The sequence below is a fragment of the Dysidea avara genome, chromosome 9 (genome assembly GCF_963678975.1).
Source record: "Dysidea avara chromosome 9, odDysAvar1.4, whole genome shotgun sequence".
Taxonomy (NCBI): domain Eukaryota; kingdom Metazoa; phylum Porifera; class Demospongiae; order Dictyoceratida; family Dysideidae; genus Dysidea; species Dysidea avara.
Genome location: NC_089280.1, coordinates 24,362,037 through 24,415,931, shown reverse-complemented (window position 1 = coordinate 24,415,931; position 53,895 = coordinate 24,362,037). Strand labels below are relative to the sequence as shown.

The 53,895-nt window shown below is 37.6% G+C and overlaps 8 protein-coding genes and 1 long non-coding RNA gene across 11 annotated transcripts; 5 read left to right on the top strand and 4 right to left on the bottom strand.

The window, feature by feature from the left end:
* The first annotated feature begins 11,174 nt into the window (after window positions 1–11,174).
* LOC136267605 (CDP-diacylglycerol--inositol 3-phosphatidyltransferase-like) lies at window positions 11,175–19,717 on the top strand. Its single transcript, XM_066062764.1, has 7 exons — window positions 11,175–11,277; window positions 17,218–17,257; window positions 17,317–17,394; window positions 17,467–17,563; window positions 17,616–17,712; window positions 19,224–19,319; window positions 19,352–19,717. Exons 1-7 carry the CDS (start codon window positions 11,175–11,177, stop codon window positions 19,513–19,515), a joined length of 675 nt encoding a protein of 224 aa, XP_065918836.1. The 3' UTR covers window positions 19,516–19,717.
* LOC136267127 (whirlin-like) lies at window positions 19,620–20,345 on the bottom strand. Its single transcript, XM_066062193.1, has 2 exons — window positions 20,007–20,345; window positions 19,620–19,956 (listed from the first exon to the last, which is right to left on the bottom strand). Exons 1-2 carry the CDS (start codon window positions 20,106–20,108, stop codon window positions 19,762–19,764), a joined length of 297 nt encoding a protein of 98 aa, XP_065918265.1. The 5' UTR covers window positions 20,109–20,345; the 3' UTR covers window positions 19,620–19,761.
* Window positions 20,346–21,572: 1,227 nt separating this feature from the next.
* Window positions 21,573–24,393, bottom strand: LOC136267122 (uncharacterized). Its single transcript, XM_066062189.1, has 3 exons — window positions 23,125–24,393; window positions 21,837–23,073; window positions 21,573–21,786 (listed from the first exon to the last, which is right to left on the bottom strand). Exons 1-3 carry the CDS (start codon window positions 23,245–23,247, stop codon window positions 21,758–21,760), a joined length of 1,389 nt encoding a protein of 462 aa, XP_065918261.1. The 5' UTR covers window positions 23,248–24,393; the 3' UTR covers window positions 21,573–21,757.
* LOC136267128 (uncharacterized) lies at window positions 23,293–24,945 on the top strand. Of its 2 annotated transcripts, none has more exons than XR_010706536.1 (3): window positions 23,293–23,385; window positions 23,436–24,298; window positions 24,345–24,945. It is a non-coding gene; the product is annotated as an uncharacterized lncRNA (long non-coding RNA). The 2 variants fall into 2 exon arrangements; XR_010706537.1 differs by having other exon boundaries at window positions 24,608–24,944.
* LOC136267124 (CDP-diacylglycerol--inositol 3-phosphatidyltransferase-like) lies at window positions 24,508–27,920 on the bottom strand. Its single transcript, XM_066062191.1, has 8 exons — window positions 27,845–27,920; window positions 27,711–27,778; window positions 27,520–27,654; window positions 25,343–25,382; window positions 25,175–25,288; window positions 25,042–25,120; window positions 24,906–24,984; window positions 24,508–24,846 (listed from the first exon to the last, which is right to left on the bottom strand). Exons 2-8 carry the CDS (start codon window positions 27,748–27,750, stop codon window positions 24,680–24,682), a joined length of 654 nt encoding a protein of 217 aa, XP_065918263.1. The 5' UTR covers window positions 27,751–27,778; window positions 27,845–27,920; the 3' UTR covers window positions 24,508–24,679.
* Window positions 27,909–31,292, top strand: LOC136267126 (CDP-diacylglycerol--inositol 3-phosphatidyltransferase-like). The gene is made up of 7 exons (XM_066062192.1): window positions 27,909–28,043; window positions 28,090–28,224; window positions 30,397–30,436; window positions 30,490–30,603; window positions 30,658–30,736; window positions 30,793–30,871; window positions 30,927–31,292. The coding sequence occupies exons 1-7, from the start codon at window positions 28,004–28,006 to the stop codon at window positions 31,088–31,090; spliced, it is 651 nt and encodes a 216-aa protein (XP_065918264.1). The 5' UTR covers window positions 27,909–28,003; the 3' UTR covers window positions 31,091–31,292.
* Window positions 31,145–36,173, bottom strand: LOC136267121 (uncharacterized). Its single transcript, XM_066062188.1, has 14 exons — window positions 36,059–36,173; window positions 35,100–35,795; window positions 34,865–35,044; window positions 34,686–34,811; window positions 34,562–34,638; window positions 34,359–34,497; window positions 34,099–34,308; window positions 33,950–34,045; window positions 33,662–33,904; window positions 33,551–33,610; window positions 33,368–33,501; window positions 33,211–33,316; window positions 31,582–33,153; window positions 31,145–31,531 (listed from the first exon to the last, which is right to left on the bottom strand). The coding sequence occupies exons 2-14, from the start codon at window positions 35,784–35,786 to the stop codon at window positions 31,337–31,339; spliced, it is 3,825 nt and encodes a 1,274-aa protein (XP_065918260.1). The 5' UTR covers window positions 35,787–35,795; window positions 36,059–36,173; the 3' UTR covers window positions 31,145–31,336.
* A 133-nt stretch (window positions 36,174–36,306) lies between these two features.
* Window positions 36,307–37,398, top strand: LOC136267123 (uncharacterized). The gene has a single exon (XM_066062190.1). The coding sequence runs from the start codon at window positions 36,385–36,387 to the stop codon at window positions 37,321–37,323; it is 939 nt and encodes a 312-aa protein (XP_065918262.1). The 5' UTR covers window positions 36,307–36,384; the 3' UTR covers window positions 37,324–37,398.
* A 33-nt stretch (window positions 37,399–37,431) lies between these two features.
* Window positions 37,432–46,798, top strand: LOC136267120 (putative leucine-rich repeat-containing protein DDB_G0290503). 2 transcript variants are annotated; one of them, XM_066062187.1, is made up of 11 exons: window positions 37,432–37,882; window positions 37,925–37,978; window positions 41,794–41,846; window positions 41,894–42,212; window positions 42,673–42,842; window positions 42,903–43,052; window positions 43,106–43,228; window positions 44,926–45,202; window positions 45,250–45,290; window positions 45,349–45,457; window positions 46,352–46,798. In XM_066062187.1, the coding sequence occupies exons 1-11, from the start codon at window positions 37,541–37,543 to the stop codon at window positions 46,553–46,555; spliced, it is 1,842 nt and encodes a 613-aa protein (XP_065918259.1). In that variant the 5' UTR covers window positions 37,432–37,540; the 3' UTR covers window positions 46,556–46,798. The 2 variants fall into 2 exon arrangements, with proteins under 2 accessions (XP_065918259.1, XP_065918258.1); XM_066062186.1 differs by having other exon boundaries at window positions 37,432–37,978.
* Window positions 46,799–53,895: the final 7,097 nt, after the last annotated feature.

Sequence of the window (53,895 nt, the reverse complement as noted above, 5' to 3'; positions counted from 1 at the left end):
CTTTCATGGCTTCCCCATAGGAAATGTACAAATTGACTGTAAATATTGTGCCAGCCATTTGAACAAATAGATTTTGAAATATTAAAATCTATTTTTAGCAGGTCCAGCAGTGCTACAAATTACCCAAATTTCAGGATTGTGTGTTATTGCATCCATGAGTTATTAAATATTTTTGAGAATCCAGCTTAACGTGTACATATAGCATGTGCTTCAGGGGCGGATCCAGGAGATGGCAAGGGGAGGGGCACAAACAGGCTAAGTTGTAAGTGGTTGGGAGAGCAAGATTCTCTTGTTATTGCTGCATTTTTGAAGCAGCAAATTAATCACCTCTTAGTAGTGTCTCACTGCTGATTTTTGCCATTTTGGACTTTGCAGATGGTGGTAAAGTCTTAAAAGACTATTAATGTCTTTAAAAGCAGCAACACGATAATTATTTTAGAGGCGCTTAGTATGTACGAAGGTGCTGGGTAACAATTTCGCAGCTAGTTTGATTGATTCGCTTTGGTTTTAGGTGAATTTGTAATAATAAATAATAGTAAAATGTGCATATTTTCAAATTGATCTTGGCCTGACATAAAGTTTAGTACTAATCAAAAGAAGTAGCTAGCCCATAAGGGGAGGATTTGCCCCACTGAGAATGCCCCATCCTGGATACGCCATTGTGCTTATACTTGAGACATTGAGTACCATCAGTTTTATGCTTTGCAGATCAATATAATATAATGACCATGTAGTTATAATTATCCAGCAAAGTATTCATATATTCTCATATTATAAGATCATGACTTTTCAGAAAGGATATAAGTCTCCACGCCATGCAAGTTTCCACTGGTCATATAGTATAGTTGTATGGTAGAACACCATAGTGCGAGAGTTGTCATTTGTGAGAAAAGCAAGAAACTTTCCATATCAATTGTGTACTCCTAATGACATTCATTTTTTTTGATATAATGCCACCAAATAATTTGACCTTTGTTTACTTTTGTGCTGAAAAATCATCATTTTTGTAGTTAACTTGAAGCATGGTACACAAATTGAAGATGCAATTTGACTTTTGTTTTAAGTCACTAGCTCATTCTACTCAAAATTGTGATCATTTTGATTAGTCATAAAATTCTCCAAATCTATCTGCCCTTGGGGTGTAAATTACCAATAGGCAGGTAACTTTACAGAATTTCATGGTTAATAAAAATGATCATAACTTTGGAATGAAATTAGCTACCTACTGATTTCAAATAAAAACTGAGTTGTTTCTTTCAACAAGGCCTTTAATTTGAAAGTATGTTTTAACGGTGTAAAATAATGCCTCAGGGAGATTAAGACAAAAATTAATGATGACTTTTCAATGTAAAAATGGCCATAAAGGTCACCAAAGGTCAAATATGCGATGGCACAATATTAATGTCATGCACTGAAAGCACTATATGTGCCAAGTTTGATGCTTTTCTCACAAAGTGCAAATTTATGCACTACGTACTAGCTACTCAGTGCTGCGTGCACTGTAAAGTAAGTGTAGTAGTACAGACCTTACTACCTAGCTATATTATGAACTCTTGGTGATGTTGCATCAAGTAGAGCCGGAACGATGTCATGTTACTTCATGAAGATTTTAACCTGATCAGTATGGTGCTACGGATTTTCAAGGTTCTGAAGATTTTAAGTGAGATCTCTATCACCTAAACTGAATTAGAAGACTCAGTCCAGCAAATATGGCCTCAAATATGAGTTCAGCGTGATAACATGTGCATGTATTTTCAGAAGGCTGCAGCACAAGTTGCTGTCAGACCTTTAGTGCTGGACACTGTAAAGCACCTCTGTAAAGCAGTAATAACAACAAAAGTGAGGAAGTCTACATTCAAGTCTACACAGCTGCACAACTAAAAGAGAACACATATATGCTCTCTTGTTGTATGTCACTGACAAGATAGGCTCTCCTGCATGCGGACTTCATCCAAAAGGGGTCAATAACATTGGGGAAACATGGTGTACACAATATAAGAGTAGAGCATGAAGGCTGCGCCTAAATAATTCGTATAGTTCGAGGCATAGTTATACATAGAGCAGTTTCAAAACCATGGTAACGGATCGGCAGCCATATTTTTGCACTGGGCAAATGCTTGATTTCCTCACTTTCAGCTCGACCATAGAGATATCAGTGTATGAGGTGACTGTTCTATTAGAGTATTTTACTTTTTACTCCACAACCACGTTCACATGAGTTCATAATTCAACAACCAATGTACCTGTAAAGCCGGTTAATCCAGGTTCTCAATTGTATTTGATAGTTGTACACCCCAGTTAAGAGTATAATGACATAACGGTCAGAAATTCATTTTGACACAGTCGTGCCAAGGATACTTTCGCGTATAGCTAGTTGACCTGCCGAGCACTGAGGTGCCGTCGAGCATGGGAGAAAACGTGTATTATTTTGTCCCCAACATCAGTCATAGGTATTGCAAATTTAGCTGCATATACAGTGAACTGTATTTATGTACGTTGCAGGATACGGTCGAGTAGCCGCTCTGATCGCGTCGATGTATTATATGACCACTACCCCATACTGTGCTGTGATGCTGTACCTGACGGCTGTTATCCTTGACGAATTCGATGGAATATTTTCCACTGAGAAAACTAAACCAAAATTAGTATTTTAAAACGCAGCGTAGCTATATAAGTTTAATGTTCTGGTGTGTGTCGCGGTGTTTGTGTGTAGTGTAGCGGTGTAGTGTAGTGTAGCGTAAGAAGTAGCTAAGTGTCCCTAATATGAGACAGTACATATCAAAATATATGATGGGATTTGTCAAATCAAGCATTTTCAGGTGGTCAACATTGAAAAGTTTTCAAAACACTGGGTTCAATAAGCCTTTATCTGTTTAATATCTTTTTTGAAACCTCAACTTGGTAAAACAGGCTGATCATAAAATCTCATCATTCCTTGTCATTCGTTGTCCAATACAAAACACATGTTTTTACACTACATACAAAAACACTAATTTACAACCTTTAACTCACAAAATCTCTACAGCACACCATACAATAAAAGAAAGCCCTTGAATTTCTCTATCCAATTCCGACTGTACAAATGGGAAAATGTCGCCATAGCGACAGTTATTTACTGCTGATGATGACATAATATGCGCTCCATACATTAACCTATTGCGAGTATTAGAAACTTTAATCAGTTATCTCGGCGGGAAAATCCCAATTTACAAGTTGTTATCCTCAACCAAATTCGCTAAATTTGGTATCATTCTATGTAGCAAAGGATGCTTAAGAAGACTCCGACCGTACAAATTGTTGAACAGGTCAGTTTACAAAAATATGTTTAAAAACACATGTTTTTATGGGCATTCTGAACACATAAATTTCGTGGTACAAGGCTCCTTTTTAGCTTCCTCTTCGTTACTACACAAGGAACTTACACATCACCTTTCATCAAGGAATTTAATAAACCAAACTTCGTGTCTGTTAACCAAAGTACACGGAAGTTATGGCGCCTTGTTTAGAAGACGGTGTTATTTTATACGAAACGGGCGTAACCCATTCGGAAATCCGGAATATCTTACACAAGTTTTGATATGACGTATTATGGGACACTTTGATAATTTGAGCTATAATTACTATTAGGCACTTACTTCACTGTGTATAGCATGCTATAAAGGTGTTTTGATATGCCAGTTCTCACAAGTGTGTAAAATTTTTAGCTAAGGCCACATAAACTTAATTATTAGTTTCTCATCCTCCTGCACTCAAAATAGCAGTGCGGGAGGGCAGATTTTTATTTTATTTTTTTACTAACTAAATAGCTGAATTAGCTAGTTAAAATGACTGAGAATGCAGTTTTCTTAGACTGCTCTAGCAAGGTACCAACTTTTAAAGATGCTGGATGGCTGCACTAAGCCACCAGTGGTGCAAAAAATCCTTGATGAGGTAAGAAAATGGCGATGCAGGCGGGGATAAGAAACTAATAATTAAGTTTATGTGGCCTAAATAGTGCATAAATCATGAGAGTTGTTGAAGATATCGATATAGTTTAATACCATGTAAATCAAGCTCAATTTTGCTGTCTAAAGATGACCCTGTAAAAAGCTGGTAAATATGATGAAATGCGGCAACTGATCATGTGTAGCATCTCATCTTTAACATGTTGTTTGAAACATTATCTATTATCCAAAAGGTAGAAAAAGTAATTACTCAGCTAAGGAGTTAGTTTTGGCATGTTTCAGTAACATCTGAAGTGAAGGAAACACACACAGTGGCTCTACTGCACTGACTGTTGATATACTTTGCTTTATTAAAGATGTATTAGTAAATGTTTTAGTGTACCTTCACATAAATTAGAAGCTATTTGCAACTGTCAGTGTCTAAAGTAGAACCGTCTCATAATATGATCAGCTGTCTCATAATTACGGACATTTACATGTCAGAAGCCATACAAAGAAATTCTGCTCACTTGCAAGCAATATCCGTCAAATTTTAATATTCTATATGGAACATATTGGTACATAACTGGTCCAAATTTTATTGCTTCACATGCTTTCTTTTCCAAGTTAGAGGATATTGAAATAGTTAGCATATTTTTCTGTCTCATAATTATGTACACCGACAACATTGAGACACCTTAAAAGTTCTTATCATTGGATTATGCTATATGGTGACTGAAGTAAATAGTCTAATTGATGATGAGTCTTTGGTCCAAAATTTAAGTCCCTATGAGTTATCTGTGTGCAGTAATATTCAATCATCCTTAAGTGTCCAATAATAGGAACACTTACCTTAAGTCGCCAATTATCAGCACTTGTCCCAAAGTATAGTGGCTACGAGATATATGGAGGCTACCCAGTACCACAGTGGGCTGCTATACCCTCTAAAACATTTCTTACAATTGTTTTCATTCGGTAATTATTGTTGTTAAAGTGATATACAAGCTATGCTGATAATGGAATTGCGTAAAAATAATTTTATATTGAAAAACAGTATGCTTTTGTGTCTATCCTGAATATCTCTCGAACAGCTGGCCTCATCTTCATAAAACTTCTGTGTAATGAAGTTATCCAAGGACTGCATCTCCCATAAACATTTCACAAAGAACCAATGAGGCATCTGTGATGGAGTTATGTACAAAATCATGCTTTGTGCCGATAATTTTTCAATCACAGACATACAGCGGGTGCCGACAATAGGTACCCCATGCTGATAATTGGCACACGATGTGCATTGTGATTTTCCTTATAACAAGACGTTCACTCATATGAGATAATTAAAATTTGGTGTGCTAAGAGACAAAGGACTGCTCTGTTAAATGGTTCAAACTGGAAGTTCATACGTCAATGAATGAAGGAATTACAATTGCATGATGAAATGGTGCTGATAATTGGCGACTTATGCTATAGTGAAGTGAAGTGTAGTTTAAGGTCATTTTGACAGAGTTCCACCTCCGATGGATCTGGTTAAGGTGGAGTCTCTTTTAATGGACTAATTTAATCTTTAATTTTAAATCAATTTATGTTGTTTGAAAAATCTCACTCTTAAGAAACATCTATAGCTACCTATAGACCCTGTGCGCACTAAGGCGTGGTCTAGCGAAAAGTTGCTATAGTTTCAGATTTCACGATATGATTTACAGGGGATTTTGGGGAGAGAGAAGTACTATATATTGCAAAAACTTTCCCTATAGGTGGGGTAACTCACCATGCAACAAGTATATGTTAAGTACTTTTACCTAGTAACTTATTTTTAACAGCACTACTCTGTTTTCAGTACTATTACTTCACATTACATTTTTTTTTAATTCCTAGCATGGAACGAATACATTTTTTGCCCTCAAAAAATGGCGGATGTGCTGATGTAATAGAGTGCCACACCTTAGTGCGCACGGGATGAAGAGGATGTCACTCCAATAGCCACTATACTACAACCTATGACCACAGTCAAAGCAAAAAGTCAACAAACAAGGCTGATTTTACATGATGGACAACAGTCACACAAAAATTTACATGAATATATATTAATTGCATAATATATAACTGATTGTTTATTAAATTAATATGGGAAAATCAGCCATGCAATTAAAAGGCTGCATTCTTTAGCATTGTGAATTATATAGCATGTACATATTACCAGTGCATAACTTCTGTTCTCAACAGGCTGTTGAGGAGAGCTACAACCACATGCATGCACAGTAAAAACAAACTAGTGAACGTCACTACTAAATGTAGTGAACGTCACTACTAATGGCTGCCACAATACTCACTATTTTTGGGTAGTGACGTTCACTACTAAGTTTATAGTGAACGTCACTACATTGACCAAGTAGTGACATTCACTGCAAAAAGTAGTGACGAAAAGTAGTGAACGTCACTACTTAAAAGTAGTGAGTATTGTGGCAGAGCAATTCACTACTAATTTTTTTGCAGTGTGTGCAGGTTTCAATAAGATTTCAAGATAAGATTTCACCTCTGGCATGCAGACCTGTTACTGTACATGCTGTTAGTATATTTTCACAGCTTGGTGGGACCAAATTTTAATGAATCAACATGACAAACAATTTGGCAGTATAGCTAACTATATGTTGGAAAATTTTACTAGACAATCAATATCACAAAGCTGTATACATTATGAAGAAGTTTGCTACAAAAACAGACATTATTATGCTCAATCACGGAAACACTGTAAATTTCACAAACTAACCTGCAGAGCTAGTTCACAATGCTTTGTTTCAGTATTACACTAATGTAGTGAGGATTAATGGGTGTCAAAAGGTATGAATGCACTGAATGCCATTAGAAGATTCCTTTGCAAGCATGATCTGCCATTGAATTAGCTATAGAACAAGAAAGTAATTTTCAACCTCAAAATGATACACTTAAATTTCTTCTGATTTCCTTCTGCTGTAGCTCATTAAAATTTACCATTCACTGCTCTTTCCAAATCTAGTCCGGAATCTGAGGTATCTATCATGTGTCACAGGTTATTATGCCATTTGATACATCCCCCCCGAAACTCCCAATACAAATGTATGGGGAAATTTGCTACACCGCATTGCTTTAGGCCATTTTGATGCACCAAAATGTCTGTGACTTCTGGCATCACTGTGCTCACAGAGAGCTGCTCTACACATATCACACCCAGAAAGTTACTAATGGACACGAGGTAGGCGGTTTCATTTACAGTTTTTCAATAGAAATGTATTGGACATGCCTGCTCCAGCTGACATTTTTTCCATTGAACAAAGTATGTTCACAAAATTCTTCACATGATTGCATGGGAAACAAAGTTTTCTGCCGAGCTGCCAAATTTTCTAATCCTGCCTGACTTTCATCATTTATGTATGCATTGTGTATAATTATAGCTATATTTGGGTGTATAAGACATCAAGTTGCTAATGAAAGAGAAATATGTAAATATTGTGCTAAACACTTTTTTGTTACAGAATAGTATTATACAAATGTCTCATGCTTCAGATAACAAAAATTACAAGGTTTGATGCTTATTGCAGACCCCTCAGTGGTAGTATGAAACTGATTGACTAATAAACTGATTTCAAAAAATCTGAGTTCATAGCTCTGCCACACTTTATACTGCTAGAGGAATATATAGCTAGCATATTGTGTTGACTCAGGATATAGTGTAGTGATGCACCCATAAGAGAATTTGCTGATTATCTGATTAGCCGATATTGAAATTCACATAACGGCCAACACTGATATCCAATCCCACGTTCTTTGTTTATCAAAATTTTATGCAAATTTTGTAAAAGTGCTCTTTTTCAAACTATATATTTTCTCTTATTGTTATAAAATCAATAACATCAGAGTCAGTAAAATTAATCGGCTAAATAATTAGATATGCTGCTGAAATCTGATGGCATCACTAGTATACTGTATAGCAATAAACAAATTGATAATATCAACAGAACAATCCTGACCACTCACCAGCATAAACAGAGTCCATATGTACTCGTGCATTGTACAAATAATTTCTAAGAATTGTACCTGTAATTCTTTGATATGTTTATCTGTGAAATATATAAGTACGGTTTCTCCTTGTAGTACATGATTTATAATGAATGCAGTCATCCAAGGTTATTTCATTTGTATATTGCCTTTGTCTATTTGTCTATTGCTACAAGATCAATTAACAAACCACATCATGTTAATGGTAGAACCACATACACACACACACGCACGCACGCACGCACGCACGCACGCACGCACGCACGCACGCACGCACACACACACACACACACAAATAGTCGCTAAAATTTTTGTTTTGATATAATATGAAATCACTGTTACCAACAGATCCATAAGAGCACTCGTGATATAACTGGCTTCTGTTAATGTGTTAATATTAGTTTGTGGTTTAGTCATTGTAAAACATTACCTTATACAAATACCAGGTGACACACAGCTTGTATGTAGATCTACATCATGGTGTATGTTTTTTGTCTCTATGACTTCACAAATCTGTTTTGTCATTTCAGTCATGCTGAAAGCTATAGTTTCTCATCCCCTAGCTCCTGGCTGCATCATTGTTTCCACATTAATGAAATATTCAGGGAAATATTGCACCATGAAACTGTTCACTTGTATTAAATAATGATTTTTGGTTCAGTTGGTAGCTTAGAGTAGACAATAATCAACCTTTTAGGTTAGTAACCAGATCAATTGCAAGGAGTCGCATTCTAAATCATGTGAGCTATGTAGTTCAGCCAACTGGTTATAACATAAAGAGCTCCCCCATGCATCTCATTGCTTTATTTATGTTAATGAATTATATCTGCTATTACCTCTACCTTATTGAGTCTGATTGGTAAGTACAGTACGTGTGTCAGTATTTTTTAATATGTATTATTTCCACGTTGTGCTCATCCAATTATAGTGGTAGGGCTAATTACTGAGGTCTCAACATTAAACACTATATAGTCTCAATAATAAACTAAAATATAATTATATTAATTGAACACCTGCTTTTATAAGTTTGTTAGTTAACTTGTGTATGGCAATATTGAATCCTTGCCACCACAACTTTGCTAAACCCAGCTATAAGTCTGTATGAATTTCAGTAATGCACATGTCATAGAAAGCTGTCACAAGTGATTGCCTCACTTGAAATCAAGACACATGGTAGTGTGTCGTGCAGCCAAGAAAACTGGCGCGCCACACAGTAAGTATATTTACAGGAAGAAACAAAACACGGTTTTCACGTATACGTAGCTCCATGCATGCTCCCTTCTCGAATTGGAATCATTTTTATACTGCAAATGCCCACCACCTTCACCCTACATACCAAATTTGAGCAAGATTGCTTAACGCAATTGTGAAATATAAACCTTCAAAATTTGGCTTGATTTCTTGTGTTTTTTTTCTTCGTTTAGCCTTTAGGGGGCTGGGGGGTATTGGATTTTTCTTTTCGCACACTTTACAAAAACCATTATAAAATGCAAAAGTGTAGCTCAATTGTCTTGAGCTTTGGTACACTTTAAGAACATATTGCGGCACAATCACATTTTTCACGTCCAATATATATATATATATATATATATTTTTTTTTACAAATTAATGACATGAGATAAAACAGTACATAATAAACAAAAACAAATTATCTTAAATATGGGCCTCAGCGACCTGCACAACAATCGGTGCCTCAGCAATGGGACAGCGCAAACTGGACCTGGCACCGCGAATGCACATAATTGCAGACCTCAACAAAGAGAAGCTCAATTTACATCTCAGCCATCCCATCACTATTCCATAGGAAAGACTTTTGCACTCAAAAGGTTGGCCAATCTCTTATAAAACTGAGTAGCAGCATCACCCATTCCACCAGTAGTAGTAAAAATTAAGGGAGTAAATGAGGCATTCTCTACTACCAAGTTTGGTGCAAATCTGATTAATATTCATAGAGATACGGACGATTGTTTGCGTTAAAAAAGGCCGACTTGTTGTCGTGCCTACAGGGTAAACCACTTATATTATACAGGGAATAACTTTAAAATCGGTACGCATATAGGTTAACCATCATAGCTCAAACGTTTGTGGTTTAAAAGAAATCACATTGACAGCTACAGAGTTACAAGGCAAAACCCAAACAACTGTAAATCGCGGGGTTGAAATACTCTAATAGAACAGTCACCACGGGGTAAAAAAGGTGCATAAAAATTTCGAAAAAAGTTACTAACCAGCGACCTCCATACTGAACACCCAGACCCTTAATCACTGAGCTACTACTATTACGGCTGATCACCTCACTTTATAAATGAAAATTCTAGCTAAAATCTACTCAGTAGTCATTAGTCAAGTTCATAATTTCATAGATCTACCAATAGAAAATCTAAATTGTTCTAGAACATTCTACAAAAATTATGAAAGTAGCCATGTCATGCAGCCAAGTACAGCCAGTGTGGGCAGGCGACATGCTCATTTTATGGAACCAGAAAATGCCGTTTTCATGTATCCGTTACAGCCTCTTTACAGGCCTTCGATGTATTGGGGATGGAGCTCATGTAGACATTTATGCTTCAGGATTCTGGGGAGGCAAGCAAACATCTGAAGTAGCTTTTTTAATGTCAAAGTTAAGGCTATTGCACCTTCATATCGTGGTATCCAAGCGGTGTTGGGAGTAACGCGTTACATAAGTAACGCGTTACGTAATATTATTACTTTTGTGGTAACTAAGTAATATAACGAAATATGCTATAAAAACAGGTAATATAACTCAAGTTACTTTACTTACAAATGTAACGCGTTACCTAAGTAATATTGTTACTGTAACGAATCTAATATTACGTAATATTATTACTACAAGTAACGAAGTTACTAATCTCGTTAGTAATCCACTGAGTAACGCCTAGCCAAAACGAAGTAATGAAGACTACTGAATGAGGCTTATTCACCAGCTTCTTACTTATAATCAAGATTTGCACATTGTCCAACAACGCAATCGTGTCACGTGATAAGGTGGTAGTTTCACACGTGACAGCTTAAGGCTGTGGGCACAAAGTAATATAATATGTAATATTATTACAGTTACTTTGTTTTATAGGTAATATGTAATTGTAACTAAATAGTTCAGCTGCAAGTAATATGTAATATGTAACTAGTTACTTTAAAAAGTAACTTGCCCATCACTGTATCCAAGTATCCTCACTGTAGTTTATTGACATTTTGAACATGAGAAACAATGGAAGTATGAACAACGAAATTGAGATGGGTTCTTTTACCCCACTTGTATTTTCAACATTAAGTGGTGGTATGGGTCATGCTGCTCAGTGCTGTATTTTACAGAAGACTTGCTCTCCTTTTCTCTCTTCAGAAGGAGTAGTGACATAGTTCTGTGATGTCAGGGTGGTGGCAAGGGGTGCTAGGAATAATAATAAAAAAAATCTAAAAAAAAAAGTTTTCATGTATCTGTAGCTCCATAGTGCTTGAACAGTATAACTAACCATTTCTGCAGTGGAAGCTTCCTCAGAGTACCATTCCTAGTTTGAGTCGAATCTGCCCAGCTATTATTGGGGTATATGCACCTTCAATATTCATCTTATTACAGTTCTTCATATAGTGACGCGGTCTTCAATGGTTCCTGTAGTAAAGAGAAAAAGGTTGAAAGGAATTATCAAGGTCAACCATTGGCTGGCTTTGGAACTTGCACTTACAAAAGGAAGTGATATCTGCACAAAAACAGCCAAGCTGTGAAAAAAGGTGCGGCCTTAAAAAGCCTGGGTGAAAAAAGTTGTGGAATCAAAGGTGGCAGCCAACAAATGGCTGCAATGGTGTTAATACTAATAAATTTTAACAATGCACAGCCATTATTAAATTTATTAGCATTAACATCATTACAGCCATTTGCTGCCACCTTTGATTTCACAACTTTTTTCACCCAGGCTTTTTAAGGCCGCACCTTTTTTCACAGATTGGCTGTTTTTGTGTGGATCATATTTGCAGTTTACTTCATGAGTTACATTGCAGCATCAACAATTTGTGATCGTCTCAGCAAAAACCTGCCTAGTTTGCACAACTTTCAGATTCCTTTTTTTTCTCAACAGCCCAAGGAACAGATTACCGAGTTTCAGTTTATTGTGGTGAGTATAGTTTTGGAATTATAGTGCTAGACAGTAGGAAGAGCAAGGAAATCGATTTGTTGAAAATAAACTGCATGCGCTTACATTTACAACCATAGCTTCCCTTCATCTTCATCTACAGTGTTGGGATTTGGCTTAAAATGTTCACAATGGATTGACAAATCAACAAAGGTATGGTTTTAGCCCTGTAGTCACTCGTACCAGTATGTAGGCGGTTCTATCTAAGAAATGAAACAATTTTTGTTTATGTCCACATTGTAAACAAACGCATGTGACACACATACCATTGGAGCTACAGAAGGATTTTTGAACGCTCCATAGATTTGAGACTGGCTTCCCTGAGTAATGAATCAGTTAAAACTTGTGTATTTTTTCTTTGCAGCATGTGTAATTTCACCATTAGTTTTAAATTTTGTTTTTCTTAAAACACATGCTTGTGCAAACTATAGGCAGGGTTTTGCTGAGACAATCACATTTTAAACAAGCATCATCAGTTACAAGTGCTTTTTTTCAATACTCATAACACAAGCATGATCCATATATACATGTACTTCACATGAAACATCTGGGTTGGTATAAAAAGTGAAACTTGTTGGAAGAATTTGGAGTTTACATTTTGGGGCTTGGCTGTGTCTAACCAATGTTGCTAAGCTGTCATGAAGGGAAATTGAGACTGGTTTTAGGGTGATATTTTGAACTGGAAAAGCTCAATTCTGCATGATCCCTAATATACATTATATATACTGTATAATGCATTGAAAATGACAACAGTGGTTGATGATTGTTATGTATATGTACGTACATACATAGCCATGATGTTGTCATCTGTAGCTATACCCTACTTCTCAATGTTAATAATTCACTTATTCACTTTGTTTCATACAATAACTATCTGCCAAATAAATTACTTTTAGGTTTCTTAGCACTTTAGAGGCCATTAAGTAATGGATTCTGTATGGGTGTGAGAACATAGAAATGGTGTTTGTTGCAATTCTCTGTCAATAAGAGGCTGATGAAGAAATTTGTGCCATATAGACTGCTATTTTTAAACTGCTGATTGACTACCATGCAGGCATCTGTATACAGTAAATGTAAGCATTTCACTGATCTCCATGCATTCTCCAAGCTTTACATTCCAAGCTTTATGTAGGCCCATAAAATTAATTTTGAACAAGTTATCTTTGACATATATAGTTAACCTGACTATGTCAATGCATACCACCAACTGAAAAAAAGTGCTCTTGGAGCCAGTCAGGGTGAAATCATAGTTGTCAATTGCTAATTAGCAAAATTACCTTTTAGGGGAGAATATTTATGTAAATTCCAATCATTCTTTCAAACCTAGAATTAGCTAATCTCGTGAAATTTATGCCCAACATAAGCACACTAGCTAGGGCTTTCACAAAAGTGACTGCTACATTAGAAATATGGACTCAAAAGTTTACTGTTTTATCAGAGTCAGTGATTGCTCTATTAGAGTAACTCAATCTTTTCTGGCTTGAACTGTTTCTGTGGAAGCCAAACTAATACTTTGCACCAGTTATACGTATATCTCATCCAGTTAATCTGGAATATTCCTCAATTCTTTTCGCTAAAATTTATTCCTGAGTTATTGCAGCATAATGGATGCTCTTCGAGTCTATTCCGTTTGTTAAAACTTTTAATTTTTCATGATTAACTTTGTCACCTCTAGTGAAGAGATGTAAAAATGTCACCAGAGAATTTGTTGAGTTCATTAATGAACTTTTATGTCAAATTAAAATTGATATATCAGGAATTTCTTACTTTATTGGCTGTCATTTTGAAATTTAAAAATGCTGACCTTGCAGGAATCTGTGCAAATGTACACAATGATTTTCAGATTCTCCATGCTCTAAGCTTTCTGAAAATATATAGGTTTGCTAATTAATCCCCATAAAATTTGAACAAAAGTACATAGTGAACCTGACTAATATATTGGAAAGCAAAACATATGTAAACAGCTGATACAAATGGTACAACATGTATAGTTATTGCAGCTTCTTGTCAACTTTACCAGACAATATGATCAGGCAGTATAGAACCATCTGAGGAATTTGAATCAAAAGTTATAGTACATTTGAAGTGATTATGTCATAAACGTGGGGTACAAAAGAACTAGGAAATATATATAATGGGGCAATTGGCTATTTAAGGGATCAAATTTTCATGTCATGTGACTTCTATATAAAGGTATATCATGCAGTGACTTTATAATTGCATATGCATCAATAAATCTCATACAAACATAATTTAATATTCTATAAAGTAGTGTAACTCACAGCCAACTAACTATGCATGCAAAACTTTCATAATAGATCTGTTTATAGCCTCAAGAGTGTACAGTGTTCAAGGTAATGCCTAAAGAGTTTTTCACAATTGTAGACAATTTTGTCTGGAGCAACATGAGCTCGTCATCAATCTGCTAGAGGAGGATGGGTAGCAGCCAGGTTTCAAAATAAACATTTGCTAGCACAAGTCCAAACTTGTCATGCGGATTGTACATGGACTGAGATCTCACTGACAGCATACACATTCAGCACTCCACTAGCTTGCCTATGGTGTTGCAATTGTCTCATCTGGCACAGTTCTAGGACATCAGAAAGCTAGCTATCAAAACAGACCCAGAATTAGCACAACAACTCTGTGATGTTGACTTTAACCTTTGTACTCGTATAATCAATATTGGTGATAATTGGACAGCTGCAATGAAGGATTTTTAAAATCATTTGTTGAGACTTTTCAATTTGCAGACATTTGCTATACCTGTAGTTATGGCAAAAATATCACCTGGAATGTTCAATACATTTCTAGTAATTCAATCAGTGAAAAATAACTATTAAAAATGAAATGAATTAATTGTTGTGTACTGTTTACCTAGTAACTTTCCAGGTGTGATGTATGTTGAAAAACTCTCTGTGAGTACAATGATGCTAGAAGAAGCCCGACGTAATTCACAGAAAATTTGGTGCATCCAAATGGCTTAAATCAATGTGTTGTGGTAAGTTCCCCCATACATTTTGTATTGGGTGTTGTAATAAATACCGTAATAACCCATGACATGTGACAGATACCTCGGATTCCAGACTAGATTTGTAAAGAGCAGTGACTGGCGATTGAAATGATCTATAGCAGAAGAAAATCAAAGAAAATTAAAGACTAAAGTGCACCATTTTGAGGTTGAAAATCACTATTTTGCTTTATGGTGAATTGAATGGTGGATATTTGGACACTGAATGGCATTTCAACCTCATGACACCCATTAACCCTCACCACATTAGTGTTAGCTACACTGAAACAATTGCATTAACTCTGCAGGTTAGTTCAAGAAATTTACAATGTTTCCATGATTAGTCACAACAGGGGCAGTGGAGCAGGCCAAAGAGTGAGGGGGCCAGGCCAGCTGTAAGTTGAAGACCAAAAAAAAGGTCACAGCCTGCTGACAATAGCTGCTCTTTACCAATTCTATCTCCTTATTTATAACTACACATACGTACTAAGTAGCTTGCTACACTACTTCTCTGAATACTGTGACTGCTCTATTAGAGTATCCAGATCCTGACTGTTTTTTTAGAGTATCTCGATTTTTTTTTTTTGCAAACAGTGTCCCATAAAAGTGGGGAGGCCATGACCCCCCTGGCCCCCCTGTCTCCACCACCTATGAATCACAATAATGTCTTTCTTCATATGCAATAGCTTTTGTGGAACCTTCTCATTGACAAAAAAAAAAAAAAAAAAAATAGATGTGGTGTGGCTGAGTGCATTTCTATCAAAAATAGTATTATTATTATTATTAGGGCCTTTGTTATCTCTATTGCATGAAAATGATAATCATCGTACCTTTTTCAGCTATTGAGGAGTTTGACAATAAACAGAATAAGCAAATGTTCTACATGCAGGTACACTTCAACTATACCACACGTACTACAACGGAATGGTCCACACATAATAATCAATGTATGGTGCTGGTTATCTTCAAATGACTATTTAATGTGGATCTTAACAGTGGTGAGAAAGTTAAAGTTTCTCATGTTAGATATTGAAAAGGATCATTAAGAATATCTAGTCCATCTGAATTGAAGCTCTTAGCATCATGTTACTAAATTGTATAACTTACCTATCAGGAAAAACTGAGATTGTATTTTCTATAAAACAAGCATGCATTTATTAATTTATTGGAAGCATATTGTATCACTCCTATTTTGATCTAAAGACCACCATGAGCAACATGTCAGATAGGCAAACTTCAGTCACAGAGGGATAGACTATAGTTATAGTCTAAGCTCAGTTCTTTAAAATCAAGACATCAGTACATAACAGGATTAAAGGCCTATAATGCATCACGTAATAAATAACAAAGACAGCTACATGTACGTAGTATGTATGTATAGCTAAATAATCTGATTAACAGTTTATATATCCAAACAGGTCTTCAGGGTTGTGGCGCAACAACTGCGCAGATGTGTGGACATATCCTATTCTTCAGTAACTTCACCAGGGGCTTACGGATCTGCTTGAAGTAGATTCCATACACAAATGAGTGAAGTAAAACTGCTACAAAAGCCACAAATGGAGAAATAATGTAATCCACGATTTGACGGAGCACTGGTGAGAAACTATCCTGGAATGTACACTGCTAAGAATAGAACAGAAATGGAAGAGTTCACTATTACAACCACCAGCAATGTTATAATTGGCTTCATGTGCTTACTAAGGTTGCCTTGCTTCTGCTTCAGCTGTTCCACTTGGCCAACAGTTTGATTTCCTTTTGAATCTCTTACCTTATAGGGATTGTTGAGATCACCTGTGTGCTTGACATGTGTAGCTATCATTAATCTTATCAAAGTTTCAATGTACTCAAAATAAGTGAAGGATGAAAACTGTGAAAAAATTGTGGTCATGAAGGTACAAGCAAATGTTAGTAAAGATTTAACCACGAAATATGTCTACTTGTTAACCAGAAAATTCCAGGTGTATAATTTTAAAGTATTTTAACTGCAGTGATTGTATCTCCTCGCTGAATATATGTATTTTTTTTTTCTGGGCAGCAATATGATTGTATAATTATTTATATGAATGGAGTCATAGTTCATTTTCAATTAATGTATCTTTTATAGCCAGCAGGTTTGGTACTGTCTTGGATATGGTCACTGACAGGTATACATGCATGTGTATTTTTATTAATACATTTATACTTGTGCTGGAATTCATATCAGATGTGTTACAACTTCTCTGATGGTAGTTTTGAGTGTTATCTATCCTAGTTGGAGACTAGGTTTCCAATTATTGACATTGTTAGACATATTCAGTCACTGGTTTCATGTATACAGGTAAAGCTCATATGGTTGTTGGGGGTGTGTCATTAGCATGCACATAGCCAGTTCATCACTACATGGAGAATCAACTCATTATGTCACTGACCCCTATACTAATATCATCCTGCAACTGTACTATGGAAGTTGGGTATATATTTGACATATCTAACTCTGTATTTACGCTGTCTCTCTTAATGTAGACACTGATGGCTATACTTTATGCATTGGAAATGAAGTGTTTTTCTTATCCGTTTATCTTCTACACTACACTACAGGACCAGGTTACTAGCTATAGAGGTTATGCATGGTAAATGAACATTGCATGCTTGCTTATAGGTTTACCATTGTTCGGATTTGGGGCGTGGTGGTTTGTGCTTTTCTGCTCTGCACCACTATCCATTTTCAAGCAGGTGGTTAATGCTTTTCAACTGGTGGCAGCCTCACAGAATATTGTTAGTTTTGACATCGCTGAAAGATCTTCCTGCAAGAAGCACAACTGACTAAAAAAGAAGATGTATAAACTTACCCATCCCTTCAATGAATTCACATTACCATATCACCTTTTGTAACACAATAACTATATACATATACTGCATACTTTCCAGTGGTTAAAATATTATTTCTGCAGTAGCCTTTGACAAGTGGGGGAAGAAGTTGATAGGGAAACAGGCACATGTTTGTCACTGACTCTGAATATTTTCATGATTGAAGTTTACAGTATTGTATATGTTTTTAATTATTGTGCTAAATGTGCTCTACATTCCCATGATTCACAGATGTAATTTAACTATAACAGCTATCACAGAGTCACATTCCAAGTTGGCCCACTAGGAACCTACAAGAAACTACTGCAAACCTGTGTAGCATGCAGGGAGTCAACATACATCAAAACTGTTGAACACAGAAAAAATCCCAAATGAGGTGATGATTTGATCTCATCTAAGGAAAGTCACACAGCATGCAGCCACAAGAAATTAGTGACGTTCACTACTTTTGTAGTGACCCTCACTACATAGTAGTGAATGTCACTACATGGTAGTGGGGTTACTACAAAATTAGTAGTGAACGTCATGCACTACACAAAAATGGTGAGTATTGTGGCAGACATTACTAGTGAAGTTCACTAGTTTGTTTTACTGTGTATAGTTTAGCTAGCTTTTCTGGTGAGGTTGTGTATATATGTTAGCATCCATCTTTGAAGCATTTTCTTTGATTTTACCATCCCTATAATATAATATTGAAATCACAACTCGCAAATCTCAGAACAGGTGGTGAGTTGATCTTCAGACAACAGGCAAGTATCTAAGGAGAGCCACACAGTCTGCATGGGGTCTGGAATTTCATCTGTCTCTACTTGATTATGACTTTTCAACAGTATATATCACATTCATAACTCGAGACTACCTGAAGAAGTGAAGATTGTGCAAAGTATATCATTTTTACTTTCGATTTTGCTACAAACCTCCCTGGTCTGGTGTTTTGTTGTCATGTTGACCAGCCCAACAGAGGAAGCTTGTTTATGAAAACTAGCATTCCTTCATGGTGCAAATTTAAACCCATGCAAACAAACACCAAGGATGTGTTGCATAAAAAACTCCCCATTACAACTGCATGATATTCGTCAATAGTGTGGTCACAATCTAATAGAACGTTCATTAAGTGAAAGCAATAATGAAACAGTACATGAAACAGACCATAGCCAATTCTATCATGTCTATCCAGCTGCAATCTGGGACTTGAATATTCAGAAATTTCAACAACAGAATGATCCTAAATAATATAGTGGCCTTCGAATATTATAATTATAGTACATGTTAAAATTGTTGTGATGTGTGCTGGAAATGAATTATTTTTCTGTTCACTCTATCTACTCTATTTTACTAATGGACCATTGATTTTTAACTGTTTATATTAAATTAGATTCTATTGTTTGTAGTTTTACTCTTTATTGATGCTGGTGCATGGTGGCTGCTTCTCTTCTGTTCTACACCAATATTTGTTCTCAAACAGTTGGTCAGCATTATTCAACTTGTGGTCGCCTCGCAAAATATTGCTGGCATGGATGTTGCTGATAGAGCTCGCAATAGAAACCAGAGCTGACTAGAGCAGGAAGTCAAGCCTCCACCTGATTTGACTCCTTCAGATAACCCTGCCTGAAATTTTGGACAATGTTAATTTGGATAAGTCCTACAACAATTAACATATACAGTGAATTAATGCATAATCTTTGGTAGTAAAGCATCCATGTATATTTTTGTACAGGTATGCTGTTATTGACAATAGATGTGAATGACATACGTTACATTAGCAGTATAGATATATTAATGTTTGTGTGTGTGTGTTGGCTTAGTAATCTTCTTCTTCCTCTTCTTCTGGATCTACGACTATTATTGTCATAGTCTTTTCTGGGCTATCGAAGGCACTCTTGATGATAGCCACAGCTTCTTTGTGCTTGAGGCCCTTCAGTGATGTGGTATTTATCTGTAGTATCTGTTGTTCTACTCTTAACCCTTGACCAGTTTTAGCAGCAGATCCTCCTGGCTGTTATTTAACAAATAATATATATGTGGTAAAATTATTTCAGTACTTACAATTATCTCTTTGATCCTGACGGCTACTTGTCTGGTGTCAGCACCACCATTTACAGCAATACCCAGCCGTTTGGTGACCTTATGGATTGTTATGGTGATCATATCACCGATCAAGCCTGTGTAGCCTGCGTATGAGAATCCCTTCTTGCCAACAACACCTGCCTTCTTTGAGAAGGAAATTCCACTAACGTTTAAATCGCTACAGCAAAACTTAAGAAATTCCCTCAGCAATTAAACAATCAGAAGAGCACTTTAGGTTGTAAACAACATAGCGATCACTACTGGCATAGCGTAACGATATCGGTTAACGCCCCAAACCAGCGTGTGAGTTTGAATAGAATCACGTGAATTATTCAAGTATTATTTTTAAGCTTTACGTAATTCAAGAATTTGACAGTTCTACATTACAGACTTACAATAATAAGCTTTCTAGCTCACCATAATTTCAGGATTGGTTAAAGGAATGATTGTATCAATGAACACAGTTAGGTGGATATGGAATGTTCAATTTCATATATACAAGTTTAACAGGATACCCCAAGAAAAAGAGCTTAATACTTTTTCTGTTGAACACAGAAAAAATCCCAAATGAGGCGATGATTTGATCTCATCTAAGGAAAGTCACACAGCCACAAGAAATTAGTGACCCTCACTACATGGTAGTGGGGTTACTACAAAATTAGTAGTGAACGTCATGCACTACACAAAAATAGTGAGTATTGTGGCAGACATTACTAGTGAAGTTCACTAGTTTGTTTTACTGTGTATAGTTTTTCTGGTGAGGTTGTGTATGTTAGCATCCATCTTTGAAGCATTCTCTTTGTGATCTTACCATCCCTATAATATAATATTGAAATCACAACTCACCAATCCCAGAACAGGTGGTGAGTTGATCTTCAGACAACAGGCAAGTATCTAAGGAGAGCCACACAGTCTGCATGGGATCTGGAATTTCATCTGTCTCTACTTGATTATGACTTTTCAACAGTATATATCACATTCATAACTCGAGACTACCTGAAGAAGTGAAGATTGTGCAAAGTATATCATTTTTATCCTCAATTTTGCTACAAACCTCCCTGGTCTGGTGTTTTGTTGTCATGTTGACCAGCCCAACAGAGGAAGCTTGTTTATGAAAACTAGCATTCCTTCATGGTGCAAATTTAAACCCATGCAAACAAACACCAAGGATGTGTTGCATAAAAAACTCCCCATTACAACTGCATGATATTCGTCAATAGTGTGGTCACAATCTAATAGAACGTTCATTAAGTGAAGCAATAATGAAACAGTACATAGCCAATTCTATCATGTCTATCCAGCTGCAATCTGGGACTTGAATATTCAGAAATTTCAACCAACAGAATTATCCTAAATAATATAGTGGCCTTCGAATATTATAATTATAGTACATGTTAAAAATGTGATTGTTGACAAATAGTTGCGAGTGATGAAGTTATACCAGGTATCATTTGTTCACAGCTGGGCTTTAATTAATTGTACGGTACTACTTGACATGCACGTAATACTACCCTAATAAAGCAGTCACATCTTAGTTGGCCTGTCATTATGCTAATTTGTATTATTGTCTGACATGATATTTACAAAAGAAGATTGAGATGACATTGAATTGCAACACAACTCACAACACAGGCACATTTACAACACAATTACAACTGAAGAACAAAAATTACAAAAGAAATCATGTACAAATGGATTCGTAGTTTTCTTCCAAGGTCATAACTAAACTTCTAGCAATTCTTCAGAGTATCTTTCCATTCTAAAACAAGAAGCAACATGCTATCACAACTACAAACAAGAACTGCTTACCTCTCCACAAATAGCAGATGGCTCCATAATGGTCAAATTGTTCTTTACTCTTCGTGTTACGTGGAGTTGAGTTTGATTGAGAACTCCCAATGACTGGTGAGTGACTGGCTGTTCCATTCATTGGTGCTGGCTGTTGATCAATAGACACTTCTATTGGCTGTCGATCAGTGAATGTTTTTGTTGATCGTTGATCAGTGGATGCTTTTGCAATTGCTGACTGTTGACTAGTAGATACTTTTGTTGAGTGTTGATCGGTGGATGCTTGTTCACTAATAGATGTCTTTGTTGACTGTTGATCAGCAGAAACCTGCATTGACAGTTCATCAGTTGAGTCAGCAGTACTTTCCTCATCAGCACAGTCAGAATCACTGACAGATGAAATTGAACTAGTTGAAGGTGATTGGACAAAGTTAGGTTTACAAAATTGAATTCCAGCCTTCACCACTTCACTGTACAGCCACCTAGGAAACTCCTCACTCATGGATGTATGGGAATGATACTGAGCTACTTGTTTCTGCATTGTAGCAGCAGGTGGCTGGTGTGGTACCAGTGATGTGGTAGAGAAACTTTTCAATTGAATGCGAGATGATTTTCTTTGCTGGAAGGAACGAAGTGTTGGTGCGCTACGTGGCCTAGCCTGTCGTGGTGAAGAAGGCAACACAGCAGGCTCTTCTGTGCTATCAGTTTCTACAGTAGTAGTATCCAGGTCAGAACTTTCTTGTGATACAACTAAAGCTGTTGTTGTTGTAGTAGTACTACTACTAGCTTCTAGTGGCAAGGTCAAGGTCACAGTATCATAGCTTCTATTTTCAGAGGTCTCTTGTAGCACAGTGAAGGGTTCAATAAATTTGGTACCTATTTCATACATGTAATCATGACCCTTTGTGTCTTCCTTCTCAGATTCACAGGTAATGGCAAACCCACCAACTTCAATGCTAAAGTCATCGGCCATATTGCAATCGTTGCCTACTGGAACACCAGGCATCTCTTCAACTTGTGCTATAGTTGTTTCACTTGATGAGCTATCCATGTCTGAGAGAGTGCCCGAGTCCTCGTGGTAAAGATCTCCTCGAATATCATGTACTATTTTTTCCAGCTGTGTGGAAACTGGACTGTGAAAGTCAATATTCCTCCTAGCCATTGGTGTATTGGGGTCAACGAATACATCTTCCACCAGGCTGTATTCGCTCCAAGAGAGCTCAGATATCAACCTAGCCGTCTCCTTGACCCCTTCAATCTAAAGAGGCACATTCAAACGGATTGACCTTTCGTGAGCAAATAAACTAACCTGCGCGTTCTTTGGGAGGAGCTTGTCGTAAACAGTGAAGAAAGCTTCAACATCTCCTCGCCTTAGAGCTCGTCCAAGCTCAAAGCAGATGCCAAACTCACTACCACCTCGACCACCACTCATAGTTCCGTTACCATAGTACTGTCCTTGCCGCGCCCTGGGGCTTATCGATTATAAGCGCCCGCGCTATGACGAGTTCTAAGGCGAGATGTTGAAGTTTTCTTCACTGCTTACGACAAGCTCATCCCAAAGAACGCGCAGGTTAGCTTCTTGCTCACGAAAGGTCAATTCATTTGAATGTGTCTCTTTAGTCTGGTCCCCATTCGATATTAATAAGCGCCACCCCGGAACATGAGCGAGACTTTAGATTGTAGGGTCAAGGAGACGGCTAGGTTGGTATCTGAACTGCCTTGGAGTGAGTACAGCCTGGTGGAAGATGCATTCGTCGACCCAATGGAATATTGATTTTCACAGCCCACTTTGCACACAACTAGCTGGAAACAGTACATGAAATTCGAGGCTCTCAGGCATCAAGTGAATAACTAGGTGAAGAGATGCCTGGTGTTCCAGTAGGCAATGATTGCAGTATGGCCGATGACAGAGGAGGTTGGACACGATATTACTTTCTTCAATGTTTATTTGGCTCAACTACAAACACGTAAAGTGTCCTTATAGTTCTACCCATCGATTTATCCGTAGATAACTGATGAAACTTGCAACACACGTGATCTCTCAAGATTTCAACAGCGATTTACGGGTTTGGAGTAGTGGGGTTAAATGGGGTAGATTGCCCTAAAATACTACTGAAACTTGAGGTGCACTTTTGAATGGTGCTTGTTAAAACTTTGCTGAAGGCTTGGTTATACTTTCAGTACAAATATATACGCTCATGTGTGCCGTGTCCAGCCTCCTCTGGGCCGATGACTTGAGTATTGAAAATGGTGGGTTTCAACTTTTCCAGTATCTGCGAATCTGATGTGTACAAGGAAGACACAAAGGGTCACGATTACATATATGAAAGTTTACTGAACCCCCTATTGTGCTACAAGAAACTTCTGAAAACAGAAGCTATGACACTGTCACCTCAACCTGGCAAGAAGGAATTCTCATATGCAGGCTACCCGAGCTTAACTGGCAATACAGACAAGTAGCCGTCAAGATCAAAGATATAATTGTAAGTATTTAGTTTTACCACATATTGTTTGTTAAATAACAGCCAGGAGGATAAAACTGGTCAAGGGTTAAGAGTAGGACAACAGATACTACAGGTAAATACCACAATAGTTGTAGATCCAGAAGAAGAAGATTACTAAGGCAACACACACACACACACACACACACACACACAAACATTAATATACCTACGTATACTGTTTTGAAATGTTAACGTATGTCATGCACAGCATACCTGTATAAAAATATACATGGATGCTTTACTACCAAAGATTATGTATTAATTCACTGTACATGTTTGTTGTTGTAGAACTTATCCAAAATTTCAGGCAGGGTTATCTGAAGGGGTCAAATCAGGCGAAGGCTTGACTTCCTGCTCTAGTCAGCTCTGGTTCCTATTATGAGCTCTATTGGCAACATCGATGCTGGCAATATTCTGTGAGGCAACCACAAGTTGAATAATGCTGACCAACTGTTTGAGAACAAATATTGGCGTAGAACAGAAGAGAAGCAGCCACCATGCACCAGCATCAATAAAGGGTAAAAAAACTACAAGCAACAATAGAATCTAATTTAATATAAGCATTTTAAAAATCAACTGATAATACCTGGACCATTAGTAAAATAGAGTAGATAGAGTGAACAGAAAAATAATTCATTTCCAGCACACATCATAAACAATACCGGCTACAAGGTTAAAAAATACACAGAAATGTTTCCAACAGTTAATGGAATTTTTCTCACCCGTTCATAGTAAAACTTCATGATAGGATTGGCATCATCACCAATAAACTTATGGCTTGATTCTCCATGTAGCAAAGAGCTGGGAATAGTTACCATACAATTGATAAGTCACCATGGTTACCACATTACTAACCTATACACTTGTAACCAGTGACTGAATATGTCCAACAAGATGAGCAGCTGGAAAGTTAGGATGTGGTCAGGGTAGAAGTTGCTTAGCACCACCATTAGACCAGCCGTAGCACACCTGTAGTGTAACCGGTACATATCAAAATGAAACAGTATGATATAAATATCATACTTATCTGTGACCATATCTAAAACTGCACCAAAGCCACTAGCTGAAACAACAAATAATCAGTAATGCTACAAGTTGTGTTACCAAAATGTACACCAGTAATAATACAATCATTGTCACACCACATCTACACCAGGACAAGAAACAGGTGACTCAAAGTTCATAGGTCTTAACCTGAAGCCTTTACAGGAGTGAGATCGACATGCAAAGTATACCACTGCCATATATCCCGTGCAACCTGATGAAGAGAACATACACAAAATGTACCCTTAGGATAAAATATCTGTGTGGTTGTGCTCCTATATAGCTACAGCTGTATTACTGTTTATAAAGCTTATACAAGTCTAAGGAAAAATAAGTTTGATTACGGATCACTAAAAAAAAGTTGGAAACAAGGGAGGTTGCATACACCTGCAGATATAATAGTGGACATTTAATCCCTATACTTCAGTCTATACCCATGACGGAATTAGGGATTAAAAATGTCCACTAGTATATCTGCAGGTGTATGCGACCCCCAACTTTTTCCTGTGATCCCTAATCAAACTTGAAATTTCAAAATTTTCCTTATACTTGTTTGTTTACTTTTTGTAACATTATTATGACTGGCGAACCCTCATGTACTGCATCAAAGGAAAGGATGGCACCAGAGTTTTAATATGTTTTCATCTGAACGCGTGCCCCAGCTATCAATTTAGTCTAAAGTGAAGTGGCCATTATGCTTCACTTTCAGCCCATTAACAAACAAAGAACAGTAGAAGAAGCACCTCTGCAATCAATCCAGTCACCATGAAAAATACAGATGATTCATGACTGACCACAACTACTCAAAGTGAAGTGGCCATTATGCTACACTTTCACCTATATGTTCAGCCCATTACACAGCATTATAAATGAATAACAGTAGTAGAAGCGTCTCTGCAATCAATCCAGTCACTACGGAAAATATGGATGATAACCATAATAGCCAAAACAGCCATAGGGAAGCCACATCACACTATTGCAAATTGACACCTTGCGTTGTCAGCAAAAAGAACTGAAACACAAAGGAGGACAAAGGCAAGTCCATAATGTGTGTATTGTACATACCACAGTTGGTAAATGGCACATCTTGGGCAAAGCGACGTCAAACGGTGAAGAAATCAAGCCCGTAGCCTTATCCATTGAGTTATGCTTGGCTGGAGGCATCAGTTAGTCAGTCACTCTGTTTAAAAAATAGAAAATTTCATAGAAATTTTTGGAAGGGTTTGGGGTTGGCTTGAAGACATTTTGTGGGCTTGGCTGTGCCTAACCAATGCTGCTAAGCTGTCATGAAGGGAAATTGAGGCTGGTTTTAGGGGATACTTTTGGCTGGAAAAACCCAGTTCTTCATGATCCCTAATATGTATAATTACATACATTCTGCCACCATCAGCAATGCTGCCACACACTGGAATTATACTTCACATATTTCTAGATACTGGCATCTTTCACAGTGATCAGCCACTTGTTCTCCAAGTCTCGTGTATCCATGGTATCCATGGCATTCACGCAACCAGTTAACACCTTTTTCATATGGTCACATTGAACCCACATTGAACCTGGTTAATGTGTTCATATGAGCTGGGTTGAACCTCGAAGTCATAAAATGTCATAAGCAGGTTTAAAGAATTAAAGTAATTTAGGTCAGTGATCTGTTTGCATATCCCTGCCACTGTTGACCTGGTGTAGGTGCATGGGCCATGTTACGATGCATAATGCACCTATCATTTGTAACTCCCAGTAAGGGATAAATAGGGGGATTATAAGGAAGTATTTACGAACAAACTCACCCCCAGTAGTGGGGCTTTGACTCCAAGCTTTAAATTGGTAATATGAGTACAGGCTCTTGTGCAGGCCACAGTCGGAATGATGAGGGGGGGCATGATGGTCAATGCAAAGTAAGATTAAGATACTCTAATACAGCAGTCCCCTTAGCTACTTACTTAGTAGCTAACAACATAGTAGCACATACTTGCACAGGTGAACTGAATCGCTAGTAAATTGTGGTGGGGGATCAAGCAACTGGCTACACCCCAGTAGTGGGGCTTTTGCTCTTGCAAATTTATAGTCTGAGGGGGAAGGGGTGGGGCTTAACATTGATAGGTGCATAACTAATTTCCAAGACAGTACTATGCACAATGTATAGCACTGTAACTCACTTTGGCTAAACCTCCTGGCAGCCAATCCATCGAATGCATCCAGAAGGTTACTCAAGAGATAGAAGAAGGCAGCATATAGAGGTGTGGTGGGCATGTAATAAAATGATATTATCAAAGTGATCACGCGAATGTAACCTAAACAGAACATCAATTACATACGAGATTACATAACATAGTTAGTATAGTATTACCGATGATGTTGGGTATAAACAAAAACACGTTTTCACTCATTGCGACTGCACCGAACCCAGCAACGTAGCTACACGGAAAAGTACAATAGGTCTTTCTGCCTTTTCATTTTTGGCTTCATAAACTAATTACTAACTGATGATGTAAATGTTGGAGTACATTCTTCCGTGAGCATTATTCTGTGCCTGCGCAGCCGGACTAATTTGGCAACGCCCGCCCCTTTACTCTATGCAAAAGGGCGGGCGCTTTCGTAAATTATTGTACATCTCCGAGTAGCTACGTTGCTGGAGTCGCAATGAGTGAAAACGTGTTTTTGTTCATACCCAACATCATCGGTAATACTATACTAACTGTGTGTATGACGTGTGACGTTCTGTTTAGGTTACATTCGTGTGATCACTTTGATAATATCATTCTATTACATGCCCACCACACCTCTATATGCTGCCTTCTTCTATCTCTTGAGTAACTTTCTGGATGCATTCGATGGATTAGCTGCCAGGAGGTTTAGCCAAAGTGAGTTACAGAATATATTGTACTAAGATCCTACATTGTACACGGTACTGTCTTGGGAGTTGGTTGGATGCTTTTTGCATCTAACAATATGCATGCAGTGACTGAATGTCCTGACTTTTAACACGTCACAATAGTGACTGAACGTATTGTGGTCTATGGGGAAAAGTGCGAATTGCTTTATTGCATCTACAGTAGACCAACTACGGAAGATTTTTCAATAGCAACAAATTCCTCTAGCTGGAAAGTAATGTGTTGCAATTGAGAAGCCTCACCCGTAACTCTAGCTGTGAGTTATTGTCTGAGCTGCATTCACTGACCATACTTTTGTATGGGATTCGTGAGAACCAGTCACCATTGAGACTCGGTACTGCGCAAGCCTAATTTATCTTTTTTCTTTAGTGGGCATATCGTCTATTAAGGCATAATGTATTTTGTGGACTGGACTTATGGACTGATCTGCTAACAGCCTCTTAATTAGTTCTTGTAATGCTAGAGATGCCATTATGGAGCTACAACTGCTGGTACTGCTCTTCCTTATAAATCATGAAGGGTTGTGCATTCCCTAATTTATTATGGCATTAGTTGAGTTATAGTTTTGTAGGGTGATGTATGTGGCTATTCCTACACAGATCAGCCATAATGCATACCTGAAAATTAATATAAACTTGCTGTTTAATGTAGATGGGGTGAGACTACTTGGGGCTATACAACTAAGAACACTTAAACACTAGTGCTAAGTAGTGGAGTAACAAAGGATAAATCTACATCTACTCTACAACATTAGCCTCTATCACTACTAGAATACAATAAATGAGTACATACAACCTTCATGACTTGTAAGGAAGATTCGATTTTAGTGTCTCGAGCACTGTAAGAGCTAGATAATGCCTAGATTATTGTTAAGAGGCTGTTTTCAGCTCAGTTTGTGAGTCTGATCGTGAGTCTAGTTCACAAAATACATTATGCCATCAATAGGCCAGTTTGACATAAGGCCTTAAGAATGCAATCAGTGTTAATTGTCTATTGCATAACCACTGGATGCTGTGGATGCCCATAAAAATGTATTGAAGCCATTGGGTAACCGGTAGCAAAACTTTGGTAACTTACAAAGTATATGGTATGTTCTAATTTTCTGTCCATGGAAAGAAACTACATTGATTTCTCTTTCGTTTCGTGGTTGTCCGCTGTGAATAGGACGAAAGATTCCCGAGTTAATAGGGTGGTGAAGTTAGAAATGTCACCAGACAAGGCCTTCCACAGCTGATATTTGTAAGTTCGAAGTCAGAAAATAACACAGGAACTTCAACAAGTCTTAACAATAGTTTTTGTTGCGGAAAGGGCTGAATTGGCATGAGAGCTAATAAGTTAACAGCGTGTTCAGGGAGCCCAGATACATCATCCAGGTGATAGTGCTCTTGTACTGTACATCTGGTAAACAAGAATAACAAGCAGCTGCTTGTGTGTGTCGTCTCCAGAAAACCTTTTTAACATGCATTCTAACCTTTATTGGCTCATAATTCGTTAGTGGCTTAGCATATTTACAGCAGACAAACACCACAGGGCGTAGAAATCAATGTAGTCTACAGTGCTGCTTTAAAAACTCGGATATTTCCATTAGTGACAATAGATTTTGTGTCCGTGGTTGTCCGTTTCCCAATGGTTTCTGTACATTTTTATGGCTAACCACAGCATCCAGTGGTTGCGCAACCACAATTAAAAGATCAATTAAAATACTTTCCCTTACATGAAACTGGCCTATTAACATGTACCATCTTAGCAGTGTTGTAGATATGTAATAGCTATATATGATTAATTCCCTACCCCATGGAACAACATTGAATCCTCTAATCTGTATCCCATGAATCAGTAACAAGTGATTGTTGCAAATTCCAAGGATAACAAATCTCCACCTGTTTTCTGACCAGGGCAAGGACGTAGCCAGAAGATGAGGCAAACCTGATTGCTCTATTAGAGTTGAATTTAGGTGACTGCTCTATTAGAGTATCTTGATCTTTTGCTATACTAAATAATTTCCTTACTGCCTCGGTTGCCTCAATGGTAGCTACGCCACTGCAGGGTTGTGGTAGATACTGTGTGACACTAATGATTGTATTATTACTGGTATACCTAAACACAACTTGTAGTATTACAAATTTTTTTTGATTGTTTCAGCTAGTGGCTTTGGTGCAGTTTTAGATATGGTCACAGATAGGTATGATATTTATACTATACTGTTCATTCTGATATGTACTGGCTACACTACAGATGTGCCACAGTTGGTCTAATGGTGGTGCTAAGCAACTTCTACCCTGACCACATCCTAACTTTCCAGCTACTTATCTTGTTGGACATATTCAGTCACTGGTTGCAAGTGTATAGGTTAGTAATGTGGTTACCATGGTGATTTACCAATTGTACGGTAACTATTCCCAGCTCTATGCTACATGGAGAATCAAGCCATAAGTTTATCGACCTTGCTGCCAACCCTATCATGAAGTTTTACTATGAACGGGTAAGAAAAATTGCACTGTTAACTGTTGAAAACATTTTCTGTGTTTAACCTTGTAGCCGGTATTGTTTGTGATGTGTGCTGGAAATGAATTATTTTTCTGTTCACTCTATCTACTTTATTTTACTAATGGACCAGGTATTATCAGTTGATTTTTAACTGTTTATATTAAATTAGATTCTATTGTTTGTAGTTTTACCCTTTATTGATGCTGGTGCATGGTGGCTGCTTCTCTTCTGTTCTACGCCAATATTTGTTCTCAAACAGTTGGTCAGCATTATTCAACTTGTGGTCGCCTCACAGAATATTGCTGGCATGGATGTCGCTGATAGAGCTCGTACTAGAAACCAGAGCTGACTAGAGCAGGAAGTCAAGCCTCCACCTGATTTGAGACCTTCAGATAACCCTGCCTGAAATTTTGGACAATGTCAATTTGGATAAGTTCTACAACAATTAACATATACAGTGAATTAATGCATAATCTTTGGTAGTAAAGCATCCATGTATATTTTTGTACAGGTATGCTGTTATTGACAATAGATGTGAATGACATACGTTACATTAGCAGTATAGGTATATTAATGTTTGTGTGTGTGTGTTGGCTTAGTAATCTTCTTCTTCCTCTTCTTCTGGATCTACGACTATTATTGTCATAGTCTTTTCTGGGCTATCGAAGGCACTCTTGATGATAGCCACAGCTTCTTTGTGCTTGAGGTCCTTCAGTGATGTGGTATTTATCTGTAGTATCTGTTGTCCTACTCTTAACCCTTGACCAGTTTTAGCAGCAGATCCTCCTGGCTGTTATTTAACAAATAATATATATGTGGTAAAACTATTTCAGTACTTACAATTATCTCTTTGATCCTGACGGCTACTTGTCTGGTGTCAGCACCACCATTTACAGCAATACCCAGCCGTTTGGTGACCTTATGGATTGTTATGGTGATCATATCACCGATCAAGCCTGTGTAGCCTGCGTATGAGAATCCCTTCTTGCCAACAACACCTGCCTTCTTTGAGAAGGAAATTCCACCTTCCTTTGCACCACCACCCTTAGCAGTAGGTGTAGATGTTTCCTGCTGTTTAGATGCTATCATGCGTTGTTGAAGCATTTTTTCAGCTCGCTGTCGGTCTTGTTGGATGGCTGACTGCACTGTCTTCTTGGTCTGTTGGTCATCATCATCAGAAAACTTGACCTTTTCTTTTCGTACGTTTGGTTGGTGTAAACTTCCAAAGTCTATTTCATTGAGTGAGGGTAGTTCATTTTGTTGTTGTTCTGAAGACTGTTGCTGTTTTTTAGCACTTTTCTTTTGGTCTGTTATCTTTTTTTGTTCTGCCTCCTGTTGTCTTTTTTGCTCTGCTTCTTCCTGTTTTCTTTTTCGCTCTGCTTCTTCTTGTTTCCTTTTCTGTTCTGCCTCCTGTTTTCTTTTTTGCTCTGCTTCTTCTTTTTTTCTTTTTTGCTCTGCTTCTTCCTGTTTTCTTTTTTGCTCTGCTTCCTGTTTTCTTTTTTGCTCTGCTTCAAGATCTCTCTGTCTTTGCTCTTCTTTTTCTTGCAATTTCATTCTTCTTTGCTCTTCAAGCTGTTTTGTTTCATCTTGTTTCAGTTGGGATGCAAGTCTTTCTTGTTCCATTAGCTCCAGCATCTTTTGCTTTTCCAGAGCAATTTGCCTCTCCATTTCTTCTTTTTGTTCCTTCATCTGTTGCTCAAGACGCTCTTCAATTTCTTTGTGTGTTTTCACTTCTTCTGCCAGCCGAGCTCTTTCAGCAGTTTCTCTTTGCAGTCTCTCCTCATACTCAATTCTTGCCTTTTCTTCAGCTTCTTTTGTTACTCTTGCTTCAATCTCAATTCTCATTTGCTCTTCTGCTTCTAGTCGTTCTATTTCCATTCTTTTCTGTGCCTCTTCTATTTCTTCTCTTCTTAATCTTTCAGCCTGTTCACGTTTGCGCATTTCTTCTCTTTCCGTTTCAAGTTGAAAGTCAAATTCTTCTCTGGCCTTGCTTTGTATGTCTTCTCTGATTTTGCTTTCAAGCTCGCTGATTGCTTCTTCATTTATCTTTTGCTGGGCTAATATAAGCTGTAACTGTTCTTTTTCTTCCTTCTCGACTTTGAGAATTTTCTCATACTCCTGCCGTATTTCTGCTTCTAATTCTGTACGTATTGTCTCCTGAAAATTAGCCCTAGATTGTCGTTTCCTTTCTTTCTCAAGACGTTCCAGCTCCTCTCTTCTTTCAGCTTCCTCCTTTTGCAGTTGTAACATCTTTTCTTTCTCCTGCTGTAATGCTGTTTCATATTCACTCTTTATTTTGCTCTCAATCTCCTCAATTTTATCTTCCAAGCTTTGTGGTGTTCCCTCATCACTTGCCATCCTTTGCTTCTGCTTTGTTTCCTTAGACTCTGTCATTGCTGTTGCAAGTGAATACTAGATGACAACAATGTTATAATTGTTTATCTAACATGCAACACATCAAAGAGTTACCTGACTATCAGTGACAAATATTTCGGGAACTTGTTTTCCTTGTGTAGGTATGTCACTGAACATACTGCTATTGACAGTGTCATTGTATGAGGAGTCCATAAGAGAACTACAAGTGAAACACGATGACATTGTTCGGTAAAATGCAGTTGTGGCTTACTCCTTAGGTTGTATTTGTTGTCTACGCTTCTTTAAAGTGTCAGCCAAAATGTCTTTTGAATCTGGTGACTGAGGTGTACTTGTGGATGGAGGGCTGTTGGGTGGTGGAGGTGCATAGAACTTTGGAGAGCCAGTCTGGTAACAGAGAGTCATTACAACACAAAAATCCATGCAGTTTGCAAACCTTTGAGGTATCTGGTCTGCTACTGGTATATCTTTCAGGTGTTGTGGTACTGTCATTTACCTGCAAAATAAACCAGAATAGATAACATGCAACCGTACACCATAGACTTACAGAGATTTCCTTTTGTACATAACTTTTCAACTGGATCCCACCATGTCCTGTGTCGTTGTCATCATCTTCATCTTCATTGCTCTCCTCTTCACTGTCATCATCTCGTGGTTGCAAGGTGAAGTTATCAAGAATAGCTCTAGCATTTTGTGTTATACTGTCTTGTGATCCTGAGCCAGCACTGCTTGAATTTAGAGAATTCTCTGATCCACCAAACTCCGTACTTTGCTGAAAATCATAGCGACCCTAAAGTAGGGATATACGTTTAAGTCATGCAGTGAAATATTTTACTTTTCTTGTGAGCATTTCTTTGTGAACAGTGAGATTGTTGAACTTGTTCATATCTTTTGGAAATATGACACTACGAACCTCTGCTATGAGCTTAAACTGCAGTAAATCAAATAAAAATTTTGTATTTACAGTTAATTGATAAGGCTTACTTTTTCTGTTGTGTCAAGAATCTCAATCAGAGCAATCACCAGGTCTTCAACAAGTAACTTGTGTTGCTTGTATTGTGTAATGTAGTAAGTGAATGTTTTATATTCAGATTCACTGAGCAGTGACTTTGCCTTGTCATTCATCATGACATGTGATGGTTGGCCACTATATTGATCGTGCATCACTTGTTTCCCAATGTCTCTTTTGAAACCCTGTGAAATAGCGCACTAATAAAAGTGTTTCTTATTTCTTCAATTCTTACAGGCTTGTCATCTGAAGGATGTCTCATTTTAACAGGGGCTGCGTTTGGTTGACTGCTGTACCATTGAGTCTGGGTATTCGCACGAGAATATGGAAGTTTTCCAACATCTTTCACAACCATAATCAGCATAGCGTTCGCTCTAAAAGATAATTAACGCATGGATAAGTAGTTATTTTCTTTTACCAAAATTAATGTTGTCTTACGTAAGAATCTTAGCTGCTTCAGCGTGTGTCACCCTAGTAAAGCTGATACCATTCACTTCCAAGATCTGGTCACCAACCTGTACAAAGTAAATCTGAACTATGTTCGTATCTCGTAGAATTTTACCTTTAGTCCATAGGTATCTGCAACAGAGCCATCATCTACTCCTGATATGTAAATGCCCAAGCCATGTTCACTGCCTCCCCTGATGCTAATGCCCAAGTGCTTTCCTGGCTCTACTACCAGTCTTATCTGTTTATAAACAATGATACAGGTCTGCTAGAACCATGTATTGTACTACATACCTTTCTCTCATCTGCTTCACTTTGGAAGACCTGTCCTCCTCTGTGTCGTTGCATTGGTGGTGTGCATGTCTGCCCATTCACATCAACCCACACAAATGACTGCTGTGGATTCACTTGTGTGTGAGGCACACGACCTTTGCTCAGGACAAACAGTCGCAGCTTTTTTACTGAGCTCATTATCTAAGCAAAGATCAATGGTAGCATTAACACCAATGAATGTATTATTGTGTCTTACTTGGACTGCTGGTTGATGTCCTATATTCTCAAAACTGACATCATTTGCTTTTAAAATTTGATCTCCAACTTTGAGACCTTTCGATGCTGCTATGGATCCAGGATCAACCCAGGACACAAATATCCCAACTCCATGTTCAGAACCACCTCGGATATTAAATCCCCATTCTCCATTCTGATCCTTTTTGATTTCAATCTTGTGCACGCCAGTGAGGTCATCTTTCCTTTGGTTAGTCTTAACTTGACTGTTGCTTCCTGCAACAGATGCTGCTATCCCATAATTTACAAGCAACTTGTTGAATTTTTTGTAGTCACTAGATCGGACAGCATACTCCCTAATGGGGAATATTAGCTGACGCTTTTGGTTGGTGTTGAGGATCACCCGAAGACATTCAACAAAACCAACTAGGTTCCGTCTTGTTTCATAATCATTTAAACCTCTTTCAAAAATAGTTCTCTCAGCTTGGGAGAAATGTCGATAAATGTGTTCCCTTAGAACTGGTGAGTATGAGGATTGGCTGTATGAAGGAGGTGGACTGTAACTGTACTGGAGTGGAGGTGACTGTGGTTGTTGTACTTGTCGTTGTTGCTGTTGTTGTAGTTGCTGCTCTTGTTGTTGCAAGGCTGCCACTTGCTTCTGGTGTAGCTGATGCTTTTCCATCTGCCTCCTTGACGTTAGTGCCGCCATTGATGATCTCTACAGTGAAATGATTGCCCAAGTATCCATGCAGTGACACTTATATAGCTAGACAGATCATGATGACCTACATAGCAAAATCTGGATGGCGGCAACTTTTATTACACTAAATTCAACCACTGAAACCTCCAGTGTGGTTATTATTTGATAAAATACAAAGTAAAGTAAGCCACACCCTAAAAAGTTGTAGTAGGTGTGTACTGGGCCTAGGCTAGCTATCAGCGATATATAGCTAACGTTTAAATCGCTACAGCAAAACTTACGAAATTCCCTCAGCAATTAAACAATCAGAAGAGCACTTTAGGTTGTAAACAACATAGCGATCACTACTGGCATAGCGTAACGATATCGGTTAACGCCCCAAACCAGCGTGTGAGTTTGAATAGAATCACGTGAATTATTCAAGCATTATTTTTAAGCATTACGTAATTCAAGACTATGCAACTGCTATTTTTGGGACAAGGTTTCTCAGTGATTGTGAAACACCAGGTCGATAAATACGAGGGTATGTTTCACCTTTTCTCACTTGCGTTGTTTCATCTGTGTATTAAAGTTTGTCTGTAACGTATTGAAAGTGTAACAAAGCGTTATGGACGGCTGTTTGATGCAGGTATCCGCCTCGCCGAAGGGTAAAACCGCGTCTCGACGCAACAAGAAAGTAAAGAAGCAACCATCAAATGAAGAGCCTGTCGTTACTATTGAAGACATTTTTGCTATCACCAAGCCAGCACTACTAGGTGATAGCAGTGGCGTCTTGGAAAAGAGCGATGACGTCATCACAGGGAATTATGATGATGGCGATGATTATGTGTTTGAATACGCAGAGATGTACGAAGATATGAATGTAACCCACTGCAGATCACCTCAAAGAACTAATAACTGTAGCACACACCGAACTCCAACACAGCAGCAAGTACTGACCCCGAATAAATGGAAACGTTCCGTAAAGAGACAGGCAGAAGTTAGTGCTAACAGAACAGCTGCCAAGCAGAACATTGAAAAGCAGTTGGAAATCAAAGGACTACAACGTTTGGGACCAGCAGTGTTTGAAAGAGCATGGAGTGATAGTGCTAATCCCCCAGAGAATAAGTCAAAAAAAAATTATACCAGTCGGAGGAAACCGAGAGCTTCACCTCGGGCTAACGAAGACTCACCAGCTGTATTAAGACATGCTCTACAGAAATCTGATGTAAAGAAGACTGGTACAGGTTCACACCTCTTAACCATTGTGGACTTGCAACACAGAGACATTACCCCCGAAGATTACGAACTGTTACTACACCTGGATGAAGACGTAGCCCCCAAGACTGTATCGAAGGATGTACTTGATGGATTGGAAACTGCATCCTCTGATTCACTAGGATTAACAGGAGAATCTTGTAGTATTTGTATGGAGCAATTCAAGGCAGAAGAACTATTGAAAAAGTTGCTGTGTGGACACTCCTTCCATTCACCATGTGTAGACCGATGGTTGACATTTTCATCGTGTGCTTGTCCATTAGATGGTTTACCAATTGTACAATTGTAGTATATATTTTGTAATGATATCTGTATTTTCACTTGTATAAATCTGCTTTAATGAAATTACCTAATAAGGATGAACCAAAAATAGATTATTACATCATTATATATACGGTCTTAATTTAGCACCGAAGAAGAAACCCCTACACGGTGCTTTTATACGAATCTACCATCGCGTGTTACTTAGCGATATGCCCAGTGCTTCGTAATTTGGGCAGGAATTTATGGCGAGTAATCGTCCCAGCATAGCCCCGGGCGACCACGGCAACTCTCCCCCGAGAGCGGTAAACAATGCTCAACAAAGAATGCCTTACTATGATGTCGGAAGAGGTTATGTAGCCACAGCCGATGATACTGTAAAACATGTAAGATTCGTGATTGAAAAAAATAAGGAACTCACAAGTTTATTGGCGACACTTACTGAGAAAGCACGACGACTAGAAGCAGAGCGTGAAAATGTGATAACGCAGGGGGTAATGGCCGCACAAGCCAAAATAGAAAAAGATGCAAAAGAACACTATGAAGGAAAATTGGCGGAGTCTTTACAGAACTATGAAGACGCTAAGGTAGTTGTGTTGACATACAAGACACAGAACATTCGCCTACAGTCTGTAGCTGACCAAAACGAAACAGAGATTGCTAACTTGAAGGAAAGAGTTCAGGTATGACCTCTTTGTATGTTTGACTAGACACCATGTGATATAAAAATAGAAACTTTGGGTGTGGCTTACTTATGTATGGTCAGCCATTTTTTTACCCAATTAGTTATATGCACACATTTTAGTCTTGTTCCAAGACTTACCCACTATGTTGCAAAGTTCCCATTATATGGTGGAATTATAATCAGTAAGAGCTTAAAGAACAATGAAAACAACATGAATAATTATAATACATAAACAATGCAGTGAAGAGTTCACTAATCCCTTGGTGATGGGAGCCTGTATTCCGTGGAATACGGAATAGCAGAATTACTGAATAAGCGAAAATCACATTCTAAATATTTTGTCATTGTTTATAGCCTCTATAACGTTTTAATATACATTCCTCACCTCGTAGAGAGCACAATCATGATGGCACCGATCCTCGGGGTGATCTTTAAATAGGATATGTACAAAGATATTCACTCTAGAACAATCTAACTAAGCTAAACTACCATCAAATACACTTCACTACACAATCGCTAGAAAACTAGAAGTTCTTTGTACTATACTTACTCATACCAGCTGTCACACACGAGTAACCGCCCAAATTTATTAGAGTTATATACGAAGTGTTAGAGCCGAGGTTGGAGCTCTGATGTTGGGAGCTGAAAGCAAGCAGTATTATTCTCCGAATTTATTTGAAACACTTTAGGAAATAGGTCATATTATTCCATGCATGCAGGGTAGCTACCTAGGGGGTGGATTGTCCTAAACTCTTCCGCCAGTTAGCTAGCTGTTCGTGTGTGACAGCTGGTATGAGCAAGTATAGCACAAAGAACTTCTAGTTTTCTAGCGATTGTGTAGTGAACTGTATTTGATGGTAGTTTAGCTTAGTTAGATTGTTCTAGAGTGAATATCTTTGTATATATCCTATTTAAGGATCGCCCCGAGGATCGGTGCCATCGTTATTGTGTTCTCTACGAAGTGAGGAATGTATATTAAAACGTTATAGAGGCTATAAACAATCACAAAATATTTAGAATGTGATTTTCACTTATTCCGTAATTCTGCTATTCCGCTATTCCGTATTCCGCAGAATACAGACTCCCCTTGGTGATCTGGGATAAGAGGTTGGTCACATGTCACTCATCTTGTGATCTCTAAAAAGTGTTGAACTGTCACCTTAGATCGATGCCGTATATATTCTAAAGCACTGATATTGTATGTATCCATGCCAAATGCATCCCAAACACCGTTACTTTAAACAAGTCTTGACACTTTGCACAATGCTTGGTTGCATAATCTCACGTCACAGGATAATGACGTGTGACCAACCTTCTCTGGGATGAGGTAAACAGGAGTGATAGTAGTTAGCCATCTTGAATAAATAAGTAGTACACTGCCTATGGCTATGTATGTCCTATGTAGCCATTTATTATGTCTTCCCATTCAAAATGTGGCGAATTGATTATGTACAGGGAAATGATATTAAGTCACTAAAAGTTTCTAGCTAGCACTGTTTGGTTAAAAATAAGCTATAGTTACAAGGGAGTAAGACTCATTGTAGATGCGTAGTAGTGTAAGAAGGTGAAATTTGCTGAAATATTCAACAAGAGTATTGAAGAGTGTTGATTGCCACCATTGAATACATACATGTTGATAAAATATTGCATAGTTTGATAGTTACAATTCATAGCTACTGGGTTATGCAATGATGTGGCTAAGTGGTCTTTAAAGAGTTGACACCAGAGGAGGTCGGAAACGTAATAAGCGCTATGAAAATTTTTTCGTGTTAGTTGCATTTTTGAGATTGTATAGCATGGAGAAAGGCAGCAACACTGAATGTTGGCCGTTAGAATATCATTTCTAACCTTCTCTGTGGTGGCCAGTTGTTGCTATCGTTCATCTGGAGGCTTTCTTCATGTTTCTAGTCTCGTGTGATCCCGACTAGGGCGCACGCCACTAGTGTATTAGTGAATTAGGCTGCATAGGATGACTTCTTGGGGGGTTATTTATACTGTTTTCTCGAGTGGGACTCCTCTCTCCATCTTTCTAGCTCGTCAACAAAGACATTTACAGCATCCGTGGCCTGGCGCGAGATCTCGCGTGATTTATACGTAGCCCAAGTTTAAAAAACTAACTTATTCAGTGGGGCTTAACGGGGCTCATTGCGCCAATGCCATGCATTCGTCATATTTCATCAATTGGGAGGTATTTCAATACCAAAAAACGTCCAGTATGCTTTTCAATACAAAGCCATTGGGCTCACGTGCACGCTTCTGACCTCCTCTGAGTTGACACCTAATGCATTCTGGCTAATGAAGAACCACCATATTTTTAGACTAGCATTGCCTGCATACACACACATGTACATGACGACTGGATGTGCTTTCTGTTATATACAATTTTAGGAACGTGTCGGTCATACGTATGATTGTTCTGGGTATTTACACTTACAGCCTGTAAATAGATATTGATGGCTACTCTCAGTGGTAGATATATCTGTCCAAGTAGTTTACAAACTGTAAAAGAACTGTCTCTTTGTCTTTCTTGTCCACATAACAATGAGTAGACCAATGAAACGAATATACTTTGTCCTACCAAAATTTCTTGACACCATTATGTTTGTAATTCAGATAATGTGTAGTATTTGCTATCAAGTGATTAATTAAATGGCCGACCAGGAGATCAATAGTTTGAACGTAAAAAGAAGCAAAATGACTCAACAGACGGTTCTTTGTTGGATGCGAAAAGTTATATATGCATTCAGAGAGCTTGTTTTATGATAATTAATAAAATCTATATATCTAGGAGACTTCGTGAGATATGCCTGTTTGAAACCAGACATGAAAATTTGCAAACGTTTTGAACAGATTAAGTTTGTTTTATTTCAAATCTAGTTTACTGTACTATGTGGGTTTAAGGGTTAAACTTTCTAGTAGTCTGGTAGTACATCAATACGAGTTAGTATATGAAGTTCTGGGGTCACCGAATGCAATGATAGATGAACTGAAATTTTACTGTGAGTAAAACAGTGTTTGTAATTTCCTTGCACTATGAGAGTTTGTTTTGAGACATGCATGAAATCCCGTTTACTGAACAATACGTTTTCAATGCTTGTGTTTTTTATGGCTGTGAGTTATGGGTTAGTTTTGTTGCTGGGGGGATAGTGTGGGGGTTCTGTTCTTGATTGGTATTAAACTTAAAGAAAGTATTATTTATTGACGGGAGTTGTGAAATGATAGCAGTGTAATGGACATGACTGAAACATAGAATGACACAGACTGGGAGAAACTTGCTTTACAACATCTATTTACCATTGTTAACCACTCAATGCCAAATGCAACAATGGTAGTACTAAGCCTCTGAACACAATTTTGAAGCATGCTTGACCTGATATTAAGCTCTGTGCTTAAAACTAGTTCTTTATCTGTTTGATTAAAAGTGTGTTCTTTGTGTTATGGTAATAAACAAGCCAAAATAACAACAAAGTTCAAGATGCTATTAAAGAGACTAGTTGGTTAATTGCTGCAATTAGTTTGTCATCTACTCTTTCAGTATAATGGAAAGGTTGGAGACCAACCATTTAGTTAATAATCAGCTGACAAAGCAGCTGCTACAAATATGACTTTGTGTTATGTTGTAAGATGTTTGTTAGTGTTTGGGTTGCTGTTCTCGTGATGAATTTGGCCTTGTGTGTCTGAGTGAGTGAGTGAGTGGAGTTGAGTTGAGTGGAGTTGAGTTGAGTGGAGTTGAGTTGTGTGCGTTCGTGTGTGCATGCTTCTCCTGTCATTTTTAAGATTTCTTATTATATTGTCATTTTATACTTCGTGAAGGAACTAAAGGCTGCAGAATCAGCAGCTTCACGACTTAAACAAATGGGAGAAAGGTTAGACCTACTTCATATTGCAGAGTTTATTGTACATTTCCCTACAGTTTGCAACATTACAAACAGAAAACTACTAACCTGGAACAAGAAATTGGTCAACAACAAAAGTTATTACAAGCAAGGTCCCAGGAAAACAACAATCTCCATTTTCAAATAGAGAATGTAGCGAAGAATTTTCGTTTGTCACAAGAACAAATACAACTGATGATCCAACAAGCCTTGAATCAACAACAACTTCAGTCAGTGTTGTACCAGTGTGATAACTTACATGAACAACTTCGGGAGAAGAATATGGAGATATCTGATTTGCGACACCAGTTATCTCAATTTCAAAAGCTGAGGGAAAATAATTTTACTAGTGACGAGGTAAACAACCGTAGCTACTGTATACGTGGTTTAATTGGCAAGAAAATTAATTTGGCAAATTGGCAAAATTACTGTCCAAATTTTGTGTGCTTCCCAATTAAATCCCACCAATATCATATCATTATTCCAATGCTACATACCTAACTATGTACAGCATGGCAACTTACTCACCAAATTATCTGTTCACCAATGTTTTTACATAGTGCAATATATATTTGCTGCCAAAAATTGTTGGTTAACACTGTAAATTCTCATGCATAATGGACTTACTTATAAGTGTTACGAACCTCCTATTGACTTTAAGCCTATTCAGAAGAGATTGGACGTACACTTATCGTGCAGTAGAGTTGTGAAATTGCCATGTATATATGTTATAAAAGATGTACAGAAAGTGTTCTTGGGTGCTTACAAAGTTCTGAGTATAGGTATGGGGATAATAAATAGTTGATAATCTCCTTAGGATTACCAAAGACTAAAGCTGAAAGTAGAAGAGCAGAACAAAGTGATTTTCTCGAAGGCTGATGAAATTAAAAAGAAAGATGCAGCCATCAAAGGCCTACAGGAGATTCTCAAAAAAGAACAACAGTCACATCAAGAGAAAATGGCTGCGCACAGTGAAAATAGTCCACAGTGAGTCACCAACTGGTTTTAACAGTGTGGTCGTGGTTTACTGTATGAGACTTGTTACAGGTATCAAGCTTTGAATAAGAAAGTTCAGGACTTGAACTCACTGAATGATAAATTGCACAACAAAGTTGGTGAACTGAGTCAGAAGTGTGAGTATGCTGAAACAGAGTATGCCATACTGAAGTCTGTTGATCTGGAATCACGAAACAAATTGTAATAAAAGTCTTGTCAAATGTAGAATGTTTGTTGATGTTTTGTGTTGACAGGCAAGGATATAAAGAACAAGTGATTGCTCTGGAACATGACCTGAGAAAAAGCAAGAAGCTTGAGAATGATCTTTATCAGGAGTTGGATGGGGCACTGAAGGATCTGGAAAATGTTTCCAATAAGTAATGTTTACATGTTTGTAATAGTAAATATGTGGTGCTGCATATTTTTAAACCAGCACAGCCAACTTCAAGTGTGGGCATGTGCTTTACTGAAATCAGTTTAGGAAAACCATTGTTTGCACATTCACTTTGTTGAAAAGTTTTAAGCTAGAGGACTAGGGGTAGGCTTGTTGTAATGTATGCATACTTGGAAAGGATGTGGCACATCACTGAAAAAATAGAGGACTAGGGGTAGGCTTGTTGTAATGTATGCATACTTGGAAAGGATGTGGCACATCACTGAAAAAATGTTTCTTACATATAATCATACACTACGATAGTAGTGTATAGTAGGGACCACAAAGGAGTAGGAGTGGCCCACGAAATATCACCCAAAAAACAGCCTCAATTTTCCCTAATGACGATCAGGCAGTATTGGCTAAGCCCAAACAAGCTTTCAGATCGCTTTCAACAAGTTGCTACGGAATTTTAAAAATATTTTATTTAACGGAATTTTCTACTGACTAAGTAAGTAACTGATTGACTGACTGATGCTTCAGACATGCGTAACTCGATAACGGCCAAGGCTACGGGCTTGATTTTTTTCACTGTTTGACATTGCTTTGGTCCGACAGGTGCCTTTTGGCATACCGCAGTACATACAATGCATTCTTCATGGACTTACCAGTGTCCTCCTTTGTGTCCCATTCATCTTTGGTGACAGTGAAAAGTGTCGATTTGGCGATAGTGCGTGATGGCTTCCTTTCGTAACGGAAATCGTCCGTATTTGTCATAGTGGCTATTTGATATCAGAGGTGCTTTTCAAACAGTTCTTGATTCATACTGCTGTGTAACGAGTTGAACATAGCTGACACCGAAGCGTAATGGATACTTCACTTTTCAGACGATAATTGATATAACTGGGGCGCACGGCACCATTTCTTTCGGTATGTGTAGATTACAGAGGTGCTTTTCAAACAGTTCTTGATTCGAAATGCTGCGTAACGGGTTGAACATAGCTGACAACGAAGCGTAATGGATACTTCACTTTTCAGATGATAATTGGGACGTGCGGCACCATTTCAGATGTGGTATGCATGGGTTCACTGGTCATAATTATTATTTACAAAAAAAAGTTAACAAACAAGTACACAGAAAAATTAGGAATTTTCAACTAGAGTAGGGACCATAACACATCGATAAAAAGTACTGAAACAAGCTGGAGTAGTCCATGATATTAATTCACAGTAAGAAGTGTTATGTCCCTACTGTGCTCAAGATACCATAATGGAAATGCACAGTAGGGATATAACACTTCTTATTGTTTTACTGTGACTTAATATCATGCACTACTCCAGCTTGTTTCAGTACTTTTTATCAATGTGTTATGGTCCCTACTCTAGTTGAAAATTCCTAATTTTTCTGTGTACTTGTAGTTTTATGAGCGAAGTGATCTTGTTATTGACCTCATGTGTTAGTAGGGACAAAAGGTTGAATGTTAGGTGCAGTTGGCACGAGGCACTTCAGAATGTACTGGATTGAGGCAATCAGTTAAGTAAAATTGCTCTATAGTGCCATCACTTTCAATGGGAGTAACGAGAGCACCAAAAATAATACTTACTAAATTGTGCTGCTCAAGAAAAATGTAGAAATTAGTTCTGTGCATATTTTCCTAAGTTTATGGTAGTTACTTTATGAAATTATCTTAACCACTTTAGGTACAAGTTGTTACAGAATGAGAATGCACAATTAAGACAGCAGAGAACTCCACCTGTCAGTGTTGGTGGAATGGACGATTCTCAGCTGGTCCAGGAACTCAACCACAAGAATAGACAGATAGAGATAATGCATACTCAGCTAAAGGAATATGCCGATAATCTGGATAAAGATAAAAGGAGGGTGCAAATGTTGACAAGAGAAACCCAACAGCTTCAACAACAGCTACAGTATGGCAATCATCCTCCTTCAGTACCACCTCGAGCTCCAACTAACATGGTAATAACTTGTTAATAATTCATAACCATCTTATTTTTTGCCTTTAGACACCTAATAGAGCAGTAGGATCTACAGGAACTCCTCAGTGGTGGGTATCGATTTCTGCACTGTTGTACTACGTTGTCATGCTGTGTTTCGGTTACTAGGGATGGTTTAAAACCACCAGCAGGAGGAGTACACAATCGTGATTCACCCATGAGCCAACCGTTGTCACCGCACAGTGGTGGTATGGACCCCAGCCGATATAATAATGAAGTAGGTTGTGTTATTGTGTTAGTGCATGGTCTACCTGTAATAGTAGGATTGTGCTTGTTTCATGATTATTATTTTATTATTTATATGTTTGTGGATTTTTAATGGCTAAATTGTTCTTTGTATTTGCTTACCTTTACTAATACACGCAATTTTTGCTTGAACTGTCAAAAGATGTATCAGCTTACGAGTGAGCATTCAATCTGCACAGTATTTTTGCAGTATACATACAGACATACGTACAAGGTATACGCATGGCTATAATTAGCCCTTAGACCCGCATAGTCCAAAAAACTGGATATAAACTTAATAAATTATGCGTGCCGTACACAAAATATTCTTAACTTTCGAAGCATACATTACAATATACGTCATCATGCTTATAACAAAAGGATTATAATGATACCTAGGGTTTTACCGTAGTACTAAATGGTGAGGTCATGTAAGTAACTTTTCAGCAAGAAAACATGCAAACCCTTAATAAAATGATCCATAACTTGATGGTGACTGCTCCTATCAACTTGTGGCAAGTTCTGTTTGCTTCGCCATTAAATTTTCAATCAGGCCATCATATTATGGCTCACATGATTAAACCCACAATCAAAATTAAACATGTGGCAAGAATTTTGAAACATGGAAAGGCAAGTCACTGTTATTCATCACTTTGTAACAAGTAAGCCATTTGTAGTTGCAGTATTCATTTATAAACTTATCCAAGTAGCCCAGTGAACAGGCTTTCAACCACTGTGGTTTTAGGCTATAGGATTAAGTTACCCCTCCTAATGTCGCCATGCATGTCCATATTGTTTAAACATGCATTGCCCAATTTTTTTTTGCAGGTTTAAGGGTTAAGCTGTTAATGGACTTGAATCTAATTTTTACTGGTACTTTTTGTAGGGTTACAGGAGATACCCTAATACAGGATTAGTGGGACAACCTCTTGTCCCGTCTTATCCACCAGAAAGAGTACACACTATGTCACCTTCTGGACATCGCAGTCAACCTCCGATGGGTGGTGAAGAGTTTTCACCATGTCCACTTTGTGGCAAGAGGTTTCCAACTATTGAGGAGCTCACCCAACACGCAGCTTTGTGTTGTTAAAGATCAAATTTCCTTTGATTGTTTTTCTGACGCCTGTGTTGTATACAGGCAGTACATTGCTAGCACTCACTGATACATTTTTGTGTCTATCTATGTTCCAATTAGTTAGGAGCTGCATGGTCGATGGTCTATATTAGACATGTGTTACACTAGGTTGTAGCTAGCTGTGACATTGTTTGTAGTAATAGGCTATATTGTTGTGTTGTATGAGAATAAGTAATTAAATTGTTTGCTTACGCATAATGCTACTAATGATAGACCTATGGTGTAAGCTGGGGTTGTAGTGTTGAAAGTAACCTACATGGGATATATTGTGTGCACTTTATCCAGGATATAATATAGAAACTCTTGTATGTGTACTTATAGTGGATCATCTCTATTAAGCAGACACTTTGTGATACCTGGTGTATTATATAGAGGTATTTCACTTTCAGAGGTTAGAATGTACTGAATCAGGCCTGTTGGGACTTACAAGTCTTGTAAGTCTTTGTTCTTATTTGTTTTGGACCTAACACTAACCACTGACACAATACTTAGTGAAATTATTATAGGTGTGATTACATAATGGTCATTCACTATCTGGTCAGCCTTGCTCTGTTCCATGGTGCTTGTCTAGCTAGTAATGACATTTGTATCCATCACCAAAAGGTGACTGCACCAGTGCATGCCTCTGGTGACACAGTATAATGTGTACATTCACAATTAGGTGCTATATCTACCCTTCAGTATGTTGACAACTTTCAAGAATTCTTTTAATGAAGATGGAAAGAGCAAATTTTAATGTCCCACCCTCTTGCACTCTTCTAATGCTTGCTGCGTATAGTCATATCAATGTAGATATCAGTTCAAAAATTCTTAAAGCCACGTCATGAGTTTGAATTCTTCAGGACATTGTACCTGCTCCATTATGTGTATGCATAGCATTTACATTTTAAATTTGCTGCTGAATGTCAAAATGATTCAGTTAAAGTGTGAAAATCTGAAATGTAATGTTGACTATGCATTGGGAAATGTCTGTTGATTCTACTCTGTTGCTAGCTACATCACTAATTCCTTGTGTGATGTGTGACTGGCAGCCTTTCATGCTTGCTATAATGTGGTAGGTATTATATGATCAGCATTTTAATATTGCACACTTTTATACATATTCATACACTTATACAAGTGATACTACAGAGATGTAGAATTTGGTCTTGATTACAAAATGCACTTCACCATTCTCCATTCAAAGAGCTTCTGTGTTCATTGAAATCATTTACCAACATAAAGATCATCACAGATACTCAAATGAATTGCAATGGCATGGATACTGTTACATAATACAGGTTGAGACGTGCAAGAGTTTTGTATATTGTATCTCTGACAACAGTAGATTAGAGAGATGTAACATTTGCCCTTCGGAATTGTAACGTATGGGAACTCCATCAATAGGATAGTACATTCTCTTTTGTATTGTTTATCTCTACAGCGCACGGCATGTTACATCAGGAAGAACTGTATCCACACAAAAACAGCCAAGCTGTGAAAAAATGGTGCGGCCTTAAAAAGCCTGGGTGAAAAAAGTTGTGAAATCAAAGGTGGCGGCCAAGAAATGGCTGCAATGATGTTAATGCTAATAAATTTTAACAATGCACACAGCTCCCTACAGCGCACGGCATGTTACATCAGGAAGAACTGTATTCTGAACAATGAGTGAAAATTTTGAGATAAGTCAGGCAATATTAACTACTCTAATACAACAGCCACTTAGTAGCAGTAGAAACCCTAGGCCTTTTCATAAATTGCTGTATACACCTTACGAGTTTGTTTATTTATTAAGGCTTTACAGCAGGTCTGTAGGACAGCTGGTCCTACAGCCTGTTTAAAGTTGTTATATAAGGTGTGTTTGAAAAGGTGGAGAAAAGAGAAAATATATTGCTTTCCACACCACAATATTTGTGGACGTTACATTCATGTCTCTTCATGTGCGGATGCTTAACCAGCTAAATGTTCTGATTATATGAATAATGCAACTACTAAAGTTTGTTATGGTTAATTTTTCAGAAAACAGTTGCATTTCCAAATGTATACTTTAATTTGACCTTTATGAGAGCAACAATATTTTACTAAAATAAATATTGAACTACTTAATAAGTGAGATTATTTGTAGATCATTGAGATAGCCATACAAGAACACTTCACAATAGTCAATCAATCAAACTGCCACTCAAGGGAATGCATGTCACATTGGTCAGACAAACAGCAACAAAACTATTGAAACTGATTATGGATATATCCTGCATGCTAGCACAAGTATTGTGACTTTCCACCTAAAGATATCCACCTATACCATTACAGGCAATTAGCAGTTGATTAATCATCAGATTATGAAATTAAACATCAAAGCCAATCTTAAGCTAGGGAAACAAAACCTGCCAACTGCAATGTTGGTAACACTATCTCCATCACCAAGTGGTTCAAACTTATAACTTAAACAACTGAAACCTTTGCAGCATTGACTTATACAACATCAGCAAACAAAACCACTACCAATTATAAGTTGGTATATAGCATTTCACTATCCAATGGATGAAGAGATACCTGAAGTGGCATCTTTCATCCAATGGATGAAGCAATATCACTTTTGATACCAGCTACACTTTCTGGCATGCAACATGCAGACTGAAACTACTATTGGATTAAGGATTAAGCATCATTGATATCAATGTGCGTCATGCAATATTCAGCTATACACTAGGCTCTGGCCTATTATCAGTGCCCAAAAATTTACCTAATATGCTTTTGAGCATTGCTCAAAAATTAAGCCTATTATGCTCAAAATTATGCTTTCAAAATCAAGATTATGTTCTAGAACTGACTGTTTTATTAGAGTACATTAGCCTTTCCTGACTACTATATCAGAGTAAGTGACTGCTCTATTAGAGTAAGTGACTGCTCTATTAGAGTATCTCGATCTTATTTTTGCAAAGTGTGAGTAACCAACAAAGAAACGTTTTAATAAGTTATAATATGTGTTTTTAAACATTAAATGCACTAATAATACTATTGGCAGTGAATATTTGCTTTCTTTCAGGCGCGCGTATTGCGCATTTTAATTCAGTAAATTTTCAAATATCGTCCCTTAGGCCTATTACGCTGGCATTATGTTTGATCATGGTTTGATGCTTTTGGTCACCTATTATGCTTTAAATTATGCCGGCATAATCGGCCGGTGCCTACTATACACACTGTTCAAATATACCACAGACTCTACATGACACTTGGCATGAGCTTTGTATTATGCAAACAAACTGGCCGAATTCAAATGTAAAGTGCATTTTATTTAAACATTAGTTCATGTCCAATAAACAACAGCATGCAGAGAAGTACTCAGTTATTGCTTATGTGCCCGCACTTATAGCTATAGTATGCTTGTAGCTTGTCCCATTATTGTTGTCTGCAATGATAATAAGATCAATAGGCTCTTCTATATACACCACATTTCAGAAATGCTGTGCATAGTCACTTCCTATCAGTCACAACTGTACTCCAAACAGCTCTATTCTTTTCATCACTTAAGAAAAGAGAAGATGATTCATCATTCTACAAGAAATACAACAAATAATAAATTGTGTATGCACGTGCAATATTGGTGCACACCCTTGAAAATTGTGATACTAACTCATGTGTATAAAGCAATACTCTTGTCAAATGAACAAGGTAATCATAGATTTCATCAATTATAGGCTAGACACATTAACCAATTCACGGTGAAAACTATACCACAAATAAACTCAAAAGGAAAAGCTTTCATTCTTAGTGGTTTCTGTCTACTAGCATCATTAGTTATCTTAGCTACTTATTTGTTGTTGTCACATTGACTCTCTTTTCAAACAATGGACATGACAAAAATGTCAGAACTTCTACAATATCTGCTGGTCATGCAGTTAAGGAAGATGCAAGTAATCATCTTCTCCGGCTTTAGGCTTAAAGGCAAGCAATCCTTTCTCTCAATGGTGTCAGTCTACACTTCCAAACAAGCTAGTTTATCAGATAACAATCTTGTGAGATCTATACACATAGTACATACATTAGTTCCAACTCTTATCTTGAAATACAATTTATAAGAATATGGTTAAAAGGTACATAGAGTCATGGGCACAATGTGGGAAGTGTGTCATCTCAGTGAGAGGCAACCTTGTTGGCCATGCAGAAAGTGGTTACAGTGTCTTGCTTGATGATTGCTACACAAGCCATCCCATTGTCTTCATGCCATCAACTCACGTTTTGATGCAAGCTTCATTTCAGGGGGTACATACACAAAACCATAACATATATAAAATTTCTCTTGTACTGCAACCATACGTAATGAAACACCTCATGACGTCTGTACTACATGTATGCTTCTGGTTCAACCAAAATCATTTATTTGTTTGTGGCAAACAATTTGATGCACCCAAAATTTTAACAGGCCAAACTATGTGTGAATTATATGTTGGAACCATTAAAGTTAACTTTCTTCCAAAGCTCTATAAAAGCTGTGTAACACACTACAATGACAAGTGACTATATTGCTGAAAAGATGTCTAAAGTAATACTGCAGGTGCTAATTCTGTTGGCCACTGGCACTTCTTGCGTGCCACTAGTAGGTAATCCAATCATTTTAAAAAGTCAGAGATGCATTTATCACCCTAAGATTTTAGATAGAGCAATTACTAGGGTTGAAGTCTATTGTTTGGTTTTACAAGGTTTGAGAGTACGAGAGCCAAAAAATATCAGGCTGTACTCATCCAACACAAATAGTTAGGGACCCGCCGATTATGCTGGCATATAATTATGAGCATGCATAATAGGTGTCTGAAAGCATTGAGCATAATGCTGGCATAATAGGTAGAATATTTGTGTAATAGTATGAATTCTTGCTTATCATCACAAAAAAGATCGATATACTCTAATAGAACAGTCAGTAACTCTAATAGAACAATCATATAACTGACTGTTCTATTAGAGTATATCGATCTTTTCTGTGATATACATTTTGACAGGTAAGCTTGTGCTTCAGCCACTTATTATTTATCCATAAATTGGAAATTATTACTAGAGCATGGGAACTGAAGCATAAATAATTGGGCATAATTTGAGCATAATAGGTAAGTATTGAGTATATATTTAAGCATAATAGGTAAATTTTTGAGCAGTGCAGCATAGCATAATAGGTAAAATTATGAGCATAATCGGCGGGTCCCTACAAATAGTATCTACCCAGAGACTGAGATTAGGGGTGTTGACAACTCAGTGTTTACTATAGTGAATTCAGGTAGAATTATTACAATCAGGTATTGACAATGATGACTCCACTGATGGCAGCTTTTACGAAATCTGGAAATACACTCTTATTATTCCTGAAAATTAACAGATTTCTCTACAATACTTATGAAATACTTATGAATTTTATTAGCTGATAAGTGCATGGATGTTTGTCAATGAAATAGAAGTCTATCATGGTGAGTAAACATGTAAACTATGTTTCTAGATAGTAAAGTATTGATATCATCAATAGACTCTCCAATATTTTCAGTTCCCACATTCACATTTCCCGCTATAAACCCTTACATACTTCATGTAACAGTGGTACCATCAAACCTAACAATCAACTTTATCATTACATGGGATGAAGACCTATCACAACTTACCACAACATAATCCTATAATGGAATCAACATCTCCACTTCTGATAAGTATCCAGTCAGTGACAACCAACTATACACCATTAAGCTACAACTTGAAATTAAAGGAATCAAGCATTATTTAGGTATAGGCTTGCACTCTAATGCACATGCGTAGCTAGTACATTGTATGTAGCACTTGGGTATTTGCATGCACTTTGTACAGTTGTGGTGGCTACAATCTGATTTGTATTGTGTTGTTTCTCTTCTAAAATACGTCTGATTTATTTACATGGAATTGCAATTGTTTCTTGTAACTGATTTCTAGTCTATATCTTCCATTAGCACATACATCATCTATAGAATCACGGAAAATCGTCATCTGCTAAATTTTGAACTATTTTAAGGCTTAAAATCTGTTAGTGCCTGGTGGCTGTACTCCTAGATCTTTCAGTGCAAGTAAGCCCCTTTTGTGAAATCCTGACTACATGCACCCCTGGACTTATGTACATAAACATCGTATACCTCACAGCTAACTAAGTGTGTTTATTTGTTGTTTTGTTGTTAATCAATAGACTATTCACTTCTAAGAGAGGACACTTTACGATGGTTAATTCTGTCACTGAAGATCATGTAATCAAAACTGGTAATACTGACATGCTTATCCTGCTATCAAAAACACTTATGACTCTTAATTATAACTTTTGTGTCAGATTTCCGCAATTCTTATGAGCTTTTGATCAAATTAACAATTCATTAGGCTTCATCAAAGCCAAATTAAGAGCCAACATTAACATAGTAAACAAAGCCAGCCAGCTGAAACACTGGATACTTATAGTAATACTATTTACATCACTCAGGTTCTCAAAGCAACAGAAACCTCAGCACAAACAATTCAAGCTGTCAACAAACTCTTTAGTGTGACTATTATCACTATCAAGTCATACACCAATAACTAGAATCATAGATAATATATACCTCCAGACATGTGTCCGGAGGTATATATTATCTGTGCTAGAATATGATTGTACTTCAACATCCATTGGATGAAGAGACAATTTAAGAGACAATTTAAGTGGCAATTGCACAACAGAAAATGCCTCCACTATGAAAATGCATCATAGTGATTGCAAGCTCATGCATGCATGTATTACTGATGTAGGTAGATATGGACATACAGTGATCAGCCATACACTGTCAAGAAATTAATTTTAACAAATATTACTATATAACTACTAATCACCATAGCATGAGATAACCTCTATAACTTATGGATGCACATAGTGTGTGTGTGTGTGTGTGTGTGTGTGTGTGTGTGTGTGTGTGTGTGTGTGTGTGTGTGTGTGTGTGTGTGTGTGTGTGTGTGTGTGTGTGTGTGTGTGTGTGTGTGTGTGTGTGTGTGTGTGTGTGTGTGTGTGTGTGTGTGTGTGTGTGTGTGTGTGTGTGTGTGTGTGTGTGTGTGTGTGTGTGTGTGTGTGTGTGTGTGTGTGTGTGTGTGTGTGTGTGTGTGTGTGTGTGTGTGTGTGTGTGTGTGTGTGTGTGTGTGTGTGTGTGTGTGTGTGTGTGTGTGTGTGTGTGTGTGTGTGTGTGTGTGTGTGTGTGTGTGTGTGTGTGTGTGTGTGTGTGTGTGTGTGTGTGTGTGTGTGTGTGTGTGTGTGTGTGTGTGTGTGTGTGTGTGTGTGTGTGTGTGTGTGT

Excerpts from the sequence above, each read along its gene's own strand:
- LOC136267605 (XM_066062764.1), top strand. The coding sequence starts at position 11,175 with ATGAGAAACAATGGAAGTATGAACAACGAAATTGAGATGGGTTCTTTT. Across the intron at positions 17,395-17,466 it reads GGTTTCCAATTATTGACATT|CATGCACATAGCCAGTTCAT; the intron begins GTTAGACATATT and ends GTGTGTCATTAG. Across the intron at positions 17,713-19,223 it reads CCAGGTTACTAGCTATAGAG|TACATGTTAAAATTGTTGTG; the intron begins GTTATGCATGGT and ends TTATAATTATAG.
- LOC136267127 (XM_066062193.1), bottom strand. The coding sequence starts at position 20,108 with ATGATCACCATAACAATCCATAAGGTCACCAAACGGCTGGGTATTGCT. Across the intron at positions 19,957-20,006 it reads TCAGGATCAAAGAGATAATT|CCAGGAGGATCTGCTGCTAA; the intron begins GTAAGTACTGAA and ends GTTAAATAACAG.
- LOC136267122 (XM_066062189.1), bottom strand. The coding sequence starts at position 23,247 with ATGAGTGGTGGTCGAGGTGGTAGTGAGTTTGGCATCTGCTTTGAGCTT. Across the intron at positions 23,074-23,124 it reads TCCTCCCAAAGAACGCGCAG|ATTGAAGGGGTCAAGGAGAC; the intron begins GTTAGTTTATTT and ends GTGCCTCTTTAG. Across the intron at positions 21,787-21,836 it reads CATCTGCTATTTGTGGAGAG|AATGGAAAGATACTCTGAAG; the intron begins GTAAGCAGTTCT and ends TTCTTGTTTTAG.
- LOC136267124 (XM_066062191.1), bottom strand. The coding sequence starts at position 27,750 with ATGAGTGAAAACGTGTTTTTGTTTATACCCAACATCATCG. Across the intron at positions 25,383-27,519 it reads TGCCAGGAGGTTTAGCCAAA|CTAGTGGCTTTGGTGCAGTT; the intron begins GTGAGTTACAGT and ends TTGTTGTTTCAG. Across the intron at positions 24,847-24,905 it reads CTATTTTACTAATGGTCCAG|TTTTTTTACCCTTTATTGAT; the intron begins GTATTATCAGTT and ends TGTTGCTTGTAG.
- LOC136267126 (XM_066062192.1), top strand. The coding sequence starts at position 28,004 with ATGAGTGAAAACGTGTTTTTGTTCATACCCAACATCATCG. Across the intron at positions 28,044-28,089 it reads GTTCATACCCAACATCATCG|GTTACATTCGTGTGATCACT; the intron begins GTAATACTATAC and ends CGTTCTGTTTAG. Across the intron at positions 28,225-30,396 it reads TGCCAGGAGGTTTAGCCAAA|CTAGTGGCTTTGGTGCAGTT; the intron begins GTGAGTTACAGA and ends TGATTGTTTCAG.
- LOC136267121 (XM_066062188.1), bottom strand. The coding sequence starts at position 35,786 with ATGGCGGCACTAACGTCAAGGAGGCAGATGGAAAAGCATCAGCTACAC. Across the intron at positions 34,309-34,358 it reads ATCCTTCAGATGACAAGCCT|GGTTTCAAAAGAGACATTGG; the intron begins GTAAGAATTGAA and ends GCTATTTCACAG. Across the intron at positions 31,532-31,581 it reads TCAGGATCAAAGAGATAATT|CCAGGAGGATCTGCTGCTAA; the intron begins GTAAGTACTGAA and ends GTTAAATAACAG.
- LOC136267123 (XM_066062190.1), top strand. The coding sequence starts at position 36,385 with ATGGACGGCTGTTTGATGCAGGTATCCGCCTCGCCGAAGGGTAAAACC.
- LOC136267120 (XM_066062186.1), top strand. The coding sequence starts at position 37,541 with ATGGCGAGTAATCGTCCCAGCATAGCCCCGGGCGACCACGGCAACTCT. Across the intron at positions 43,229-44,925 it reads CTGGAAAATGTTTCCAATAA|GTACAAGTTGTTACAGAATG; the intron begins GTAATGTTTACA and ends TAACCACTTTAG. Across the intron at positions 45,458-46,351 it reads CCAGCCGATATAATAATGAA|GGTTACAGGAGATACCCTAA; the intron begins GTAGGTTGTGTT and ends TACTTTTTGTAG.